The following is a 72,089-nucleotide window of genomic DNA, read 5'->3' as shown; positions in this document are numbered from 1 at the left end:
GACAAACACAAACTAAGTTGAAGAGTGAAAATAATTTTTAAAAATGAAAGAAAGAAAACAGACAAATAATAGAGAAAAATAATGGAATTTTGGTTTTTGAGAAGATAAAACTTATAGCCCCTCTGGCTTAATATGAAGAGAAAAAGAGGGAAAGAACAATCTAACAATGTTACAAATTAAAGAGGAAACACTACTACATTTAGACTAGAGCAGTTAAAAAAATAACACAGAATTAGTATTAAAACAATATTCCATATTTACCAAAAAACCTGTAATGCCTATTCATTAAAAACCGAAATTAACTAAATTTATATAGGAAGAAATAGAAAAATGCCCACAGTCCTATATCAGTTAAAGAAATTGAATATGTAAATAAATGCCTTCCCTCAAAAATACTTCTAGTCCAGATACTTCACCAGTGAATTCTATCAAACATTTAGGGGTAAAAAATAATTTAACTCTAAACAAGTGCTTACAGAGACAAAGGAGAAAAAAATACTTCCAAACTCATTTTGTAAAACCAGAATAATCCTGATCCCCAAACCCGAAATAAATATTACAAGAAAAGAAAATGGACAGCAATATCCCTCATAACAAAATAGTAACAGTAAATGCTAGTAATATTTAAATCATGATCTACTAGGATTAATACCAAAAAAGTATTGTTTTAACATTTGAAAATCAACCCATGTAACTTAGCATATTAACAGAATAAAAAATAAAATACTAACTTTGCCTCAATGGATGTGAAAAAAGACTTCTGATTATTCAAAATTCATTCAGGATTTTTAAAATTTGCTTTATACAGAGGTACTTTTATGAAGAAAAAGATTATTTACTTATTTTTTTTGAAATAGATCATATAAATAACAACCATTATTACCAAAGTCCAGACACCATTTGCTATTATATATATATGAATCATCAGACATGGTATTATGGGCTAAATTGTGTGTGGCTAAATTCATATGTTGAAGTGCTAATCCCTAGTACCTCAGAATTTGACTGTAATTGAATAAGGTCTTTAAAGAGGTAATTAAGTTGAATGGGATTATTAATGTAAACTGTAATCTAATATATTTATTAAAAAAAATATTAGAACTTATACAGAGGGAAGACCATATGAACACACAGGAAGAAGACAGTCAACTACAAGGCAAGGTGAGAGGCCTCAGAAGAAACTAATTTTGATAGCACCTTGATCTTAGACTTGTGGTCTCCAGAACTGCAAGAAAGTTGATTTCCACTGCTTAAGTCACCCAGTCTGCAGTACTTTGTTACAGCAGCCCTAGCAAACTAACACACGTGGCAAAACATTTCATTTAGACTAATGAATGAAATATGGGACTTTGAGACTCTTTCTGATTTGGGGGCAGTAGCTTAGCCAAAGAGGGAGGGGAACACTGCAGGACCATGATTTGCTTTTTGGATGTAGAGTATATCTTAACACACATTTATTGAATATTTAGCCCAAACTAGGAAAAGATTATGAAGTTTATTTTTTAAGAGTCAATATCCTTAGTCTTTTATTTTTTATTTGCATTCTTCTCTTGACAAATAGTAACATGCCTTTGTCTGTAAGTAAAGTACGTGGATTTGCAGGGGATGGTGGTGGGGGGTGGTAAAGGCCTTACATATTTGATCTTGTCTATTTGCTACCTTCATTTATGATAAAGATAGTCCAAATGTGTTCTACAGTTAATGGTACGGAAAAAAAGTATTACACAGAATCCCAGATGTTTCTCTGACAGTTGGGAATATCTAATGTGGCTCTGACTTCTGTAAGGGAATCAAAGAGTGTTCTGTGACTTTCCTTGTTTGCTATTTCTGGTCTTCAAAGACCTTTTGAATTATGTACTATACAATAGAATATTCTCTTTGACATTGAAAACTTTGGTCTACTAGTCAGTATTTTCAACCAAAATATATTGAACTCCTTCTGTGTAAAGCACAGTCAGAGAAACAAAAAGTAATCAAAGGATCAGATCCTGGCTTTCAACAAAGCTCCTAATCTAAACACAGATAGAGCTAGAAAAATCCTTCATCAATAAGATAATGGCAAGTCAAAAAGAATACCAAAGGAGGAGAGATAGAAATAGACAGGAAGATCCTCTTCCATCTCCCACCACTAGAGAGAGAGAAAGAATATTGACATTTGACTATAAAGGTAAAAGTGATGTGATGATAATGTCACTTAGGAAGGGAAAGACAATTTGAAGCAACAGCTTGTCAATTACTTGAACACCTCTGTAAATAATTGGGAAAGTGAAGAATTAGAAAGTAAGCTACCCAAATTTAGTGTTTGAAATACTAAATACTATTTAGTGTTAATCAAAGCCAGGAAAGGGAATCATCTTCCCTTATCTTTAAATCATACTTTCCCCAAGTCTTTCCCTCCCTCCTTTTCTCCTCCCTCCCTCCCTCCTTCCTTCCTTTGTTCCTTCCTTCCTTCCTTTGTTCCTTCCTTCCTTCCTTCCTCCCTTCCTTTCCCTCTCTTCCTCCCTCTCCTTCTGTCCCTCCCTCCCCATCCCTCCCTTCTTCCTTCCTTCCTTCCTTCCTTCCCTTCCTTTTCTCCTTCGTTCCTTTTTTTCTCTCTCTTCCTTCACTCTCTTTTTCTTATTGTGTTAAGACTACTTAACATGAGATCTACCCACTTAACAAGTCTACCCACTCTTAACTGCAGGCACTATATTGTATTTCAGGTCTCTAGAATTTATTCACCTTGCATAGCTGAAACTTTATACCCATTGAACAACAGCCTTAATCTTTTCAGTAAACCTAACATCTGAGATCTTGCTAGGGTGTTTCCTACTTTCGTGTTTAGCAGAACTTAAGGTGAACAGCAAGAATGGAAAAGAGAACCTTAATCCTTTGTCCCTGCCGACTCCCTCTGGACCTACAAGAGAAGAACTCCCTTGAAGCATCTAGTTTCAAGCTGCACTAGGAACATGCAACTCCACCCGAGATCTTTGCACAGAACGACACATCCCTTTCTCCAGCCCACTCTAAATGGGAATAGGAAATGGGACTTCACTGAAAGTAGAAAACATCAGGTGGGAAGTTGAGGTGTTCAAAATACATGTACTATATAAATGATATTTGTATCTAAATAATGTCTCAAAAAATATAAAAATAATTTTCAAGAATCTAAATTACCCCTTTCTAGGCATGGTTATGTAATTAATTTTCCCTGTAAAAACCTTTTTTGTGTCAACTATGAAAAAGAAAATTTCATCCTTGTTTCTGTCTAAATTAATTTAGAAAAAATGTTTAGTGGGGTCAGTTACTAAGATTTTTTAAAACTATAGATTAAAGAAGCTACATCTTTTTTCACTGTGCTCTGTTTTAAGTGAGGCAGTACTAAAAACAGTGGGGCCTTGAGGAATGAAGAACAGCCTTATCCTATATTTAATTTTTTTTTTCTGGCAAGGGTCCAGCAACAAAGCAGATGTTAAAAGTGACATTTAGAGCTTGGGGACCCAAACTTGATGCTGCTACCACAATATGCCACAGCCAAATCCTGGCAAGGATTACCTCTATAGAGAGAACACTAGATTCCCTCTGGGATGCCTTGAAAAAGAAAACAGAAACACTGAAGTAGGGGGATGAAATATCCAAAATGTAGCATTTTGGCTAAAAGAAAAGGGTGTTTAAAAACTGTGGCTCTGGAAAGAAAATCATAGTCCACTACTGAGGGAAAAAATAAAGTCACAAAATGCAACGTTTAATGTGAGCCCTTTATGTATAAACGTGTAATATATGGATATAGATACATCTATATAAATAAAACACACAAAAGGAAAATATCTGAAAATAAATACCACAAAATGTCAACAGTGCTTAGAGTAGAATATGATTTTCTTTTCTCTCTTTTGAATATTTAATTTCTAAAATTTATGATATGTAAATATAGACAGAACTTTTAAAATTTTTAAAGTTTTGTTCAGATAATTACAGTCTGTGAACCATCACATGTCCATAAGGGCTTTACTATATATATATAGTTCCAGTAACAAACATACTAATCAACGCTTGTCTCTCTTCTTCAGTAAACTCTGAGAAACTTGAGGTCAGGGACAGGGTATCTTATACCTGTGGATATCCAAGTTCAAAAACCAAGGAGAGATATAATTAACATGTAGGTACTTAGCAAACTTAATTATTGTAATTAGTGTGTAATCATTAATGATCCCCAATTTTACAGATGAGAAATTGAAGCTTAGAGATATTAAGTAGCATAGTGAATGTCCTCCAGTTAAGGAGTGCTAGGGCCAAGATTCAGGTGCATATCTGTCTGACCCCAAATTAATGTTGGTATTAAAATTTGATGCCTGTTAAATGGAAGACAAGAAGGAAGAGGGGCAAGCCAGGAAGACCTAGGAAAAATTTAAAGTTATAATGGAAAGCAAACGAATAGAATACAAAATAAAATTCCTAATAAAGAATCATTTTTAACAAGTAGAGAAAATATGCGCATTGTGAGCAAGAATGTCTCCCTGGCGGATATATTCATGTGGGAACTAAATTACTGGCACTCGACAGTTGTAGCAGAGATTGCTATCCTGAAGGGAGGATGCTTTCAGGCGATATCAGGGCCTTTCCAACTTGGTTCTCCTATAATATTTTATTAGGGCCAGTTTCCTGTTGTTTTAATGAAGGCCCCAGGTGATTTTTAGGATAGAAACTTGCTTCTTTCCATTGCTATCCTCTTTCATTTGGCAGCAATGCATCCCAGTGGTACACAAATGAAATATTATCAGAGGAGATTCAGCAGCAGTGAAAGACCTAATGAATCACAAGAGAGAGGCCCTTTGTTGCAATGCATTCACAAAAAAATCATGGATGTCAATGTAGTCCCACACGTTTCATGAAGTTTGCTAAATAATTAAAAGTTATACCATTAGCAGTATTTCTGGGGCCTTCCTTATGCTTAACTTTTATGATATCTTTAATTAAAGAGGATATATGCAGAGGTGAATGCTGGGATATGCTAAGAAAGTAGGACAGGCTCAGGTTATCCTAAAGTGTGGATGAAGTAGTTGATTTCCTCTCTGGCACTTATATGTAGAATAAGTTTGATGAAATCATTTACCAAGTAACTCAAGAATGTGGATATCAGTTAAAGAGCCCTAACAAATATTGCAATTTAGAGCTACCTATTTTCTAAGTGCACAGACCTAAGTTTGCTCTGCCTTTGACGTAAGTCCAAAGGCATGAAGATTGGGATGAAAAATGGGAGAATCCAGGTCATTTCTTCTTTGTTTCTCAAGCTCATGGCTAAAGAAAACTGTTTAATTCAAAAAATAAAACTTGATCTTTTGAGGGCACTTAGGTGACTCAGGTGGTTAGGTTTCCAACTCTTGGTTTTGGCTCAGGTCACGGTCTCTCAGTTTGTGAGATAGAACACCCTGTCGGGCTCCACGCTGGGTATGGAGTGTGCTTGGGATTCTCTCTCCCTGTCCCTTTGACCCTGCCAGGTGTGGGTGCACATGCGCATGCTCTCTCTCTCTCTCAAAATAAATAAACTTAAAAAAAAAAAAAAAAACTTGATCCTTTTTCCTACATGATAAGTCCTAGGGGCACAAATATTAAAAGTACTATCTATAATATTTAATGAATAGAAATGTCCTGTTAGTAACTTTTGGCATTCCAGAGTAAAACAAATGTCTTGTATTCTGTTCTTATAGCATGAATCCATAGAAAACAGTATATATTTTCATGTATTTTATTTTTCACCTAATCGCTTATTTCTTATCTAGATCCTCAAAGCCTTTAATCTTTACAAGTAGCACAAAATAAATACATCTGGCAGAATTGAACAGTTATCAAGTTCAAAAAGTTCTGCCAGAATGAAACAAAGAAAGGCAATTTTCTCCTAAGAAGTCTTTTTGGGAGAGAGTATTAAGGGATTAGATATTCCAGGCAGTCTGGTGGGCTCAGGGTAAATAAAAATGCTCACAAAGAACCTACCATCTATACTGAATACAGACTTAAAAGTAGACAATTATACAATTTTTGAGGTAGGTATACTGATGAAGCCATGCACATGTGTTAAATGTGCACTAGGGAGTGACTCCTAACTTAGCCACTGGGGTAATGGGAGGTCTTCCTGAATATCTACTTGAGCTGATACCAAGCTGGGTGGGTGCTAACCAGGCAAATATGTGGAGTAGAGTGAAGTAGAGTAGGGAAGGGCAAGCCAGGCAGAAGGGGTAAAATTAACATAAGCAAAATAGTGATAAAATACAGTGGGGAAAGATGAGTAGGTTTAAAATACCAGATTGTAAATTATAAAGCAGAAAATAAAGAACTATGGAACTATAGAGTTAGGCAGGGGACAAACCACAGATGAGAATATTTGCGCATGGAGTTTATCTTTGGGGAATTACTGAAGAATTTAGAGCAATCAAGTGGTATCATAAAACTCAAATTTTAAATGGATTCCTTTGGTGATCACATGGACAATGTATATTTAGACTAAGAGCTGTGGGTTGCGTGGGACACTTTAGGAAATAGAAAAACAAAATTTTTAATGCAAAAAGAAGAAACCACAAAGAGGCAGGAAGGAAAAGTCAGTGAAGTACCAAAAGAAACTGAAAACTATGTTGTTATGACTTTAAAAAAGTAAAACATTATTTTGCAAAGTCAAAAGAGATTCACAGTAGAAAATGAAACAGGGCAATCCAAGGGAGGCAATTATAGAAGAATGTCCAATAGAATTCTAATCAGGAAATCAGTAATGCCTTCAAGAAGAGCAGTTCCTGTGAGCAGTAAGAGCAGAGGCAGTGTCATGGGTTATGAAGCAGACCAGGGGTGAGGAAGAACTTGTTTCAGAGAATGAATAAGATCTAGAAAGGTTTGTGTAAGAAGGGTAGAGAAAGGATCCTTCAGCAAGGGTGTGCATGGAGGCCAAGCTAAACAGGCCAGAAGAGAAGGAAAAGTTGAAGATACGGAAAAGAGGTGTCTACAGAGATAATGTCCCAGGGGAGATGTGAGAAGAGATCTTAAAAGGTAGAAGAGTTGAAGGAACAAACCCTCAGAAATGGGGCAAATGAGCCACATGTTTATATCATCAATGGGGAAACGAGAATTTAAGCCTCAATTCCTTTTTCTTTTAGTTTATTTTTATTTATTTTGAGAGAGAGACAGAGAGGGAGAGAGAGAGAGCAAGTGGGGGAGGGCTGAAAGAGAGAGAGAGAGAGAGAGAGAGAGAGAGAGAGAGAGAGATCCCAAGCAGGCTCTGCACCACCAGTGCAGAGCCCAATGCAGGGCTTGAACTCACGAACTGTGAGATCTTGACCTGAGCCGAAGTCAAGAGTCCAATATTCTACCGACTGAGCCACCCAGGTAGCTCAATTTCTTAATAGAGGGGTGACATAAATAAAAGGATTAACCTGATACCAAGACAACTTTGGTTTATTTGTATTGTTTACTCTTTATACAACAAAATATTAGGCTGGCACAAGAAAATTTTGTTAGTAGTTTTAAAGAGCATCTGGAAGATCATTCTCTTAACAATAACACAACCATTCCCTCATCTGAAGGGTCTGAATATGCACCTTCTCTAGGGAAACATACTCACCAATTCTATACAAGTATATGTTCCTCATCACTGGCTCTTTACAGATGCTCAAAACACCTATGCAGTCATATCCTGTATTATGGCCTGATATGCTGACAGTAAATCTGTGACAAAGGGTAATGTCATGTTTTCCCTCCTCAAGGATACTTAGCTTAGAAAGAACCCTGTTCTTATTTAATTGGCATTGATTTTCTGAAAATTGACTATTACTCTCAAGTTGTAATATTTTTTAATTGCTTGAGATGAAAAAACACTTCATGTGGTGAGTCTTGTAAAAGGAGCACTCTTTCTAATGTCTTTTGTTAATTGAAGATTTTGCTACTTGTTTGTATCTCATTCATTTTGTGTTTAGATATGAATATTTTTCTCATTGTCAGAAAACTGATGAGTGACATCCAATTAAAAATAGGGCTGAAAGGGTAGTAGTATTATTAAAATCCAAAGTTTCTCAAACTAGCAGATCAATATATCATGTTTCTCTCATTCCCTGGCTTTAAAAAAAAAAAAGATTACATCCCCATGAACATTTTATCCCTACAGATGCCTCATACCTTCACTCAGTTACAAGATAAGGATAGCACCAAATTTACCATAAAGGATGCACAGAATACAAAGGGATCTAAATCACATATGATACAAATCACATATGATACAATAGGCATTTTTATTTTCAAACACTCTTTCCACAGATGTCCTAACCTCTCATTGCTCTGTCTGGACCCCATTGCTATGAATACTAACTGTTACATCCTTCTTAGGAAGATATCCAACTACATCTCACTTTGAATGGCATTGGGTTCATCCTTGGGAGGTCATTAGGGAGGGTAATTATTAGATTTTGGATTCCTTACTCCTAAGAAGTCTAGTAATAAGTAATATCACAGAGCTCCTTCCCACTCCAAAATCATAACTTTGGGGAGATATACAGACTCATCTGAGATCTTTTTTCTGTGAGCCAGGCACTGTCCTAAAGGATTTACATAAATTACTACATCCAATCCTCACAGCAGCTCTGTGATATATTTATTAGTCACATTTTGCAGAAATATAAATCAAGGAAGCTTAAAAAATTATCCAAATATCTCTAACTAGTGACAAAGAAGGACCCAGGAAGCCTGAATAACTAGGTAATTAAAGGCAGAGCCAAATATAAAACTCAAGTTCCTAACTTGCAGACTAATGACACACAGAGGGTTCAAATAAATATTCAACCCCTTGATAGACTTACAAATTTAAAATCGCCAAAGAGCATTCTTGGCATTGATTGACACTGACATTTTCAATACTGACATTTTCACTACTGTCTTTTTCAATACTGTCTTTCTTCTCCAGAGACTGAATGCTCTGAAGTAGGAAAATGATCAACCACAGAGCATGTCGGGTAAACCTGAGTGATTATGTCCCCAAATACACTATCCCAGGCTCTATCGCTGATAGGTACTGATACACCCTGCTGACAAATGTATATTCTTTCCCTTGTTAGGGTTTTCACTTCCAAAATAGTTTCAGTCACCTCAGGGATGCTTACATTTATAACCCGGAAGACACTCATGCCCCAGTTATGGCAACTTCCTTCCAAGATTCCCCTGTTTGTTTCCTCATAGGACCAGGACTGCAGTCCCTCTGCTGTTGCTGCACTGATTGCTTGCATTTCTTCTCAGGACCTGGACACCTCCATAGCAACAATTTCTATTGACTCCAGTCCGCCTCTCTTGTTTCTTCTCTTGCCCCCATTTTCTCTCAGTCTCTGGCGGGAAGTCAGAGGGAACTTCACAGCAGAACTGGAGGAGCCCTTAGTAAACAGGTTTTCCTTTTCTTCCCCCATGGGTGGGGGGAATGGTGCGCACAACATGCATAGGGAGTAGAGTGTTCTAGCAGAGTCTCACCAATCCTTACAGTAGCATGTGCACACAGGCCAGGCGTTCTTTTCACTCATGGTGACTTTTATGGTGATTTTTTTCTTAATTTTCACCATAATTCCCCCTTGTGCTATGGCTGAGTTGGGGGCCAGTGCCATTTCAGAGGGAGACTTACAAACCTTTTAGGTGTAAATAACAAACAAACAAATGTATGTGGCAACCTTAAACAAACAAACAAAAAAGGTGGTTAATCTGCTCATGTCTGACATCTGACATCAGGTACTGCCAACTTGATCTAGAATTCAAAAGACATTTCCAGAATCTACCACATGTTCTCTTCTTCAGATTTGGCTCCATTCTAGGGTTCTATCTTGCTCATGGCCCCAAACAACTCCTGCCACTCTCCCTTGTGGCTGTAGCACTTCTAAGCTTCTACTCTTTATACCAGAAGAATCTCATTATCATTTCAAAAAATTCCTGAGGTGTACTCTAACTGGATCCTTTTACATCACTTACTCATCCATAACCAATTAGTGTGAGTATGGAGAGGGTGATCTTCATTTGTTCAAACCAGTCAGAACCTACTCTTGAAAATACAAGTGTGAAGACCAGCACTGAGGGCAGAAGTTGTTCTCCAAAAGAAATCTGGGATATTATTACCAAGAAGTAAGGGGAAAATAACTTGTAGACAAATTCCAGACAGAATTTGTTATAGAATCCCAACTGTCCTAGTCATAATTGCACACATCAAACTCCTCAGCCCTTCATCTAGTGGAACCCTAGCTTCAGCCCAGCTACCATTATTTTCTGCAATTCCAGTTCAAAAATTGAGATGTGCATCTTGTCCCCCTTATTGTTTTTCTTGATACTTATATCTGTATGACTCATTCTGAGGTCAATTAAGTTCCTATACCCCTGATATCAACACTATTCTAGACTATCTCTATTAAATGTTAATGTAAAGTTCGTAACTAGTAGAGATATCTTTTCGTTGTGTAACCAACACTTTAAAATTTGTTAAAGGCATGTGTATCCAGCCTAGAAAGAAATGAGATTCAGAAACTCATTTATATTGTGTTCCCTGGACATCAGTGCCTCACTGATTAAACTAATAGCAGCCGGGAGACAGGTCACTGCACCGAGAACATTTAAATAGTGACTCATGGTCAATCTTTTCAATCTCTCTCCTGGCACCATGAAAATCCCTCACCCAAAGGAACAAATTGGCATGAGCAAATTACAGGGTTATTTTCCTCTGAATATTTCATCAACTGCTCATCAAAATTCTACATCAAATCTATGGAAGTTCATCTATTTATGGGAGCAGCACATGATATCTAAACATATTTGCTCACCTCTGCCTGTTCACATTTCATTAGTACCCAGCAGCTTCAATTCATAAAGGAGATCTCACTTGAGACTAAATTAGTATGAAGTGTAACTTTAAATTAACAACAAGTGCCTCCAGGTAAAATACGCACCTGAATCCAATATCAAAGAAGCCACATATTTCCTACTCAATTTATCAAAAGGCATATCACACAACTCCTTTAATTTTAGTCAGATAAATGTCAAGTCCAACCAGCAATGGAGGTTGTGCCCAATTACAAGGAAGACAAACTGGTGTTGTAGAAAGAAAGTAGACTTTAGCATCAGACATACCTGAGTCTTCTGAATACTAAGTCTATACTGTACATGCTGTTCAACTTCTCTCAATATCAGTTTCCTCAACTACAAAAAAGGATGATTAAAACATAATTCTTAAAGTGTGAACATTAAACAGGTAATAAATAAAATAAGTAATAAATAAAACAGACCTCGATGGTCACTCAGTGAAAGGTGATTTCCTTGCAGTCCCTTCAAATGAGTACTTTCTGTCCTCAACAACAGTGATAAATCATGTTGATAGTACATACCCTTGATATGATGTAATAAAAATGATACTTTACTACTGCAGTATCCTCCCAAAAGCATATAACCCCAGTTTAATCATGATAAAAATATCAGACAAATCCCAATTGAAGGACATTCTTCAAAATATCTGAACAATAGCCCTCAAGACTGACAAGTTCATCAAAAACAAGGAAAGTCGGGAAGCTATCACAGTCTCAAGGAACCTAAGGAGACATGCCTAAGAATGGAATGTGGCATCATGGGTGGGATCCCAGAAAATTTTGTAAAAAGGCATTCAGTAAAAGCTACAGAAATATGAATAAAATATGGATATTAGCTAATAATTATCAATATTGGTTCATACATTGCAATAAATAAACCGTAATAATGTAAGGTGTTAATAATAGAGATAATAGAAGTAACCCTCTGTACTATCATCTCAATTTTTCTCTAAATCTTTAAGTGTTTTAAAATACAAAATTTATATAAAAGATATATTTAATTAAAACACCTGTAATTTTGAAACAGGGGTGTTAAGCAGTTCTTCTGAAGTCACCTTCTTTCTCTACCTGATTGTTCCTTCTCCTTTCTCTTTCTTCACCCAAATTTAATTGCTGGGATACTGCACCTTAGAAGCCATAAGACCAGGATGCTAGTCTCCTGATGCCCATGGAGAAGGATCCATGAAGGAAGGGCATGTGCAGTCCACATACAAGAAGAAGCAGGGCATCATCAGTTAAGGACGATTGAGTCCCAACAAAGTTCTAAATAGCTACAATACCATGTGCTGAGTACTGTGCTAGATACTTGTTATATTTGTCCTCATAGCAACCATATTGACATAGATATTCATCTTAATTTGCACATGGGGCTTAGTCGATCATAATGCCATGGCTCATGGGAACCAGAGTGAACCCCACACTCCAAAGCCCATGCTCTTACCCACTGCACATACTGCCTCCCGAGGCCACAGTAGGATGATCACCTGGCCTTCAATGACTCCTGCTCCCATTTTTGTATATCTTTCTAACTCTAGGTGCCCAACAACATCCGACGCCTGCTAAACCATCCAACTGTGCTTCCACTTTTATCCTGAAAGAAAAATGAGAGCAAGGAAATGAGGTAAAGGGAAAAGAGGCAGAAAGAGAGCTAAGATTTATTGAGGAGCTACCATACTCCAAGACAATTATTAGGTACTTTACCCACATTAATTAAGCCCTCATGATATCCTCATAGGAACATAATTTCCATTTTTAGGTTCACGGTTACTCAGTGATTTTACCTCGGTGTTGTGAAGGGAGAAGTTCTTCCTTTTTTCTTTTTTAAATCACTTTCCACAATATTCCATGTATACTGCCCACCCCATCAGTAATTGCTTCCCCATGCTTGCCCTAATCTCTTCAATTCCTATACCCCAGTGGCCAACTTTCAAGTTTCCAATGTTTTGAGGAAGCTTTGTTTATTTTTGTTTTCCCCTCAACTTTAACTTTTAGGAAGTATTGTTCCCTCCCTGGTTGTCCAGCTAACTCCTCCTTAATATCGGATCTTCACTTATATGTCACTTCAACAGAAAGGCCTTTCTCACCATCCCAGGCTAACTAAGACCACCTTATTACTCCTATGTATAACACTTTGTTTTCTTTATCTGTAGCTAACACACACAATGTAGCTATGTGTGCAATGATGGAACTATATATTGAATTTCTGTCCCCCACCTGGATTGCAGCTCCATGAGGAAAAGGACTGTGCTTTTTTTATTTTTTCACATGTGCCTAGGACAGTGACTTGCACATAGTATGGCTCAGAAAATATTTATTGTATGAAGGTTTTAAATTGATAAACGGATATAAGAATAAAGAATAGCACATGAGTTCACTCATATGTGGAGTTTAAGAAACAAAACAGATTAACATATAGGAAGGGGGGAAAAAGAGAGAGGGAAACAAACCATAAAAGACTCTTAATGATAGAGAACAAACAGGGTTGATAGAAGGAGGTGAGTGGGGAATGGGTTAAATGGATGCTGTGTACTTGTGTTGAGCACTAGGTGTTACATGTAAGTGATGAATCACTAAATTCTATTCCTGAAGACAACATTACGCTATATGTTAACTAACTAGAATATAAATAAAAGTTTGGAAAAGAAAAAAAATTAAAAAGAAGATAGCTGTATCACAAAAAAATAAAAATAAATAAATAAAATAAAAATTCACACCAAACAAATAAATTAAAAAAAAAATAAAGCTAGAACTAACATACTTGATTTTTTAAAGTATTTTACAGGTTTTGTTACTATTACATTCTTGTTGTCACATCAGGATATACAAAAAGAGAGGAAAGTATTCCATATCCAATCCCTCAGTGGTACAAATGGTATCCTTTCAAACAGTAGATAGTTTCAAGGTAAAAAAAACAAAAACAAAAAAAGAAGCAATTTTTTCTCTTTTCTGAAATCTTCCTTCACTTTGTTCAAGGTATATGTCACTGTGTGCCTTATATTAAAGTTATTTTTGCATGTTTTATTTTCTTAACTAGACTTTAAGCTCTAAAGAGGAAAAGTTCTAAACTTTGTCTATGTATTCTCTATCTCAAATATACACACTACCAAAAAATTATTATGTGGTAGGTGCCAAATAATGATATGTTAAATAAATGAGGAGGAAAAAAATGTTTCAAGTTAAGTGGAGAAAAGCTGACTCTGGTTTCACATGTTTGTTTTCCCAGGAATATTTTAACATTAAAAGAGCATTACTGAAGAGCTATGCCTGAAACGCACAAAAATGGCTGTTCATGGTGGTATTAGAATCATTAATAAAGAGCTAAAGGGGTTTCACAGAGTTCAGAGACCATTTTTCACTTTTTTCAAATCCCAGTCCATGGACAGGCTCCTCCTATTGGCCCGAACATGAACTTGACTCTGTTTGCAAAAACTGTAAATGACCATAAAAGGGTTTCCACAATCTCCCACTTTCATTTCAGAATGTGATGATGCCCATAAATCCCACCATCTGTCCCCAGAGGTTAACTGTCCTGATCATCATCTCTTAGCTGTCACTAGCAGCTTCCTGGTTGAGTCATGACCCTGTTCCCTGTTCCATCATGATGATGAAATCCTCATCTGATGTCACTCCAGCAAGATTCAGAAGCATTTCTTATATCAAATAAACACGTATCTGATCGTTTTAAATTAATTTCCAAGAAGAAATGCAGGACTTAATTTAAAATGTAAGAGCATGTTTATCTTGCATGCCTCTATAATCAGAGGATGAGCTCATTCACTCTGAATAGCACACTGGGAGAGAGGCTGAATGGTATGCAACATCAGCCTGTAATCAAGGGACACATGCGTTCAATCATCAGCGATGCCTTGCCCTCAGTAGAGTGTAAACTGAAGGGTAGCAGAGGAGATGTCTTCTCAGAGAGCTGGTGGTTCTGTGACCAAAACTCAAAAGGAAATTCTGCTCCGCACAATATGCAATGTCTTGCTCTCTCCTTAGTGCTGTGGGAAGGCAGTTCTGTGTTAAATCATGGGCTTTGGATAATCAATTCACAAGCAGACACAGAACACATTGATTGGTGATTTTTCACTGGGTGAGACAGAGGGGCCCAGGTTGGCACTTACCTCTCTCTGACTCATCTTCTAAATCCCATGTTGGGGCTGGTGGGGTCTCACACTTGGCTCTGCCAGTACACTCAGGTATGTGTGCCAAGAATGGAAGTATAGTGTAAAGAGGAATTATACAGAAGCACAGAACTGAGTGGGGACAAACGGGGACCTCTGACCTTCCTGAGATAGCTTGTTACCATCTTCACCCAGCAGCAGCAATAGCAGTAAGAAGAAAAGTAGACAGAGAGGCTCTTTAGCACTTTAAATTTATTTGTTCCATCAAAAATCACCCCCCTCCCATCACGCTATGATTGGATCTGTAATTTAGGTAGTAAGCCTCTCCCCATGCCTATACTGTTAGCCCAGAGGCAGCAAAGAGGCTGCACCTCAAAGTGAAAATGCAGCACAATTCACCCTTTGAAAAAAATCCTGCCCCTTTCATGGCATTATACTATAGGCTTATGAATGTGAAAATTAACATATAACACAGTAACTTCCAAAATGTGGATGTTTGTATGGAATGCTGTAATGGACATTTGTCGTTTTTTGGATGGCTAGTATGGAAAAAACTTTTCCTGTTTGAGGGCAATCTCAAAGTAGAGGTGGGCTCTATCTCTTACTAGCAAAAACAAAAAGACCCTTATCTTTCCCAGCTCTCTGGCCGCTAGGGCATGAGTGTCAGGAATAGCATCAGCCAGCAGACATCCAATTCAGAACTCGTGCCTCTGAACCTTGAAAGAGTAAAACAAAATATTTCGGAGAAAATCAAGATCTCGATAAAATACTAGCAAATAGAATCCACAACATATAAAAGGAATTTTACACCATTAGCAAATAGTTTGACACGTGAAAAACCAATGTAATATACCAAAATCGGTAAAGGACAAAGTCACACGAGCATCTCAACAGATGGAGGAAGAGCAAAACAAGAAAACAAAAACAAACTAAACATTTCACAAAGTCCAGTACCTTTTTATGATTAAAAAAAAAAAAAAAAAAAAAACCACTCACCAAACTAGGAATAGCAAGAAACTTTCTTGAGTTGATAAATGGCATCTATGGAAAAACTAAGCTATTATCATACTTAATGGTGAAAGACACAGTGCTTTTCCCAAAGAATAGGAACCAGACGAATATGCTCACTCTTGCCACTTCTATTTAACATCGTATTGGGGGTTCTAGCCAGGATAACTAGGCAAGAAAATGAAAAACACAAAAACAAAAACAAAAGAAAAACAGAACAAAAAGACAACCAGATTGGAAAGGAACAAGAAAAGGATCTCCATTTCCAGATAACATGATCTTGCATATAGAAAATCCTAAGAAATCCACTAAAAGTAGAAATGAAATAATAAATGCATTCAGTAACTCTGCAAAGTACAAACAAGATCAATATACAAGAACCAAGTGTGTTTCTTCTACTAACAATAAACAATCTGAAAATTAAGTTAAGGAAACAATTCATTTAAAATAGTATCATAAAAATAAAATACCTAAGAGTACATTTAACAGAAGAGGTACAAACATACACTATAAAAACTACAAAAACATTAATTAAAGAATGAATTAGAGCAGATGAGGTGAAGTTGAGAGTCAAGGAATAGCAGAGTACCTAGGCGTGAGGATGCTGGTGACAATAGGGACTGATGTCCTCATGACTAGTGTCTCATGGCAATGGAGCAAGGAATTGCTCCTGTTTACAGAATAATATGTTGGTTGTGACGTGTTTCCAAATTTGGGCATATTTTCTGAGTCTGTTTCATCAGCCCTCCCTTAAATTCAGAGATTTATGTACTGTCCTTTCAATACATTTTATTCAGTCAGAGCTGGTTTCTATTTTTTTTCTTTTTTTTTTGTGACCAGGAACCCTGGCTAGTATGGGTATTATCGCTGCTTGGTTTTTGTTCTCTTCTAATGATTTTGCTTAGGAGAGGAAAAAGTCCTTGTAATTCTTAGAATGTATTTTTTAGTACTTTTTAGTTCCATTGCTTTCCCAAGATTTAGTTCATTTCTATAATAACCTTATAATCTTACAAGTTAATAATAACCTTATAAACCATATATATTATTAATCTTTTTTTATCTGTGTAAAAACTAGTTCAAAGAGGTTACACGGGGCGGGGGGGGGTGGGGGGGCACCTGGGTGGCTCAGTCAGTTAAGTGTCTGACTTCAGCTCAGGTCATGGTCTCATGGTTTGTGAGTTCGAGCCCCGCGTCGGGCTCTGTGCTGACAGCTCGGAGCCTGGAGCCTGCTTCGGATTCTGTGTCTCCCTCTCTCTTTATCCCTCCCCGACTAGTGCTCTGTCTCTCTGTCTCTCAAAAATAAATGTAAAAAAAATTTTAAAAAAAGTAAAAAAAAGAGGTCACACACAGTTGTCTAAGAGAGTCTGTAGTACACATGAAAATCTAGGTCTGCTAACCACATATCCCAGGTAATTTCTACTTTGATTTTGTGTGCTCAAAACACAGAAAGCATGTTAGCTGGACTCTCCTAACGAGGACACCACTGAGGTCAGGTGGATCCCACACTAAACACTATTAAAAGCTCAAAGATAGAGGAGTGGCTATGTGAATTACTTATAACTTGTTAATGGAATAGGCAGCAGTCATGAACAGTTATGTTTTCCAAAAGTATTTAATGCCATGACAAACTAATGTGATATTATTTGGAAATTTTAGAATAAACACTGCCAGAAACAAAGCGAATTGTGCTTTGTGCAAACAGATATGTGCTTATGTGTGTTTGTCTTATACTATGTGTGTGTATGTGTGTGCCAGAAGACCTTCATAAATACTGTGTAACATGCTAGCCGTTAATAACAGAAAGATAAGGAAAACAGTATACATTTCGAGGAGAAATAGAGGTAGCAGGAAATAGTCAATTATAAAGGAAACAAATAACTAGTCTTGGACCATGAAGGAAAAGACTTGGTCCACAGCAATCCTACTATGCTGTACTTACCAAATAATTATCTCACGATCAAGTCCGTGAGAGGAAACCACACCTTTTCTTTCTGTGTCACAGATGCCTATCACTTTTGAATTGCTTGTGGCTGTCACAGCTTTCCCAAATTGCTGAGTCCTCCCAAGTCTTCCTGAATGCTGACCTCTCCTGGCCATTTCTGCTATTGCAATCCTTCCAACCCTGGCACACTTAATACTGAGGCAGCAGTCAGCCTATTCTCTTCACTGTCAGAGATGAGCTGAAATGATCAGAGGTGCCTGAGAGGATATCACTACTGGGGACCCACTGCCAATAATCCTAAATCTCCTTGATGTCAGTCTTTCTAGTATCCAAATCCAAGTACTCTCGATTTCCTGGTTTTACACCTTTCTGCTCACACCTGTGTCCTCCCTCTGCCTAACTGAACAGTAAGACTCAATTCGGTAATTGTGAGTCTCCATGTTAGACAATAAAACAACTAAATGTGGCAGCAATACCAATTATGAGAGAAGGAAGCCTGGGCCCTTGGACCACTGTAATTCCATCTGTCACTTATAGGAAATTTCAATGGAAGGGGCTCTGTCCTAATACCTGAAAAGAGGCTCCAGAGGTCTCCAGCTGTGGTTAAAAACAGAATCTTCATTTTGGTCAGTTCTTATGGACAATCGCTATACTACCACACAATTTCACGGGTCATAAAACTGTTGTAGCCACTAATGACCAGCCGGCTCTTTTGCCAGACCAGTACAATCACTTGATAAGGGCATCTGTCAGTCATTCAAGCAATATTTCCTCTTCATGCTGAGAGTTAATCGCTGGCTAGGATAGAATTAGAAAGCAAGCTTTAACAAAGAAGGTCATCCAACTGGTAAAATGGATTTGATGCCATTTATATTATTGTTGTGGCCTGATAAACAATTCTAGATGGATTATTTTAGGCAACACAGGTTTTCATTAACAGCCGTGGATATTTCTAAGGACAGTTTCCTTAGAAAGTATATACACAATTTGGAGTGTTTCTGAGCATATTTGTGTTTCAGTCTTTCTTAAGTTAAATTAAAGAGAGCTCATTAAACTGCATAAATTAATACACTGGCCCCAGGAATGAGAAGAGGGGAAGAAAGAAGTAGAGAAGAACCGAGCAATTAACACAATGAAGCAAGGTCCGGGCTCTTTGAGCAAAAGGCTGTGAAGCTTTGCATGGCCAGTCTGCAGAGCCACAGTTGGTAGCACTGCCCTTGATCACAGCTTTCATTTTCATTGAATCTTTGTATCTTGCCTCCAGCATGTCTGCTTTCAATTTAAGTCTAGTTTATTTCAGGCCTTCCGCTTGTGGAGTCCTGCTAATAACATGGTCAGATAATCTGAACAATCTGTCTTTGTTTTCCTAGGGTGCAATTTGTTTGCCTTTGCAAGGAGTCCAAGACTTATTTCACAAAAACATGCAATGAAGATAAATATAATTACAATCAAAGAGAGAGTATTTAAGAACCTGAACTTGGTCTTGACGCCGTGAAGGATACAATAGAAGTATATATTAATTAGAATGCATGGGGAGTAAGAACAGAATGTGCAGTTAAAACTGCTTTAATTGATAAGAATAGTTCTTCTACCCCACTGCGGAAGTCCTGGAGGTAAGGCACTTCTAAAGTCTGTGTAGTTGCTCAACAATAGGATCAGAGACACCTGTTCCTGACAACTTTCTACCCCTGCCACCCTTAAATTACTGGCTCTCATTTTTGGCTTTTCTCCTTTTGCCATGGTAAGATAGCCTTAATAGCTCCCAGCAACCACAGCAAGGCAAGGCAGCAAGGGATTTTATCTTCCGTCTTTTTTTTTTTTCTTTTAAATCAGGGATTTAAATATTTCCCAGAAACTACAGAGCTGACTTCCGCTCAGGTCTGATTGGCCAAAATTGGGGCCACTGTCAAAGTCCTAGCTGCCTAGGCATTTTCAACCTCTACAGCAGGATGAGGATTCTGCTGGCAAGGAAACACAAAGGAGCTTATGGAAAGCTGGTGGATGAGCAGTCAACACAATCTGCCATACAACAGTGTAAGATAATTTTACTCTCAAAGAGCTTACAACTGACTACTACTAATAACACTAACAACATCATTTTGTATGATGACTGGCTGTTCACAAAGTTCTTTCAAATAAATTACCTCTCTTAATCTTCACATTACCTTGCAAGGTAAATTAAATTACTCTTCCCATATTTTTAATGAGGAATGTGAATCTCAGTATGCAGAAAGACTAGTCATAGAACACAAATTAAACCTCCTTCAACTTTGCAAATGTAGTAGCATACAAACTTAGAAACCGTGGACATTAATTAGAACTGGAATGGAGATATTAAGACCCAGAGACTGAGTCAGGGAAACCAGGCACTTCATAGTCAGATCACTACCAAAGATTAGCTCATGGTCTAGGAGAAGAGGAAATAAGGAAACAAGAAATATTAGCACACAATGAATGGGTAAAGTTCTAAGACAGGGATCACAAGCGCAAGATTAGCTGAGAAGTTTAATTCCACAGTATATACTGAGCACCTACTCTCTGTGCAAATTTTAGACTGTGGAGAAAATCAGTGTGAATTAGATTTAGTTTCTATGCTATTAACAGCAGAGTCTAATATAATATCAATTAGCAAATACCCTAACAGCAAATGAATCACAATATTTCATGAATAATTGGGGAAAGATGAAAGAATATAGGCAGGTCCCAGAGAGGAGGCAGCATCTTTGCTTAACATTGAAGAAAGGATAGAGATCAGGAGAACATGTATTACAGGTAGAGGCAACATTATTACCACTGAAATAATAATAAGAACTAGAGCATATGGAAGAATAGAAAAGGGAGCCTGAGAGAACGGGTAGACTAGACAGGTAGAAACTGATGCATGAGAGAGGATGGAGAATGTCATTTTATGTGTGCCACCATAAACATCAGTTAATGTTCTTGAAATTAAGTGATCCAGGCACATAGTCAAGCTCTCTGGCTGATGGGGTGGGGCAATTCCATGGAACAAAATATAGAAAAGAGGCAGCCTAATAAGAGTGGGTATTTAAATATACCTAACTCTGAGGTCCCTGGGAGCTGATGCTGAGGAGTTGGACTCTGCTAGACTACAGTCAATTTTTCCCTACAGGATTCTGTCAATCCACTTAGATAGTGAGACTTTTCCCTTGTATTTACTGACTAAATAATGCCTCTGACTATAGAGTTTTGGTCTCTCTTATGAAATAAAATCTCTAGCACAAGCTCAAAATATCAGGAATAAATCATCTTGATGTTTTGGGAAATTCTGGACCAAATAAATTCTAGACTCCCTTCTTTTTGTCAGTCTTGTTGTTTTATTGACTCTTCCTATAAAGCAGACAATACAAGTTGCAGAACTCCAAAAGACAAATATTCGACCAAAGTGTGTTTCCAAAACAATCCCTTTTTGCTTCCAACTCAAGGTAATATTAAAGAATAATCATACTTGTCTTGCCCTGATTTTTCAGGCCTCCATAAGTGAAGTATCTCTTGTACTTCAAAGGTCAGACCCTACCTGTCTTAGGAGAGGTGGTCACAGATAAAGCCATCTGAGGAAAGTTCCATGGATATGACCTGGCCACTGCTCACCTGAGGCAAGGCCACCTCACCCTCTCTTCTGTGATCAAGATAAATGATCACTCTGGCATACAATTACAGCTTTTCTTTTCATATTTAAAGCACTGAGAGGAGACTTCTATTATTTAATAGAAGAATAAATATTGATGCTGAAAAGCATTGAACCAACAATTTCAATCCTGGAACTCAGTTTGAAATTAACATTAAGATTGGTGCTCATATTGAAACAACCTAAATGTTCATTCATAGAAGAGTTGTTCCGTAAGTACAGTTTTGAAATGCCATGGAGAATTAACAAGAATGAGGTAGATCCATACACACTGAGATAAAACATAATACATTGTTATAAAAAGCAATTCACAAAACCATAACATAGAATTGTCCCACTTATATAATGTAAAAACATATATAAATGATACACATGTAACATTTCATAGTGAATACATCCAGAGACTGGAATGAAGTAGTATTTTCACATTTCTCTCTACACACTTCCATTTCATAGTGTGCAATCATCTGTCTACTGCGTAACCTGAAAGAAAGGTTGTGTCTGTCCGTAAGTAGTGGCATAGCAAGACTGACCCAGAGGGTCACATCCAGGAGTCTGGCTTGTCTGAACTCAGATGAGACAGCCTAAACTGGAAGATTAGGGAGAGAATGGAAGGGGAGCAAGGGAGAATTTCCTAGGATGAACAGAAGACAGTGAAGTGAATTCTTGTCCCACTGGCAAGCAAACACTAGCAACAATTTGCCCGGTGCTACACTGCGAGCTGAGGGTCTCATGCAGCTGGGGGACTAATCATTATTTCACCACAATGGGACTGGGAGGCTTTCAGGAAGTTACTTTACCTTTCTAAGTGTCAGTTTTGTCATCTGTTAGGAAATGGGAAGGATCGACTAAGAGTAAATGTCATATACTTTGGTAAAGTTGAATTCAAGAGAGCTGTGCGTATGCATTTCAGCTTCATGGCTCCATCCAAACTTGGAGTACCCAATCACAGCTCCCTGAATGAAGACATAGACTTTTCTTTTTTTCCAAGGATGTTCAGAGTGTCCTGAGCCTTCTCCACTGTGTTTTAGTCAGTTGCTTGGGTCTTCTAGACTATACCCTTGTTGGGAGGTCATTGAGAAGACATGACCACCAGTTGACCCATAAACTGGGCCTGGGCAATTGGAGGCTCCTCACCCCCTCTTTTGTCCTCAGAATGTATGTTTCACGCATTGTTCCCTTACTAGGAATCACTTCAAGGACAAAACCTTGAGAAAGTAATGTGTTATTGAGACCATCTGGATTATGTACATGGCAGAACCCCACTGAGGATTCTATATAAACTCTTAAGATTTTGATGGCAGGTAATACAAATCTACTGGTCTTGCAGCCACCCAAGATAAGTCTGGGAACTCCCAAGGTTGCTAACCAACACCCACCTTCCCCTAATTCCTGATGGACAAGACCCAGTTCCATTTTGGCAATTGGATCAGTGACAAATGTTTTTGTTTTTGTTTTTGCCTCTAAATGGAGTATAATTTTGGGGCGCCTGGGTGGCGCAGTCGGTTAAGCGTCCGACTTCAGCCAGGTCACGATCTCGCGGTCTGGGAGTTGGAGCCCCGCGTCAGGCTCTGGGCTGATGGCTCGGAGCCTGGAGCCTGTTTCCGATTCTGTGTCTCCCTCTCTCTCTGCCCCTCCCCCGTTCATGCTCTGTCTCTCTCTGTCCCAAAAATAAATAAACGTTGAAAAAAAAAATTTAAATGGAGTATAATTTTTACTTTTGGATAAAAGGCTTTTGGTACAAGGGTCACTTAGAGCAGGGTACAAGAGAGCACAGTAGGTGAGGACAGTATATATTAGAGGCTAATCAGAGACAAATCTCAACTGAATCAATACAGCAAAGGTAGCTAAAAGAAAAGTGTCTCTGGTGGCAGCTTAAATAGCCTGGCTGAGTCCTGAATGGTTCTGCAGGGAGGAGGATGGGAGTAACATGGAGAACAAAGCAACTGTCTGTGGAAATGGAGCAGTCTTTGGTGTTGTCACTCGTTTCAATGCTTGATTCCACCACTTGACTGAAAAGCCATTTAAGCATCCTGGACACCATTTCTCATCTGTAATTGAGGATCATAACATGTTCTTCTCAGAGTGATTGTCATTGTTAAATGTAAAGTGGCCAGAACAAGAACAAATGCCACTTGTTCACCTATGCTCCAGTTCTTCCTCTCAGTCTCCTCCACATCTTTTCTTTTGATTGAGGGCTTCCTTTTCACAGGGTGCCATAGCCTTTTATTCAGCTGTCTTCTCCCTCCACATGATGTTCATTGTGAATGAGAGTTTATTCTCTTATTACAGAATGATTTTTAGTTACCAGAGCATTTGATGCAAATACCAACCAATCAGCATAGATACTGGTCAGTATGCCATGTTCTTAATGCCTCAGAGAGCATGAGTTGAGAGACCCACATCTCATGGTCTCATGTAGGCTCCTTGGAGGACTGAATGACCCAGTTAGAAGAGTCCTTGGCCTCCATTTCATTATGTGTGTTGTTCTGGATTATCTTTAATCCCTCCCATTTAGATCAAGGGCTTATCATAACCTGGCTCTCATATCCTTAATAACCATGTAAATCAATAATATCAGGATCTAGGCTCCATCCACAGTTTCACCTAAAATATATGTATTAAGCCCTAACTCTTCTTCATCTTTCTAGGTTTTTTTTTCCCCTTATATCTGTTATCACTAGGAAAACCTGAATGAATTTGCTGTAAGCAGATCCTTATAGAAGTAACGCAACTAGAAACATAGAAAAGCACTGGAAAATGACAGAGAAGCTCATAGAAAGTAGACAAAGATTTTCTGTAAGCTAATGTAAAGTGAAGCTAGGAGTTTCCCGTATGCTCAGTATTCTTAATGAAATTAACATGACCTACTGTTAGAAAGGAACTTCTAGTTTTAAACAGTTGGGATATGCTTAGTTGAATAAAGTCTCAATAATTTTTTTTCCAGTTTAAAATTCTTATGAGGTATATCCCATTCAATGGAACTCTCATAAGAGAGGTCAAAAGCAGAAATAATTTCAAAAAAATACACAAGTGAACAAAAAATCACTCGCTGACATTGTCTGCTGGGAGAGGTCATGGAGAGGACATGACTGCCAGATGACTTGAGAGCTGGACCTGGCCAGTCTGAGGCTCCTCACCCCTCCCCTGTCCTTGGAATGGATGTTTGTCTGCCTTGCCCATAGCCGGAGCCATTTCAAGGGCACAGCCTTGAGAGATTAAGATATTGTTGAGACCATCTGGACTAAATTCATGACTGAACCCAGTTAAGACCTCTATATAAACTTTTAAGATTCTGGCAGGGAGGTTTGGAGATCTACTCATCTTGCAGCCACCCAAGACAAGTCTCATATGTAAGCTCCCTTGTTGATTAAAACTACCACTTACCAGTCTGAAGTGGTCTGCCCCTTCTTCAGTCTCTCCCTGACCTCCGAGTATAGGGCCAATTTCATATTTTACCAAAGCTCCTGAGACTGCAAACCAACATTGTCTGACCTTCAAGCAGGTAGAGAAAATCCAGATTTGTGATCATATGAACTATGCCCTGCACCTGGCATTTCAAAATATATTTTAGGGACCAGTCCTCCAAGTGTCATTTAGTGTTTCATGCAACGATGATAGCTTATTGCATGTAAAGGTGAAAATTGTCACTGCAGTGTGTACAGTTGATGGAGAATAGAAGCGGCCTCCTCAGTAGCTAATAAAAGGCCATCTGGAGATTGCCTTCAACAGTGATGTTACATTTCATTTTTTTAATGCACTAGAGATTGCATGGAAAATTAGGTTTTGTGAAAGCTAGCAAAGTGGCATGTCTGTTGCCTTTCCTTGGGACTTTGTCATTTATATTTATGATATTGTTTCTAAACTGACAAGGTGACTCAAATCAAATCCATTTATAGAACTTACTTTGGATGTGCTGCTGTAGATTTCTAGATATCACAAATCCACACCTTAGAAACAAACTAAATATCATACCTTATGTACTAGTGTCCTCTGATATCTGTAGTAGTTAAAGTGAAATAGAAAATTTTATATTTTTCCTTCCAGTCTTAACTGAATGAAAAATTTGTCCATTGTCATATTGGATAACCTGCACATTTGTTTTCTGTCTATCCAAGGGAAATAAAACCAACATTCTTCGGTGTTTACTCTTTCTGAGATACACATTCATATAAAAAAACTCAAGGAGGATATTAAAGTATTTCTTAAACTGAGGCTCAGTAGTAAATAGATAACTTGCCCAGAATCCAACATGTGGTAAGAGGCTGAAACAGACTGGGTAAGTCTAATGCCCAAGTCTATGCTCTTTCTACACCTCAACACGAGACACTGAGATTGAGCCAAGAGACCACATCCTGGGTGCACAACCATAAAAGCCTACAGAGGAAGCTTGATTGATGGGACAGAGAACAGAAAAGGAAAATGTATTTTCATATCGGAATAAGAATCTTAGAAGTCATTTTACCCATCAACACCCACAATTCGGTTAGTTCCACAACACTGGCTCATCTTCGCTATCATTTAGTGGACCTTCGGCAGACACCCAAAGTGAAATTTTTGTCTTTTAGCCCTGATTGTGCATGAGTGTGTGTGAGGACACACACTCAAACACACACATATGCATCTGTTAAAAATACTCAAATTGTTTAATGAAAATAATTTGACAGAGGAAATGTACCCATACAGAGAAAAGGGTGCAAGCAGCATTCCTTAGCACGCTATTTGCTTTCCACTCTTGGTTCCCTACAGAGCGCAGAGTTCTGTTATTGATATCTCTTTAGGAAGTGTTCTATCATACACGTGTTGGACTCTCCTGGTTCTTCAACTAAATTTGGCCTCAGTAAAGCCATATTTTCACTGGGGATAAGGGTGGGAGAGTAGTAGGGTGCATGAGAGCATAAGCTGTGCACAGGTGACTTAAAAAACAAAACAAAACAAAACAAAACAAAACAAAACAAAAAAAGGCTTGGCTGCCAACTTCCCATTATGCAGGAAAATCCATTGCAAACTATGCCTGACTCTTCTCTTTTTCTCTGCCCCTACGCCCATTCTAGTACTGACACAAATACCCTGTTTTCTCCTTTAGCTCCTTTATAATCTCATACAGATCAAAATGATGTGTGTAACAAGATCAGATATGGATTGTCAATACCTTTTCCAAGATACTTGCAGTTTACTCTCAATTCTACTGGAATTAGAGATGCAGTCTCCTGTTAAAGTAATTTCCAGCATAACTAAGCATGCAGGGAAGTGTATTTGGGGACAGCATCTTTGGAATCATAGTATTTATTTCTTCTCTTGGTCTACAAATTTACTGTCCAACTGAATAGCAACTTGATGAGAGTCAGAAATTTTGAATGAGTAAAAGGTCATTTTTTTATCAAGTAAACCATGGTAATTCCAATTAGTCACATCCTCAGGAAAGAGATCTCACTGAAAAATTTTTACTCCAGTGAGGAGTGAGTCATACCCACAAATTCACTTAAAGAACCCTTAAAGAACCCTTAGCAGAGTTCTTAGCGAATATAAGTCTAGAATTATCTCAAATGTCTTCTGGCATTTTGTAGGACAAAAAGGATACTTTGAATCCTGGACCAAAAAAAAGAAAAAAAATCCTTTTTAGTCCTGAATCTTTGCTTCATAATCAAAATAAATATTCTAGTCAAAAAGCCTGGGTTTTGAAAATGAGACCTGTCTTATTGTTTGGGCAAGCCAAAATAAGAAGTGATTAACTTCTCTCACCTAAAGAGGCAGGCAACAAACACAGCTTGTCTTAATTTTCAGGCCTATTGCAGGCACCATCTCTCTGAGCCATTTTATTTAAATGGTGCTGACAAGATAGGTATATATGTACAGCACATACCTGAAAAGTTTTGTTTTCTCTTCCAAACTATGGAATGATTTGCCAGTGATGGCAGATTCCTTTGTGACACATATTTAATACAATGATCCTGGGTTTGAGTGTGAGGTTTACAAAATGGTCTGAAACTAAGAGGTGTATTCTTAGCTATAACCACATTTTTAGTAAGAAATAATTAGATTCCAAAACAAGAAATATCTCCCTAATCACAGACACCTTGGCAAATCCTAGGCAAAAAGGGAAATGCAAAATTTTCCTTTGCCTCCTATCTCACTGTCATTTTAAAAAAGCTATTATGTATCACAAAGCCCTTAGTTATAAAAAGGATGTGAGAGGAAAAATTCTTATAGTATTTAAAACTACAATTTTTAAAAAATCTCACAGTAAGATGTTAATAAATGATAAAATCCATACCCTGTATTTCAACCTTATCATGAATTGCATGCTTCGACTACATTCACTGCCCCCATTTCCCTGAATAAGCTGTTACCACATACCTGTTTTACGTACTCACACTTCTGGCCACTTAATCTCTCTCATTGTTTTAGGGTCCAGATGTTGTCTCCTCTTTGAAGCTTTCATTTCCCCCACAGGAGAAAATTAGCAACTCCTTTTGTGTTCTCATGGCACTACATGGATACCTCCTTTACAACACTGTAGTCATAGTCTCCTCATGAGCTCATCTGCTGCAAATTGGCTACTAGCTCCCTGAGAATAAGAATCATGTCAAATGCATATATTATGTTTATTTCCAAGGGCTAGAAGTGAGGCTAGCGTAAAGTATAACAATAATAATTACTATGGAAAACATTTATTAGTCTTTTACTGTGTGCCGCACAGTTCAAAGCAGGTTTTGTGCATTATCTCATTTAATCTTTAAAACAAACATTTGACATGGGCTCTCTCATCATCCCTCTTTTAAGACAGAAAATTGCAGCAGAATACATGCAGGACTAGGACAGTGCAAGACTGCAAAGTAAATGGCTCCCCCTGGAGTTTGACAGCGTGCAACCTGTGCACGATTAGCAATGGCCTCTTAGTCAATGTTTTTAGAATTGAGTGTAAATGTTTAATTTAATATTAGGCTTTTAGCAGATGTATTTACAATTTAAAAACATATTTTTAGAGGTCTTTGATGCCTTAAACCAAAGAACACTTTAGGGGCAAAGAGAGTCATCTGCCTAGTGTCCTTTTAAACTTATTGTCTAGATAACCATTTATTCTGACAGAAAATTGTCACTAAATTGCTCTGATGACCATATGGTCTAATAAAATGACAAAACTAAATAGGCAATAGGACAGACTATTTAAAGTCAAGTAAAGACAATCCAGAAAGCCTAAGAATGTCATTACTGTTACTCTTCTCTTATACCCTCCTAAGCAAGCTCTAGGCTAAGCTTTTTGTTCACAGAAGGAAATAACAACAAAGATGTCTTTTTGTTATACACATATGTAATGCTTACTGGCTATGTGCAGCTTAGCTAAAACACAATGAAATCTATGTTTTTATTTTCCAAAAGTAATAGCATATTGGAATTTAACAAATGGTAGTCAACCAATAAAAGTGTATATTACATAAATTCATGAATTTACCTTAATTATATTTTGCCAATGATCTCAGAACCAAAAGGGTATTATTAGAGGGTATTATTATTTCAGATAACCCTGAAAGAAGTTACTAAATTCTGCATTGCTCTTTTTTAAGGGCTTCAGGGTAATTTGGGTTTTGTGTTGTGTGTAAATACTCTTAATATCATGCCCTGATCTCATGTTAAGTGGTAAAGGAGGTCAGTATAACAAGGGGTTTGAATGCAGAGGGAGGAAATAGGCCATGAATAATTAGAGACTTAAAATGAGTTAATGTGAATTAGAGACGGATTTACTAAATAGAATTCAGTAATAATCTCATATCCAAGGTCACATTCTAGCTTCACTGCTAATGAACTCATCATTTTAGCACAAATGCAGCACAGTTCATGAACAATTATCAACACATAGTTGTACTGACCACAAACCACAATCAAAAAGGATGACATTAGGTGCATCTAAGCAGATTATTAAAGAGATGTGCTTTTCCTGACAGTGTTCGCAGAGCCTATGGGTCTCTATGATGGGGCATTAGTTCAAGAATGTTTCTTCAGGGAAACAGAATAATCCTGAACTTAGGGAGACACCTACAGGTACAGCAGAAAAAAATAAAAAGAGGATCTAAGAAACAGAAAACAATAGCATTATGTTTATTGAGGAAAACCAAAACGATTTTTCTTTGAAAAGATTTTTGAGGGGCGCCTGGGTGGCGCAGTCGGTTAAGCGTCCGACTTCAGCCAGGTCACGATCTCACGGTCCGTGAGTTCGAGCCCCGCGTCGGGCTCTGGGCTGACAGCTCAGAGCCTGGAGCCCGTTTCCGATTCTGTGTCTCCCTCTCTCTCTGCCCCTCCCCCGTTCATGCTCTGTCTCTCTCTGTCCCAAAAATAAATAAACGTTGAAAAAAAAAAAAAAAAGAAAAGATTTTTGATTACTGAATTTTTCACAGTTAGGCACAAATATTTGTCTAATGGATGGTTCATAATTCTTTGGAAAGGAGTCAGGACTTGTCTATTGGTGGAAATAATGTTAGTTGTTTCCATCATCATTTTTACTGAGTGTCTACTAGATAGTCACAAGTGTTTTTAGTCATCACTTTGATAAGTTTTTTCTCATTTAAATTAAAAATATACCGGGTAAAATAAACATATTCTACAGTAGCAGACATCTATGTCTTAACATAAATAGTTTTATTAGATCCCTTTTGTGTTAAGAAAAAGTTTTCGAGTAGTATGAAGCAGGTGGGAATTTGAAGATGCCAGTGAGGGGTGGCGGTGACACATGGCATAATCTTGACACATGGCATAAAGGATAGAGCTGTTTAACAGCCCCCTCACCTCTCCTCTCTGTTATATGAGTCCCTGTTCCCTGAAATGGAAATCAGAGGAAGAATTCATCCTGTTTTCTTTGGTTTTGTTATTTTAACTCTTCTACCTCCAGGCAGGTTTTCTTCAGAAGGGATGCCTCTTCAAACATCTCCTCCACTTCCTATATTTGAGAATATTTATATAACAATGACATTTCCAGTAACTAGCAGGGAAAGGATTTTGATGTACCCTAAAGACATCATTCTATCATGCTTCCAAAGCCAGAAAAACTCTAGTATTGACAAAAAGATCACTGGAAAACAAATCCCATCATTTTACCTTTTCCTGATTTTGACGTTATGTCAGTAAATCCAGTCTCGAAATCACTGCACATCAAAAATGGTCCACAAAAGAACCACCATAATAGGTGAGGGGATATAGCAGATTCCACACAGTAAATACCCAAGGATCAAGAACCTTTTTTTTTTTTTTTTAAGATAGAAGACAGATTCTGTCAATTCAGTCTTCCAAAATAAGATCTTATCCTCTCCATGTCTGTCGTCTCGGAGCAGCACCTGAGCAGATAAGTTTAGATACCAAGAATATCTCTATTACATTATTCTAACAGTCTTCTCTCAACTCCAGTCTTGTCCCCATTAAAAGGCATCTTCCACACAGCTGTTGTGCTAAACACAAACCTCGTCAGATTAGTTCCTTAGTAAAAACCCTTATAGGATTCTGTGTCTTCAAGATAAAGTTCAAATCCCTTAACTTGCCTCTGTACACAATCTGGCTTCTGCCTACCTTCCCAGCTTCATGCCTTACCATTCTTTTTAACAATAGTAATACTACGATAACAATATTAATACCATTTATAAAACATGTACCATATGGGAAGACTGTCCTAAATACTTTTATTGTGGTAGAATATACATAAAATTTACCTTCTTCACCATTTTTAAATGTACTGTGGCTTTAAGTTCACTCACATTGGTGTACAACCACTGCCACCATCCATCTCTAGAACTTTTCATCTTCCCCAACTAAAACTCTATAACCTTTCAATTCCCTAATGCCCCATTCCCTCTCCCCAGGCCCTAGAAGCCACCATTCTACTTTCTGCCTGTGTGAGTTTGACTATTCTAGAAATCTCATATAAACAAAATCATTTGTCTTTTGTGACTGGCTGATTTCATTTAGCATAATGTCTTCAAGCTTTTTCTATGTTGTGGCATGTGTCAGGATTTCCTTCTTTCTTAAGGCTGACTAGTATTCTAAGTATACACTACATTTTGTTATCCACTTCTCTCTCAAGGACACTTGGGTTGCTTCCACCTTTGGGCTATTGTGAATAAAGCTGCTATGAACATGGGTACACAAGTATCTATTCAAGACCTCACTTTCAGTTCTTTTGCATATATACCTAGCAGTGGAATTGCTAGACTGTTTGGTAACTGTTCAGTGTTTTTGAGGAATTGTATCATTTTCTCCAGTAGCGACAACATTGTACACTCCCACCAGCAATGTACAAGGGCTCCGTGATAATTTTAGGTAATAGGTACTTACAACAGGTAATCAATTTGACTGGCCATGGGGTGCCCTGATTACATATTATTTCTGGGAGTGTCTGTTAGGGTGGTTCTGGATGAGACTAGCATTTGAATCAGAGGATTTAATAAAGTAGGTTGCCCTCCCTAACATGTGTGAACATCTTCCAATCTGTTGCGGACCCGAATAGAACAAAAGGGGCACCTGGGTAGCTCAGGTCAAGATCTTGTGATTTGGGAGTTCAAGTCCTACATCAGGTGAGCAAGAGCTCTGCTTCAGGTAAAACACAAGACTTGGGTGTCTTGAACTTGGGACACTTGAACTTGGGAGTTCAAGTCCTACATCAGGTAAAGCAAGAGCTCTGCTTCAGGTAAAACACCCTGCTTTGGGTGAGTGCCACTTCTCTCTCTCTCTCTCTCCCTCTCTCTTTCTCTCAAAAAAAAAAAAAAAAAAAGAAAGAAAGAAAAAGAAAACAGGTAAAAGGCAGAGAAGGGAGGAATTCACCCCTTTTATTTCCTGCCTCACTAACTGATTTGGGACACTTCATATCAGCTTCGCTTGCCCTTAGGCTGTGCTTTACACCATGCACTCCCTTGGTTATCAAGTCTTAAGCCTTGGACTGTACCATTAGCTTCTATACTCCCAGCTTACAACATCATTCTGGAGAAAGTCATATATTAACAACCTAAGCACATTCATCTTAGGAAATATTTATAAGCATCCACTCTCCTGGTCTTGACCCAAGCCCAGCAATAACAAAGTCACATGTTCATGCCCAAGAAGAAAGTAAAGTCACATTTGAAGCAATATTCTGCCATTTCTCCCCTGTTCCAACTTTTGGGTCTAATTTAATATTCTTATTGAAATAATTCTGGTAGAGTTTGGTTGAGGACACAACCACAATATGTTTCTCTACATAAATATGCTTCCTTATTTTTTGCAAGATAGGTGTAATTATTTTATTCATATATCAATTTTATTTTATCATGCTCAAGTCAATATAATGCTAAACTGAAGAATGAGACTAATCAGAAACTTGGGGGAGGGTAAAGTTTAATTTTTTTTAAATAGAAAAATAGTTTTGTAAGAAATACTTCAAATAAATATCATGATTTTCTGAAATAATACCACTGTCTAGAGTTTCTGATGAAGTACTGAGCATGTATTATAGAGTTTTTAAGTATATTTAATTTTTAAAGTGAAACTGTACAAACACGCTTATAACATCACCAAATTCTTAAGTCAGGTATTTTAATGTAGTTTTAAGAAAGTACGTATCAGGGGTTGAATTAAATTGAAGACACAGTTTTACTCTTTGACCATCATTGAAACACTATTCTAGAAAAAAAGCTAACTCAAAAAGAGGATGTTACACAGATTTCTGCTTCTTTTCCAAACACTTCTCAATATCACCAAGCACTTGAACGGCAGCCTTTGGAATTCGAGTCCCAGGACCAAATACACTGGAAACTCCGACTTCAAACAGAAATTCATAATCCTGTTGAAAGAATTTGTTTAATTAATAAAAGAGACAATATTTAATTTCAAGGAAATGAAACAAAAGGGCAATAAATGCTGCCCTTTCTTTGTCCCTGATGCCCCCAACTGTCTTAACTGGTACACTAATGGCATCTGAGGTTGAAAAATTCTTCCTTCACTGGGATTGCTAATAATAGCCACTAGCACCCCTTGTACTCGAAGTCATTAAAAGAACAAAGCATACTCTGCCCCTTTTCCAAATACCCCAGTGTGTGGTATGTGGTAGGAAGTTGTATGGCCCACTGATTGAGAACTTCTGAGCCCTAAGCCGTATAATTTCTCTCACCTAAATTTTTACTACTTGTCATTATTTGTGTTCAATTCAGTATCACATTATAGGTCTGAGCTTATAAGGCTATTTATTTCCTCTAAGGTATTTTGTCTGCAACTCGTGAATGGTGATACTCTTCTTTTGGGGAGTGTTTTATTTTGTTAATTTATTTATTTTTTTTTTGAGTATAGTTGACACACAATGTTATATTAGTTTCAGGTGTAAAAAAGTAGTGATTCAAGTTTATACACTATGCTATGCTCACCACAAATGTAGCTATCATCTGTCCTGTTATATCACTATTATCATATTATTGACTATATTCCTTATGCTGTCTGTGTCTTTCATTACCTTGACTTATTCATTCCATAACTGGAAACCTGCATTTCCCATTCCCTTTCACCCATTTAACCCAACCCGTACTCCCTCCCCTCTGGCAACCACCAGTTTGTTCTCTGTATTTATAGGTCTCATTCTGCTTTTTTATTCACTCACATATTTTTTTAGATTTCATATATAAGTGAAATCATATGGTATTTGCCCTTCTCAGTCTGACTTATTCCACTTAGCGTAACACCCTCTAAGTCCATCTATGTTGTCATAAATGGCACAATCTCATCCTTTTTATGGCTGTGTAATATTCCATGTTTTTAATATACACATACATACTCGCACACATATTCAATACAATTTGAATCTTTTTCAGTGAGACTACAGCCATATATTTGTATATAAAAATATTTAGGTGTCATAATGATTTCTTTTGAAAATGAAACCCTTCACACCCCACTGCTTCCATATCTTAGCTACTGCAAATAATACTTCAATAAACATAGCAGTGCATATATCTTTTCTAATTAGTGTTTTTGTTTTCTTTGGGTGAATGATGCTGCTTTGAATTTGGCTTTGTGAAGAAATCAGATTTTCTGTAAACAAAGATTAGCTCATTTAAAAACAAATTCTCCCATGTTGCTGTTGCTATTTGTTACTTTATTTTAAACAGTCTGAGTGAAAAGATTCCCAGGACACAAATACTGCTCCAGGCTGTAGTCTGTTTAAAAGTTGGAGTATCTGGGGGCGCCTGGGTGGCGCAGTCGGTTAAGCGTCCGACTTCAGCCAGGTCACGATCTCGCGGTCCGTGAGTTCGAGCCCCGCGTCAGGCTCTGGGCTGATGGCTCAGAGCCTGGAGCCTGCTTCCGATTCTGTGTCTCCCTCTCTCTCTGCCCCTCCCCCGTTCATGCTCTCTCTCTGTCCCAAAAATAAATAAACGTTAAAAAAAAAAAAAAAAAGTTGGAGTATCTGTAGCTATAATATTGAGTTTTAGGATATCCTCTAAATCCCTGATCCTTATCCACAAGGGTGATCACATATCCTAGGACATTCTGGTTTGTGCTTATTGTTGCAGTACCCTCTTTGTTTTTAGCAGTCCTTTTTCTATTGAGGTATAATTGACATTTAATGTATTAGCTCTAGGTGTACCACATAATGATTCAGTATTTGTGTATACACTGAAAAACGATCAGCACAGTAAGTCCAGTTAACATCCATCACCACACATAGCTACAAAACTGTGCATGTGTATGTGTGTTGAGAACTTTTAAGATTTACTCTTAGTAAGCTTCAAACATGCCCTACAGCATTATTAACTATAGTCATCACGGTGTATGTTACATCCCTATCACTTATTTATTTTCATAACTAGAAATTTGTAGCTGTTGACTACCTCCACTCACTTTGCCCATCCCTTTCCCCTTGCCTCTGGTAACCACCAATCTGTTCTTTGTATGTAAGAGCTTCGGTTTTTGCATTTCTTAAAGATTTGCATATAAATAAGATCATATGGTATTTATCTTTGTCTAACTTATCTCACTTAGCATAATGCCCTCTAGTTCCACCCATGTTTTCACAAGTGACAAGATCTCATTCTTTTTTATGGCCAAATAATATTCCATGGTATATATATACCACTTCTTTATCCATTCATCTGTGGATGGACACTTAAGTTGTTTCCATATCTTGGCTATTGTAAATAATGCAGGAAAAACAGAGGGTACATATATCTCTTTGGGTGTTTTCTTTCTTTTTTTTAAAATTTTTTTAATGTTTATTTATTTTTGAGAGAGAGAGAGAGAGAGAGAGAGCGAGTGGGGGGAGGGGCAGAGAGAGAGGGAGACACAGAATCCGAAGCAGACTCCAGGCTCTGAGCTGTCAGCACAGAGCCTGACGTGGGGCTCGAACTCACAAACTGAGAGATCATGACCTGAGCTGAAGTCTGATGCTTATCCGACTGAGCCACCCAGGTGCCCCGAGTTAGTGTTTTCATATTCTTTGGATAAATACCCAGAAGTAGAATTGGTGGATCCCATGGCAGTTCTATTTTTAATTTAAAGAATCTCTGTACTGTTTTCCACAATGGCTGCATCAGTTTTGATCCACACCAACAACTCACAAAGGTATCCTTTTCCCACATCTTACCAACATTTGTTATTTCTTTCCTTCTAGAAAGAAGAATAGCCATTCTAACAGGTGTAAGGTGATAACTCATTGTAGTTTTGATTTGCATTTCCCTGATGCATCTTTTCATGTACCTGGCTGGCTACCTGTATGTCTTCTTTGGAAAATGTCTATTTAGATCCTCTGCTCATTTTTTAATTAGACTGTTTTTACAGCACCCTTTTTAATAGCACCCATATTTGTTCTCAAAAGTGGTCACATTTAGATGACAAATTAAATGGTCATGCTAATTATCCCCGATGACTTTTTTGCTGTTTCTTTTATTTCCTTGTAATACTCTTACAATATTATAATTCTTCAATGGTACTTAACACATCTTATTTAACTTTTCTTCTTCTAAGTCTGAACTTCTAAGGGCAGAGAACATTTCTAATCATTTTTATAACCTCAACATTTGACACATTAAAGATACCTCAAACACATCATTATTCTTGGGCAGGTGCTATAGATTTAAGATTTCATAAAAAAAACTTGACAAAACAATAACAATGATCTCCAAATTGGGGATGGCCAAATGGATAAGTTATTTCATTCTATCTTTCCTAGTAATGCTATGAACCATTTATTCTCTCATCTGACTTGTGGATTTGGAAGGTGAGCTCACCTGGAAGAGGACCGTGAAATATTGCAAATGGAGAAAGGCTTCTTGACTTATCTAAGCCTTAACACAGCCTTATAAAATATACTTTAGTGAGGGGATAAAATGTGAGAAACAAGTAGATCTGAGTAAAGGGTACACAGGTGTCCTTTGTACTATTTTTATTATCTATTAGTTTGGAATTATTTTCAAATAAAAAGTTGTTATTTTAGGGGCATCTGGGTAGTTCAGTCAGTTAAGTGTTGGACTTCGGCTCAGGTGATGATCTTATGGTTTGTGGGTTTGAGCGCCGTGTTGGGCCCTGTGCTAACATCTCAGAGCCTCAAGCCTGCTTTGGATTCTATCTCCCTCTCTCTCTGTCCCTCCCCTGCTCACGCTCTGTCTCTGTCTCTGTCTCTCTCTCAAAAATGAATAAACATTAAAAAAAAAAAAAGTTGGTATTTTAAAACATCCTCCACTGAACTGGCCGGGAGTATCATATTGCCTCCTTCATGAAAGAAGTAGGCATCACGAGGCTGCTAACCTTGCTGAAAATACTTGGAAGCCACTGCTTTTAAGAAGGTTAGAAAATCCAGACTATAGTAACACATACTGGTGAGGACAGACCATATTTATTTAATCAGGCTGCAGAAATGGTGAGCTCCACAGTGGCAGTGGCTAAGTCGGCTTGATTAACTACTATATATTAGTGCTTCCTAATTTAAAATCTAAAGGACTTTCAACTGAGTAAGTACATTATTTTATATATTTACTGAAAATAGTGAAAAAAATGTGTACATGTTGATTGCTACAATTATATTATAAAGGATACTCATATTAACACACAAGTATGTCATTACAGAAAATAATCTTTAGTCTTTAAATTCATAGGGAAAAAAAAGTGTGTAAAATACCTACAAATGTTCTGAGTAATGCAAATATCCAGAGGGTTAACACAACTTGTGTGAAATATATTTCTTGAAAATGTCAGCTCACTTAGATAACAGGTTTCTGTTTTTTCTCAACTCATATTTCAATTTCAATATTTTGTGCAGCTTAACTATTTTGGTTCTTAAGTTTTAATATCATGTCTAAGAGCTTAGATATTATAGACTCTAAAACTGCAATACAGATATAAGTTTCCATACACAGACAATAAAGAATAAAAGTCCTTTATATTCCCAAATAGTCAACTATATTTGTGAAAATAATAGGCAATTAACAAAGTTTTGTGTTGACTATATCACTTTAGTGTTGTTAGAAAGAATAAATAACATAGCTTGCTTGCTAGTCCTATGTTATTATCAGTGTCACAACTTCATACATATATTTTCTGATTTCATAAGTAGTATATAAGTAACTATTGTATATTCTGAGTGGTATGGAGGAAAAAAAATAGTAGACCTCGACATAAGATCATATTTCACCAAGAATTTCTGCTACTGTCTTTGTAGCATCTATCAATTATTAACTTAGAGCAATCACATATATCTTCTACCTCTGTATGTTTTCTGTTCTCAATAAAAAAAGAAAACTTGACATAATGAAAAACTGGATTGGAAACAGACCAAATTTAGATCTTAACTAATTATTTTAACTGATAGATAAGGTAATATGTGGAAAGTATCCCCCTACCCCATTAATAAATTAATTGACATCATTGATTGTTACCTAGCATTCATTTCTCCTTTTCTAACAGGATCCACATTTTTGTTCAAGAATCCACCTCTTCCCCAATCAGCCAATAATTTTCAGAACAGGCTGATTCTATTTATTTCTGAATTAGGATATTTTTGGCTCTAAGAAAACTATACCCCAATCAAATTAGCTTTAATGAAAAAGAGGTTTTATAAGACCATGTAAATGATACAGCTCTGAGTTAAGGCAGTATGTATGGATGGAAACATGAAAAAAATGAACAAGGTAGCTACTCTAAGACAACAGAAGCAAGTGCTGCTGACTGGTTAACTAAAGGACTCACTTCATTACAGGACAAAGAGTGCTCACTCTATCTGTGGCGAGGAGTTGATATATGCACTGTGTGTTTACCATTCTTCTCTATTCTAGCTGTGAAATTTTATTACTTTTATCCTATTCCTTTTCCATCATTCTATACCAAATATGAAGGAAGTACATCTCTATCTAGGTTACTAGTTTGCAAAGAGGTAATTCTCTCATAAAGAGAAGCTCTGCATACTGTTAAGTTAAATTATACATAATGAATTACAAGATAGTTTGAACAGAAAATACATTGCCCACTTTTGGACTCTTACTACAATTTACTTAGTAAAATCACCAGGAAATAATTTAGATCAAAATCTACAACAATTTTATCTTTAGCAAAAGTATACAGTAAATTGGAACTACATATAAACTAATATTACTCAGGATTCCCATCATAGCACTAGAAAAATACAGGCGATGAAAAATACCTGTGGTGGTATCACCCCTCCACACATGACAAGAATATCTGGCCGTCCAAGGGAGTTAAGTTCTCTGATGAGCTCAGGAACTAGGGTTTTATGACCAGCAGCGAGCGTGCTCACACCCACGGCATGCACATCTGCATCCACAGCCTGCTGGGCCACTTCTCGGGGAGTCTAAACAATTAGAAAGTAAAGAGACAAATCATCAAGTTATTCCAAAAAGTATTTTAAAACTGTTACCTAGTAAATTAGCATTCCAAGGTTTTCCTCATTAAAAGTCTTGAAGTGACTATAACCTCATATTTCACCATTCTCAAATCATAAATACCAACTCACCCAATTGATGCGATAAACAGCAGGGCTGTATCGCTTCCAGCCCTAGAATTTATCAATTAGATTTGTTACATCAAAATATAGTTCCCCCCAAAACTTTTAAGACAAAGAATATAGGCGAAATACATTATCTATTCATTACAATTTTTGAAAAATACATCTGTTGTCTTCATTATCAACATTTATTGAGTGGTGATGCAGTACAAGACAACATGTTATGGTATCTATGAAGAGGTAAAAGACCAAACATACGATTCAATGTGAAAAGTGAATCTCAGGTTTTAAAGTAGAATGGGAAAGAGGTATGTTAGCAAGATGGCACACTAAGAAGCTGCAGGACCTCCGTCTCCCACGGAGACACTGAACTGACAGCAACATATGAATCGAAATAACCTAAGAACGCTAGAAACTAGTTAAGGAGCTATAATACCCAGGCAAATGCATAAGCAAGAAAAGAGATGGTGTCAAGAAGGCTGCTTTTCACGCATTAACTGGATTTAACCAGTGTGGCATACACAGTCATAAAGGATATTTTCATGTATTCAATTATGAATTGAGTTACCCAGGACCATATTCATTCCCTGCAATGAGTCTGTAACATTTGCTCTTGATAATTTACATGCATTTAAATCACTTCATATAAAAGACACATACAAGTTTCTCATTGTAAATACACTGTAAACTGAGAAATTGGGGAAGGAGAAGGCTATCTCAGAAACCACTTGCACAATAAGCTCAAAAAAATTACCAAAATCTGAGAATTTTCTTAGTTTGGCAATATTTTAAGCCTCATAATTTCAGTGTGAAAACAAAAGATTCTACACTCTTGGTAATGAAGCCATATTCAAGAGTATCTCTAAGAAAATCACACAGCAGATTGGTAAAACCTAGTCTGTGAGAAATATAGCCTATGAAATTAAAACCATTAAGAAAATGTACATATTGTTGATATTGAGTTGTTAAAAGTAAGAAACCTAATTGACTTACACATGATTGCTCATTCATATCATCCATGTTACCATTACCAAAACGTATTAGATTAAAATTCCACTTAATTCGGTTCCATGCTTTATGCTTAGATACACTAAACTGTATTTTATGTCAATAAATAGTGAACATTTTAAAACTTTAAATCTATTTTTTTTAACGTTTATTTATTTTTGAGACAGAAAGAGACAGAGCATGAACGGGGGAGGGTCAGAGAGAGGGAGACACAAAATCTGAAACAGGCTCCAGGCTCTGAGCCGTCAGCACAGAGCCCGACGCGGGGCTCGAACTCACGGACCGCGAGATCACCACCTGAGCCGAAGTCGGACGCTTACCTGACTGAGCCACCCAGGCGCCCCAACTTTAAATCTAATTTTAATGAAATCAGACACAGAACTACAGGATTCTACCTTCATCCACAGATAAGTTTTTCTTTTTTTAAATGATATAGTATTATATTAACAAATTTGTGGTACTAAAAGGCAAATTATATTTTTATAGATGGCATGCAATAGGGAAATAAACTTTTAGCTCTTTGAAAAGTTCTTTTAAGTGACAATTAATGACCATAGTTTTTAATTACTTTCATTTTATAAATATATATATATATTTCCCAAAAGCTAATTTTTAAATATTGGAAATGTATTATATTTGGTCAATATTTAAAACAAACAAAAAGCTGAAGTAAAAGGGAAGTAGCATATAAATAAAAAACTAGAATGAGAAAGTAGTCAACTTAAAGGAAGAATGAAAGCAATCTCAATATATGTATTTACTTAATTTAAAATATATTTGAGATGCTTAACAAAACCTACCTTAAATGTATTTATAAACTTACCTACGAACACAGTTCAAGGACATATCTCCATAAGTTCAGGCTAACTGAATTTCTTCTAGACACTCTAGAGTATTATTTAAAAATTCAAAAGGGAAAACTCTTATGGGAGATTCTACAAAGGGTGCGCCTCTTCAGGAAGGTTATTTCTTTACTTGTAAAAATGTAATCAATTTTTTAGTCTTCATCTTAGCTGACTCATCCACAGCATGGAATAATAGTACCTCCTTTTCCTTGAAATTCTCCTTCCTCCTTAGTGTTCATCCCACTATTCACTCCATTTCCTTTTCCTCCTTTGCTGCCTCCTTCTCTTTTTCCTTTTATTTGTTCAAGTTTTCATATTGCTACCCACACTCTTCATGAGAAGTTAAATGAGTTCTCATGGTTTCAAGTACTATTTACATACTGAGAAGTCTCAAAATCTTATTTATAATAGAGGCCTCTCTTCTATGCTCCAGACATGTATATCCAATTTACATGGCTGTCTTCATCTGAATGTTCCATAAGCTGATTCTCTTAAGCCTACCTCCATTCCCCATAAATAACACCTTTATTAAATTTTCTTCACGATCCTGGCCAACTTCTGCTAAGACCCTGACACTGCCTGTGGGTAAGGTCTGCATTGCTTCTCACTCATTACTGAACATCTTAACTGGACTCCTTGCATCTAGGAAGCTCCTCTCAATCTGCTTAAGAAAGTGATTTTCCTGGAAAGTGAGCTTTCTAAAGTATAAATTTGATTGTCACTCTACCTAGACACCTTTGGGATAATGTTCAAACTCCGTAGAATGGCATACAATTGTAATCTACACACCACCCCAAGCACTGTATTCTAATGTTACTGAACGTCCTACAGTTACCTGAAGGCATCATGCTTTCTCACAGCTCTGTACCTCTGCACCTCTGCTCAAGCCAACGCTTTTCCTAGCAAGCCTTTCCCTGCCTTGCTCTCTATGCTTCCAAAGGCACAGCTCAAACATAAGTTCCTAGGATACTTGGGTAAGTTCCTTGTCCAAATGTTAATTACAGTAATTATTACTCTGCTGTGTTTATTGATAAGTAAATCTTTCTCTGTTAGGAGCCTGTAACCTCCCTGAAGACAAAAATCATCGTATCTTATTCAACTCAGAACCTAGCATCTGGTAGATCATCAATAAGTATATAGTGGATAAAACTTTTACTATGGAAGTTATTACAATGTACTCAACCAAAGATATTTTGTAGAGAAGATTAAAGTTGTATCATTCTATAGAGAATTTCAGCTTCATTTACTTCTAACAAATTATTACCCTGTTGGGTCAAAGATTCTGTGACTAAATAAACTACTACTAGAGAGTAACTAAAAAGAAAACCTACCTATGAATCAAGCTCTCACTCTGATGGTTGATTTCCCTTTCAAAACATTTTTCATCAATCTGATGTGGGCTACCTTTCCACAAATTATCAGACAAATCTCAATAAATAGTACAATAAGATCTTTGAAAGTAATCTTCAGTTTTAGAAACCTAATAACAGTTTAGTTACTGACACTGATTTTTACAAAGTGTGAGAAACAAGTACATTAACATAAATTCTACTTCTTTCTTATTTCTGTCATAATTAACTGGATTATATGCATTCAAAAATAAATTAAGGAATTTGTGGAATTCATTTTCTTCTTTTACACCTTGAAAAACATCATCATGGTTTATCGTCTTTTTTACTATTTTTTCTAAATATAAGTGATTTACTACATTCTTTTTGAAGTTATCCCAACATTTTCAGTACCTGAAAAAGAGGACCTATGTCCACATCAAAACCAAGATCGGCAAATCCTGTAGCAATAACTTTTGCTCCTCTGTCATGTCCATCTTGTCCCATTTTTGCCACAAGAAGACGAGGTCTGCGACCTTCACGTTCCATGAATTTATGAACCCTAAGAACATTTTAAAATATAATAGTTATTGGGGCGCCTGGGTGGCGCAGTCGGTTAAGCGTCCGACTTCAGCCAGGCCACGATCTCGCGGTCCGTGAGTTCGAGCCCCGCGTCGGGCTCTGGGCTGATGGCTCAGAGCCTGGAGCCTGTTTCCGATTCTGTGTCTCCCTCTCTCTCTGCCCCTCCCCCGTTCATGCTCTGTCTCTCTCTGTCCCAAAAATAAATAAACGTTGAAAAAAAAAAATAAATAAATAAATAAAATAAAATAAAATAGTTATTAAAAAAATAATAAAATAAAATAAAATACAACAGTTATATGTTAATTGTCCAAAAGTAAGATATAAAATCTATAATGTATTCACAGTAAATCTTTCAAGTTTATGTAAAAATACCTTTTTACATCCATTACTCACATTTTATGAATATCTCTATTTTACATTGAGAATTCCATTAAAGCCTGGATATGCTTACCACCTTCCCTCACAGAGGAAAGTCTGAAAGATGGCCCAGCCTGTAAGCCCATAATACTTGAGAACATCACAGTGAAGACGAGAAAATGACAATTTTTTCCTTCTTAAACCAGTCTCCAGCGTATAATATGCATAAATATTTAAAAAGAAGCTTAAAAGTGCCTTTCAGAGTCATTCATACAAATGTAACTCACTGGCTGCTTTGAGCTGTCCATATTTCACCTACCCATCACAAGTGTGAACCTCTTCAAGCTGACTGCAATGTGGTGATTTCTAATGACATATAATCAAAATACCTTCTAACTTAAACCAATAAATTTACAGCCCAGATGAAAAAATACATTTGCTTTTGTTAAAAGAAAAAAAAATCCATTTTGATGACTTTCACCTTGGATGTTTTGGTATTTATCTCATCTATAAGTAGTGACATAAAAAGTGGAAAATTTGTTATAAAATTTGAGAAAAACAATAATCAGGAAGCTACATTTACACATGGAAAGCATGATCAATTTGTATTAATTTATAGTTCCTAATCATGCTTGACAATACTATTTACTGTCCATTCAGTGAGACTGATTTTAATTTACGCATAGATGGTAACCAAATTATTTATTTTCAAACATGAAAATTATTTTATAACTATATGAAAATTAAACAATTCGAATAAACTTAAGAATGTAAGTATACTATAATAAGGAGACTGAAATTTAAGTATCTGGGGGATATGAAGCAGTATCAACGCTAGTTGAACAAACATTTGTTTTAATTAGAAACTCTTAAAGGGAACTATAGTGAAAATTGAAAATATTATTTTAGTAAACCTACAGACTAACGGGAAAGTCCATTCAAATGTTTTCCAAATGGTATGTGAGAAAATTAAGCCCGCAACTGATTCATTGGGATTATGTTCACAGAAAAGATGGCATTCTGGTTTAAGAAATCTCATTTATTACCTCTGGATAGCAAATGATATCTCTTTACTTTCTCCAAATTCCTGCCGATAGGCTCCACTGACCATACGATCATTAGCTTTATGTTCACCAAAAACCTTTTTCATAGCATCTGTGATTTCTCCAACTGTACATCTAAAATATTAAAATAATAAAATAGAGGTTCTGTTAACATCATTATTTGAGATAAAAAATATTTACTTTAATATTCAATATAATAGGACACAATTTATTACCTAAAAAGTAGGCTATCAAAAACTATGGTATATGTCTCTCTCACTGATTTATTTTACTTAAATAAAAATGTTTTCTACTGCACTGATGAAAGCTTCTTTCCTCAGATTACTTATGAAAAATGATTCTGGATGCCTCTATACATAGCAATCTTTCTCCCTTTTTTTTTTTTTTTTTTTTTTTGGTACAAAAAGGTGATTTTATTAAAGCATGGGGACAGGACCCATGGGCAGGAAGAGCTGTCCTGGGATAGTAAGGAGAGACTGATTATATACTTGGGAGTTGGGGAGGTAAAGTCAAGGGGGAAGTTTCCAAAGGGATTTTCATATGCTAAAGAAGAAACACAGGGGGCCTAGCCATTGTCAACCTAAGGTTGTTTTTTCCCTCTAGCAAAGCATTAACATTAGGACAGTAGGGAATTTAACATTTTTGAAACAAAAAATGGCTGACTTAAAAACTATAAATAGACAAGCATGTAAAGATTACTGAATAATTCACCAATTAACAATACAACTAGGGCAGGGGGTGGGGGGCTTGGGGAGGGCTGGGTGGCTCAGCTGGTTAAGCATCCTACTTTGGCTCAGGTCATGATCCCACAGTTTGTGGGTTCAAGCCCTGCATCAGGATCTGTGCTGACAGCTCAGAGCCTGGAGCCTGCTACGGATTTTGTGTCTCCCTCTCTCTCTGCCCTTCCCCCACTCTCTCTCTCTCTCTCTCTCTCTCTCTCTCTCTTAAAAATAAACATTAAAAAAAATTTTTTTAAATACTACAGGGCAAAGAGCAAAATTCCCATTGATACTTCTTGATAAAAAGTCTTTTAGCATATTCCATTCATTTGTTTATTAATTCATTCAACATTTATTGAGTGTCTAATATAGGGCAAGCATGGTAAGTGCCAGACATATGGTGACAAACAAGACTGGGGGAGGGGGAAAAGAAACCTGCTCTCACAGAGCTTACCATCTAGTCAGAGGATACAGACAATACATATGAACTCAAATCAATTAATATGGATTTCATATGATAATAAGTACTATGAACACACTAAAAAGGTGAAATCTGGTGTCTGGAAAAGCTATTCTGAAGATAATGAAGATAAAGCTTTTGAACTAAGATCTAAATAATGAAAAGGAGAAACTGAAGGGAACATAAAGGAGAATGGAAAAGTGTTTGAAAAAGAAAATACTAAGTGCTAAGGTTCTCAGAGGTAAAAAAAAGAAAACAAAACAAAAAACCAAAACATGTTCTATGTTTTAAAAATAGAAAGAAGGACACTGGGGACACAGCATAATGAAGGAAGCAGAATAAGGTAGGGTCAGAGAGAGAGGCCAGAGTCACATCTCACACAATCCTGCAGGCCATTGTAAGATTAGGTTTTAATTTAAAAGCATGAGAAACCTCTGGAGGATTTTAAACACAGAAATCACCTTATTTAAGAAGTTAAAACTGAAAAACAAAAATAAAAACAAAAACCCAACCCACATACTAGTTATCCTACCTCTTAAGTACTTCAAACATGTTAAAAAAAAAAAAGTTCATAAATAACAAAAGCAAAAATAATTCACCAATGACATCATGTATGGAGAGAAAATTTTTTGTGGTTCACTTGCTTTTCTGCATGTCCTATGAGGCAAAGTACTGACTGACCTTTATTTTGGGGTATCCATTCAAAGGTATCTATGAATAGCTTTGGAAGCCTTGCCTACCTCTGGACAAAGAGTAGTTTTGTGTACTGTCAAAAATAAAAATGTCTATGCTCGAAAATGCATCAAACTTCTCAACCTGCAAATGAGTGACATGGATTCACTACAACAGCCCAGTGTCCTGAGCCAGGGGAAATACACAGGATTAATACACTCTACCCATCCTGCAGGAGGTGGTGAAGGAGGCTTAGCTGCCTCTGAAGGGCTTCAGTGGGTTTTTCTGTTATCACTTGCTGAAATTCTTGAAAGGCTGGTTCATCCTTTATCATCTACGAATACTTTTAACCCTTTCCCAAACTTTGTTAGAAAGCTTCAGTAACTGGTCACTAAACAGAAAATTAAGTACTTATGCATTAATGAACTCTAAATCAAAGTGTGTTTGATTTTTAATACACCTTTAATAGCTCCACATGCTTCCAGAATAGGCCGGCGGGACACAACTGGACCCTGGAGTATCATGAATAATGAATGCTCTATCTGCTCAAACCCTGGTGCCATCCAAGTATTGTAAATGAATAAAATGTCTTCGGTGGCCCCGCTGTTGGGCTAGCTGGCCTACCAGCTGCACTGCATCCTGCACCACATCGTGGCACGCGAGTTCCTGGGGGTGGTGAGCCCACTACCTTTCATCCCATGAAGGAAAGGAGAGGGCTTACCTATGTCTCCTGCTTGGAGAAGTTTCATGATGCCCTTGGTGAAGAACATATGTGAGTTCACTTATAATTCGTTACCATCTAACTGCTGAGATGACTGACCTCAGCTTTACTCTGGAGATGAGAAATGAGCACACACACCTGAACAGTTCTCACTACCTTATTTTGCCAGTAACTGAATTTGACAAAAATCGATCACTTCTGCTCTGTTTTGTTCATCTATCTGTAGAAATGTTTAGATCTATTTAGCTAGTTACTAGTAAGATGGACTTTCTCAAAATCTGACAAATGTGTGCTTGGTATTTTTTAAGTATTAATGTTTCATTTTTTAAATTTTATTTAGAAGGATTAAAGCCTCGTAATGTTTACATGTTTAAAAAAACATATGAATGTCGCAAGTGCACAGATATTTAAGAAAAACAAAAGTTAACTTCATTTGCACTTCCAATATTTTCTTTTAGGCTCACAAGGTTTATAGAAGCAACCTTTTATTTAAATACACTTTGAAAATCTCAACTGGTAAACTTAAAAATTTTTTTTATTTCAGAAAAAGAGACAGAGAAAGAGAGAGAGACTGAGAGGGGGTCAGAGGCAAAGACAGAGAGAGAGAGACAGAGAGACAGAGAGACAGAGAGAGAGAGAGAGAGAATCTTAAACAGGCTCCACACACGAGGGGCTCAATCCCACCACCCTGAGATCATGACCTGAGCTTAAATCAAGAGTCAGATGCTTAACCAAGTGATCCACCCTGGCACCCCTAAACTGGTCAACTTCTGGTATTTGGAAATCTCCGAACTTAAATATCATCACCTCGCACGAGCTGCATCCACTGCAAGAGCCAAAATATTCCCGTCTCCACTGGCAGCACATGCAGTCAATGCAGCAAGACATCGTTCAGCCAAGCTTTCATCCCTGCTGGATTTGACCTTATGGAAAAGGTCAAGAAAAGGGTCAATTTACATGAAAAAAAGAACAAAACAGAGATCAGGAGATTAGACACTGATATACGTCATATGAAAATTGTTCCATAATCTTAACCACAAAAACAAAAGAAAAAAAAAAGGAGAGAATAATATGTATCCTAGGTCTGATATTCATTCAATTTGTTCACTTACTCATTCAATACACATTTAAAACAATACTGAATTCTGCATAGCCCTGATAAATCAGAAATACACAGGGCAATGATAAATAACACTGAAGCCTCTCCAAAGTAGTTAGTACATGCTACTTAGGCTTTACTAATGTAACAAGACATCAAAAACAAGTAGGTCTTTTATATGGAAGGCACACTAAAGAATAATAGTGACAAGGAAGAAAAAATAATAATAGATTACAACATAGAGAATATTTGTTATACATTGTTTTCCCTAGCTAACTAACAATATATTGGTAATAATATATATGTATATTGTTTTTCTTCTTCTCAAAGAGAAAGAAAGAGACAGAGATGATGAGAAATACTGCAGTGGATACAGAAAGACCATGAAAAGCACAGTCAAAACCTTTTCCCCTCAGATCCCCGCCAACAATCTGCCTAAACAAAGTTATCTAAAATCCAATTTTTTACAAGTTTGCACCACCTATAAAAGAGTCTAAATATGATACTACTCAAGATGCTACTAAAATCATATAATATCTATAAGCACAAATGGATCAAAAATCTTACACTAAAGGCAAGGAAAAACCCAACTCCATTAACATTACCGAATTTCTCTCTTGCCTGAAATAAAGTTTAACACCATTTGTGGTAAATGGAACGCCTCAAGCTGTAAGGGTGCAGAGTTAATAAAAGTGTAAAGTATAAGAGGGGAGAAAAGGGCTTTTCCAAATATAATATATGTTGAGACTTTTGTGATGACTCAAAATAAAATGATATATCCTAAGGAGGACCTTTTAAAAAAGTGATAAAAATGTGAGAGAGGAGTTATCTTCTGCTGGAGGGTGAAAATGGAAATAATGCCATTAACTGTAATAGAAAAATGGAAAATGATAGTGGTGCATGCAGTCTAACTGAACAAACTCTTATATTCTTTTCTTTTTTTTTTTTTTAGAGAGAGAGCACACTGGAGTGGGGGAGAAAGGCAGAGGGAGAGAGAGAGGGAGAGAAAGAAAGAGAGAGAGAGAGAGAGAGAGAGAGAGAAAGAGAGATTTTCAATCTTAAGAAGTTCCACGCTCAGTGTGGAGCCCGATGCAGGGTTCAATCCCACAATCCTAGGATCATGACCTGAGCTGAAATCAAGAGTCAGATGCTCAACCAACTGAGTCACCAATGTGCCCATGATTCTTAAAGAACATCTAAACAGAAGAGAGAAAAAAGTCATACCTTAAACTATCACAGAGAAAGTAAACACAGAAACAGCATTAATGATAACTAAAGAATTTCAAGTTTCTTGTGGACCACTTTCTTGTACCATACACAAAAATAAATTCAAAATGGATAAAAGACCTAAATGTGAGACAGGAAGCCATCAAAATCCTAGAGGGACACAGGCAGCAACCTTTATCATGGCCACAGCAACTTTTATAAGACATGTCTCCGGAGGCAAGGGAAACAAAAGCAAAAATGAACTATTGGGACCTCATCAAGATAAAAAACCTTCTGCACAGTGAAGGAAACAATCAACAAAACTAAAAGGCAACGTACGGAATGGGAGAAGTTATTTGCAAATGACATATTGGATAAAGGGCTAGTATCCAAAATCTATAAAGAACTTATTAAACTCAATACCCAAAAAATAAGTAATTGAGTTAGGAAATGAGAAGACATGAACAGACATTTCTCCAAAGAAGACATACGAATGGCTAACAGACACATGAAAACATGCTCAGTATCACTGAACATCAGGGAAATACAAATCAAAAACCACAATGAGATACCACATCACACCTGTCAGAATAACTAAAATTAACAACTTGTGAAACAGTTAATTTGATGATGGCGAGGATGCCAAGAAAAGGGAACCCTCTTACGCTATTGGTAGGAATGCAAACCAGTGCAGCCACTCTGGAAAACAGTATGGAGGTTCCTCAAAAAGTTAAAAATAGAACTACCCTATGACCCAGCAATTGCACTACTAGGTATTTATCCAAAGGATACAAAAATGCTGATTCAAAGGGACACATGCACTCCAATGTTTATAGCAGCACTATCAGTAATAGCCAAATTATGGAAAGAGCTCAAATGTCCATCGACTGATGAATGGATAAAGAAGATGTACATATTTACACACACACACACACACACACACACACACACACACACACACACACTGGAATATTATTCAGCCATCAAACAGAATTAAATCTTGCCATTTGCGACATGGATGGAACTAGAGTATATGATGCTAAGCAAAATAAATTAGAGAAAGATACCACATGACTTTACTCATATGTGGAATTTAAGAAATAAAACAGATTAACACAGAGGAAGGGAAGGAAAAATAAAGTAAGATAAAAACAGAGGGGGAGGCACAGCATAAGAGATTCTTAACTATAGAGAACAAACTGAGGGTTGCTGGAGAGGAGGTGGGTGGGGGATGGGCTAAATGGGTGATGGGCATTAAGGAGGGCACTTGTTAGGATGAGCACTGGGTGTTGTATGTAAGTGATGAATCACTAAATTCTACTCCTGAAATGAATACTACACTATATGTTAACTAACTTGAATTTAAATAAAATCTAAGAAAAAAAATTCAATTTCTTGCTTTGGAAATAACAGTAATTATAAAAGCCAGAGATTAAAAGACCACAGTAGCTTCATACAAAATAAATATATAGATTATAACTATAAGAATGTTTTATCTATTTTAGTATTTCATGTATTTTGATTCAGCTCAGTGAGAAATTGGCAATAAAGCTAAGATAATAATCTAGTTTCAATTAAAATAAATATATTTCATTTACAAATGGTATCTTACTAAAGTACTATTAAAATATATTTGAATTAAAAAAAAGAAAAAAACAGAAAGCAAACGATTCTTTCATAGTGGTATCAGGAACCATGGGCTAATGGAAACAAATCAGTGAGAAGCCCTGGGTTCATATACTCTGAACAACTTAATTTTTAGTTTTGAGTGAGTTCTATAATCACTTAAGCCTTTGTTTTAATCTGTAATTTATGTGAGGTGTTATTACAGTGAGATTTTTAATAATAACATATAAGTTTCACAGAGGCAGCTGTCTTGGTTTAAAATGAATTTGAGTCTTAGCTGTTCAATTATTTATTCTGGGCAAGTTTCTCAATCTCCCTTATCTTTAGTTTCCTTAACTTTAAAATGTTGGGAAATAATACCCACCTCATGTGGTTGTTGTAAGGATTAAACAAGACAATTTAAGGGTTTACACAATGCCCAGAAAGCACTCAAAATATGATAGCTATCATTACCTTCTTGAGTTTTTCAATCTGCTTGTTACGCACTGATGTATTATCAATCGCCAGAACATCCACAGATTCTTCTTTTTCCAATTGGTACTTATTTACTCCAACAATCACTTCAGAACCTATCAATTTCCCAGAGGAAAATAATATGTAGATTCTATTCATAAATACTTCCCTAATAGTGATGCTCTGATCATCACATACTTTGCTTATAAGCTTAATATTTTTAAATAGTATTCTTAAATCTTAATGAAACTTCAATATAGATCAGCAAATCACAACAAAATGGGGGTGAGAGGGGAAAGAACTGGTATATATCAGATCTCTTTAAGGGAGGATTTTTATTATTCTCTCAAACTATATACTTTCTCAGAGTTTCTGACAAATCCTCTTCTACAACTACAAAATTAAAATAATAGCAGCAAATAAAGACTTATACGGGAGAGAATTAACATCCAATAATGTTTTCAATATATTCTTGTATTCTCTTACAGCCAATAGCTTTTAACAAAAAGTACTTTTAAAATCTGTAAGTAATAAACCAGAATTATAAAGATATTTCCTTAACATAATAAGAATATATTTTGCCTCAAACTACCAGATTATTACCATTTAAAGACATCCTGCCACCCAACTCTTCTCCTTATTCCCTTTTCAGAACTCATCACAATCTATAATTATTTTATTATGTGTTCACTTGCCCATTTTCTGTCTCTTTGTTACTAAAATGTAAACTCTAAGGGTGAAGAGATCATGTCTTTCCTGTTCACAGTTGTATCCCAGACATAATACAGTGCCCCAAATGGTAAATACTAAAAAAAAAAGTGTTCACTGACTGAATGAATAAATACTCCAATGCAGAGCACAATGACTAATAATACCATCTTCAAAATGCTGGAGATACCCACTTATATACATACACACACACACACACACACACACACACGGGTATACCTCAACACATACTCTGTACATATGCTTGCCCATATGCATACATGCATGCAAAAATACAAACAGGAAGACAGATAGATGATAGATAGATAGATAGATAGATAAAGAAACATCTAAGTTTCATTTTTCTATTATTTTTGTTTTATTAACTATGTATGTTATCTTTAAACAGAAATTAATATTTCTTTTTAAATACAGTACTGGATTTCACATATAAACATTTTCATTTTATCTTACCAGAATCTATTCTTGCTTGCCTTCGGGCAGCACATTCTTCAATTCGAAGTTTAGGTATTCCTTCTGCTACAGCTTTGGCCATTCCACCCATCTCTTCAATTTCATGAATAAGCTATTAAGAAAAATAGATTAATAAAACTGGAAAAGAATATAATGATATTTTTATAAACTATACAAATTTGTTACGTTACATAATTACCAATATTACTAAAATCCTAAACTATTCTAGTGGTAAGTTTAATGTTTCATAAGAAAAGAATTAAGTTAACATCAAGAGCTTTTCTATAGTTAGGAGTGCCTGGCTGGCTCAGTCAGGGGGAGCATGCAACTCTTGATCTTGGGGTGAGTTTGAGCTCCATGTTGGGTGTAGACATAACTTAAATGAATAAAATAAAAATTTTTAAAAAAAAAAAGGAAAAATGGGGTGCCTGAGTAGCTCAGTTGGTTAAGTGTCTGACCTCGGCTCAGGTCATGATCTCGCAAATCATGAGTTTGAGCCCCACCTCGGGCTCTGGGCTGACAGCTCATAGTCTGGAGCCTGCTTTCACTTCTGAGTTTCCCTCTTTCTCTGCCTCTCCTCTGCTTGTGCTGTCTCTATTTCTCTCTCTCTCAAAAATAAAATAAACATTAATTTTTTTTTTTAAAGAGGAAAAAAGTTCCATAGAGTTAACAATATTGTACTGTATATTTGAAAGTTGCTAAGACAGTAGATGTTAAAAGTTCTTATCACAAAAAAAAAAGAAATTGTATAACTGTGTGGTATGGAAAGTGACTAAACTTACTCTGGTAATCACTTTACAATTCATGCATATATCAAATAATCATGTTTTATATCTTAAATTAATACAATGTTATATGTCCGTTATATCTCAAAAAAGATAGAAATTATGTATTTAAAGTTACTTCAAAAGACAACAGAAAAACTAAGATGTATATTCTGGAAGCACAAAACCTGTCACTCAAGTCTTAGGAGAAAACTAAAGATAACATCAATAGTCTTTATTTTTAGTTACTTAAGTTTTCATGGATACATAAATACTCTTTAAGGAATGTATTTCAAAATGCAACTTCATTTTTTATTTGATCAGCACAATAATAACATAACTCTACTGCTACTGACACCAGCATACATCTAAACCTTAAATCACAGCCTTATTTATACATGAGGTGGTGGGAAAATGAATGGTGGAATGGTATATGACACAGCAGAAAGGAACAAAGTAAAACTTGTTTTTTTCCAGAAGAATTCAAGAAATTAGAATTTGTGTTGAAGCCAAAGCTAAGATAGGAAGCTAAAAAGAGGAAGACTACTTGAGAATTTAGAACTATCCCTCTCCCATTCTGTCAGGACAACCAAAGCTTACATCTGCAAAAAACAGACCAAAGTTTATCTCTGTAGAAAAGCAATGGGCTATCAAACACCAAGTACATAGAGAGGCAAGGGTAAGATATCTTGATATAAAAACCTGTATTCTGAATAATAAGATTAAAGACAAAAGGCACACAGAGAAGAGACAATACAGGATAGAGAAGAAAACTTCAAAAAATATAATATCCTCAGAAAAAAAGATTATATTCTGTATTAATGAAACAAGTAACATAACACTCAAAACATAGAAAACAAAATGAGCTTTTGGAAATTAAAAATATGATATATGAATTTTAAAGTGAGTAGAAATTTAAAGTTGACGACTCCCTATAGAACAGATAAGGACATCAGAGTATCATTCCAGGAGGTCCTTATCCAATAATTCAGAGTTCTAGAAAGAGAATGACAGAAAAAATGGCAGGGACAAAACTATCAAAAAAATAACACAAGACAATTTTCCAGAGTTATGAGAACATGAAAAATAGGCCAGATAAAAAATGCTCACCAAAGGTCTAGTCCAATATAGGAAAAATATACACATCAATGTCCCCCAACTCAAAAATAGAGATCCTAAAACTGTTAGAAAGAAAGGCCTGAGAGTAGAAATAGCATCAGATTTCTAAACAGAAATATTAGAAGCTAGAATAAAAAGCAGATCAATGTTTACAAACTCTCAAATGAAAATAATTTCAAACACAGACTATCAACCAAATACCAGAGTAGAATAAAGACATTTTCAAACATCCAAAGTTTCATATAATTCATCCCCTATGTACAACTTCTGAGAGGTTCCTATGAGGTATCGTTCAAAATAACAAGGGATAAATCAACAGAGATAGACACAGCATTCAGGACACAGATTCAACATAGCAGAGGTGAAAAGAATTCCCAGGATAATGACAAAGGTTAGTCAAAGGACTGCAATGGTCAGCAGGTCTAGAGAGAAACTAGTCTAAATCAAATGACAGCACTGGAGGACTTCAGAAGGATGTATACTATTGAGATGTAATTATATTGGTAGTATTATGAGACAAAAGAAAGAAGAGGTAAGGATCAGCTAAAATACTAAACTACCATACTACAAAGCAATAGGTAATGACTAAAATTGATGGAATTAGAACTAGTGTATATGTATAATTTTTAAATATGGAGATAAAAACAAACAAAAAAGATGTATTTGATTCAAAGAAGCAGGAAAAAAAGCAAGTAGAAGACAAAGGACTGCTTTTTTATGTTACAGCCTTTTAATACTAATACTCTTTTTAACTCTTTGAATAAAATACTTTAATACAAACACAATTATATTTTTAAATTATGTTTCAGTTTTGTATACTAGAAGGTCAAACCTAAAATTCTCTTTTTCTCTCAAACATTTTATAAATCTTGATATAAATCTATGATTTGATTTACATATCAAAATACCTAATAACCTTTATAAATCTGTAAATCTTAAAACCAAAATTTCAAAGAGGAGAAACTGACCTTCAAGGCAGCGTCATAAACATCATTCGTGAGAGATTCCATCATATAGGAACCTCCCCAAGGATCAGCCACTTTGGGAATCCCAGATTCTTCTTGAATAATGATTTGTGTATTCCTGGCAATTCGGGCACTTTTCACAGTTGGCAAACCCAAGGCTTCATCAAAAGAATTTGTGTGCAAAGACTGAGTCCCTCCAAACACTGCCGCCATTGCTTCTACTGTAGTACGAATGATGTTATTATAAGGGTCCTAAAACATTCAGAGAAAAGCAAAAAGTCAAAACAAGGGGACAACTGATAAAGGATGCTATGATTAAGCAGTGGCTACTGTGTACTTACTTTGCCAATGCCTACATTAGGCTTCAGAATATCCAACAAATTAAGATGAATTAGTAAACAAGCCAGACTTAATAGGCACTCAATAAATGATTTATTAATAAGTGATTAATAAACAGATGAACAATGAATCTGGATAAAAAATCTGGATTCATTCTGTTCCTGATTATGACTGGGGCAAGGCATTGGACCTTTCTGAACTTTAGCTGCCTTAGCTGTAAAAATGAGAAGGTTAAGACAAAAATGATTATTAAAATTCCTTCCAATCCTGAAATCTCTACTTCTCCATTTATAGGACCTGAAGCAATATTTAATAGATATATTAGTTTTTATTTACTTTTAGGTGTATAAAAGAAATGTAGCTTTAAAGTTATGAGTTATTTTTAATATATCAAAATAATTTTTATGTAAAGAAAATGCATGAAAAAAGATCAGTTTTTTAATAGAATGAAATTAAATTATGCAAATGAAAATAACATTTAAATGGTATGTTTGCATGCATATTTATTTAAACTAAAATAAACTAAAATAAATAATATAGATGCACAAATTTTTAATTAGGTGATTTTATGTTAAGAATTTTAACTCTTGGGGTGCCTGGATGGCTCAGTCGGTTGAACATCCAACTCTTGATTTCGGCTCAGGTAATGATTTCACGGTTCGTGAGATTAAGCCCCACATTGGGTTCTGTGCTGTCAGTGGGGAGCCTGCTTGGGATGCTATCTCTCCCTCTCTGTCTGACCCTTCCTCGTTTGCATGCTCTCTTTCTCTCTTTCTGAATGAATAAATATTAAAAAAATAATTTAAACTCTTAAAATTATTTAAGGCGATATTAACTAAGTTGTGGTTTTTACTTCTTCCTCATCATATTTTTTCTTTACTTTTAAAAAGGTAAAACAGCACTGCATACAAGCTAACGTTTAAATGATTTTATATTATTAACCACTAGAGGGAGCCAACTTCATTTATTATAACACATGCATAAAAACTATCAATGTGCATTATGCTTTAGAATAATTATAATTTTCAAATATTAACAGATAGCTTCTTAAACCTACTTCCTGACTATGCTATCTTGCTTGTAAGACAATATATGACTTTACTAAAATTCTACACTTTAAATTATACACATACCTGCTCAGTAAGTGACCACCCTGATGTCTGACAATGCGCCCTTAGAAGAAGAGATTTAGAGTTTTTAGGCTGAAACATTTTCTCTATTAAGTGAGCCCAGAGTCTTCTCCCAGCTCTCATTTTTGCTATTTCCATATAAAAGTTCATCCCAATTCCCCAGAAGAAAGACAACCTAAAATAGTAATGTTAAGTCCATTATTTGATTATACTTAACAATCTAAAATGGAAAATAAAACTAATTGTACCACACACTAAACAAAACAGCATCCACATTTTAATTTCAAACAACTTAATCTGAATTAAAATCAAAGCATAAGCATATATACATAAGTAACTTTAAACCTAACAGATAAAAGTACAGTTTTAGGCACACAGAAGAAATAGCTGTGGTTATCTGCTTCAGGTAGAAATTATTCACTTCACAGTTGGTCTTCTATAGAAAAGAAGTTCCTCTTGTGTCTTTAAATATAGAATGAATCACTATCCAAAAATAAATACTTCAAGAATACCCAATATGTAAGTCAGGGGTAACCCATGAAGGGAATAAAACCACAAACTTGTGGTTTTGGATAGCAAGAAATTTTTCCTGTTGTTTTGTTTTGTTTTGTTTTGAAAGAATTATAGTATATTTGGTCTAGGAATGTATTTCTCCAATTGCCCCCAAACCCACTACTCCTTTTTATCTTATATTCTGTCACTGATTTACACATTTAGTTTACTTGCCCATGCCTAAAGGCAGAAAGGCTGTGTTTCTTCAAATAAAACAAGGTGAGCCTTAATTAAGCTAAAAACTAGTAAAATTTTTTGATATGCCCTTGGAAGAAATTGTTAACATTGCAGTCCTCAAATATTTGTCTCAGGATACTTTTTCACTCTTAAAAATACTAAAGATCCCAAAGAATTTTTATTTGGATTATATCTATCAATATTGCATATATTAATTCATTTAGAAACAGTAAACATACATGTTAACAAAAGTAACATTTTTATGAAAAGCAATTACTTTGCTAAAATAAAAAAATTGTAATAAAAAAGTCACTATTTTACATTTTTGCAAATCTAATGTGTGGCTTAAGGGAAGACAGTTGGAATAAGTATCTGCTTCTACATTCAATCTATTGCAACATCACATATCATGTAGCTTCTGGAAAACAATGTACACTCTTGAAATAATGAAAGTGGTAAAGGCACATAAAGATTTAATACAATCATGAAAACAATTTGACCTGAAAGATCCCAGGATGGGTTAGTTACCCTGAGGGGTCCTTAGACCACACTTTGAGAACTGCTGTCATAATATGTATGCAACAACCTCTGATATAGAGTCTATGAACTCGCTGAGGGCAAAAGTCATGTTTTTACAAATTTTATTCCCAGCACATAAGTTTGTGGTTGGCCCAGAGCAAAACTTAGCAATTACTCCTATGTCCAATTTTTTTTTTCCTATGTCCAATTTTTAATCACCAAATTTAAACAATTCTTAAACTTCAATCAAGTATATTTTTATATAAATTTATTAATAAGCTGTTTTAAAACAGAAATGTTTAATAGCACTGTGAATTCCAAAACACTTAAATTACAAGTGCAACAGAAAAAAATGTAATAGATGACTTCTTTTTAAAATGGAAAAATAAGGGGCGCCTGGGTGGCGCAGTCGGATAAGCGTCCGACTTCAGCCAGGTCACGATCTCGCGGTCCGTGAGTTCGAGCCCCGCGTCGGGCTCTGGGCTGATGGCTCAGAGCCTGGAGCCTGTTTCCAATTCTGTGTTTCCCTCTCTCTCTGCCCCTCCCCCGTTCATGCTCTGTCTCTCTCTGTCCCAAAAATAAAATAAAAACGTTGAAAAAAAATTTTTTTAATGGAAAAATAAAGAATAAAAGTCAATATCATTTATATGTTTACAGTTTAATTGTCAAAATACGCCAGTTAATTGTGTTCTGTGAACAACTGAAAAACAAGATTCCTCTCATTTACCAAGAAGTAGAGTAAAATTTAATTCTAATTTTTAATTGTAAACAGTATTGGCTCATTCTCTTATTATTACTCCAATAAAACATAAGAGAATCTAGTATGACATTTATATACACAAATTCATTTTATCAATATATTTACTATATACTCATAAATTGGTCCTAAAAATTTTCCTAACACTGAAACAATCTCTGAGGTCAATTTACTCACCTTGGTGCAAATTCATCAATTGTCAGACCAGCTTGGAGTCCAGTTCTACAGTATTCCAACCCATCTGCTATAGTATAGGCCAGTTCCAGAATGGCATCAGCCCCCGCTTCCTGCATATGGTATCCACTAATTGAAATTGAATTAAATTTTGGCATGTGCTGCATAAAATAATAAAAAAATATAACAGTGAATAAAAAATTTTAAAGGTTCTCTATTAAACTCATTTTCTAAAAGACTATTATTTTCTAAATGATGTTCAACTCAGATACACTAAGTAGTCTTTAACATTAACTGAAAATATTTAATGCTTACTTTGTTATATTTAATTCACTCCTCAATTTAAGTGGTGATTCAATGAACCATTGTAAAATTTGCACCTGTTTTATTTTTCTGGTGAAAAAGAATTTGCACTAACCATTCTTTAGAGTCAAAGTTTAAACTCTGAAATTAATTAGCTAAAAGTAGGAATGAACCTTTAGTCCGAAAACTGAATAAACATCTTTAATTCCAAACCAAGGACTGTGACTTCTTAAGAGATCCTAAGATCTCATAACTTTGGGCTAATCTTCTAAGGATAAATACATTTAAGTTTTACTAGTTATCAATTTTCTTGTTTGAAGTTCTTTTTGAAGTCACTGAAAATGACTACATACTGAAATAAAACAGGATTAAGATACATGGATTAGAAATCAAAGACTTCAATTGGATTTACTGTGATATTTAATGCTAAGCATATCCCAGACAGGTTCTTTCTTGCCAAATCACTAAAAAGATGGCATTTCTACCATTCCCCTAAAATTTATTAGAGAGGGTACATAGCACAAATATACTGCCAAGCCCCAAAATTATCCTCCTTCCCAAGAATTGGCCAAATAAAATAATAAAAGCTAAATCACAGAAACTGAGTATGGTAGTTAAGAACATGGGCTCTAGAGTCAAAGTACTCAAAGTCTAGTTGATGGCTAGTGTCAGTTAACTAGTCATAAGGCTACAGGCAAGTTTCTCAACCTAGTTATTCCCTGGTTTCTTAAAATATAAAATAGAGGTACTTCCTCATGGAGTTGCTGTAGGATTAAATGAAATGACTCACCTAAGCCACTGAGTATTATTCCAGTATGCAGGAAGCATTCAAAAAATGTTACTTGCTGTTGCTAATGTATGCTATGGACTATCTGTAATTTACATTTTTTAATACTTATAATTAACCAAAAGGTCTTGAAAAATGTTCCATTGCAAAAACAGTAAGGGGACTGAATTACATGGAATTGAGAGACAATTTGAGTGCATTTATTGCTTATAAATAAGAAGCAACGAAAGAAGCAGGTGCCTCTCTACAAAGAGGATTTTAGCAGCAGAATTTCTTTAAAAATAATAGAAATATTGGAATATTGGAATATTATTCAGCCTTAAAAAGGAGGTTAATTCTGATACATGGTACAACATGGATGAGTCTTGAAGACATTATGCTAAGTGAAGTAAGCCAGTCACAAAAGGACAAATACTTTATCATTCCACTTATAGGAGGTACCTAGAGTAGTCAAATTCACAGAGATAGAAAGTGGAACGACAGTTTCCAGGAGCTGGAGGGACAGGAGGATGGGGAGTTATTATTTAACAGGCACAGAGTTTCAGGTTTGCGAGACGAAAAGAGTTTTGGAAATGGATGGTGGTGATGGTTGCACAACAGTGTGAATATACTTAATGCCACTGAACTGTACACTTCAAAAGAGTGAAGATGGTAAATTTTACATTGTGTATTTTTCTACAATTAATTTTTTTTTAAATATAAACGTTTACAGTTTACAAAGTACTTCAATGTAACATTATTTGACCAGTATGTGAAACCAGAACTTTTACACTTATGTGAAGGATTATATAAAGCAATTTTGAACTTGAAGATGACATTAGGACCTTCCAAAAGGGGAAATGCCCAAGTACATAATAGCACAAACTAAGCAACCTGCTACCAACTATTCAATTCTCCCCTCTCTTCCTGTAATACCTGAACTGTAAATGCAGAGTGCCGATGTGCAAGAACTGTACTTCCAATCTCCTCTCACTACTGTGTGTGTCCATTGAGATAGTGGAACTTTCATTTGTTCCTTCTGGAAATTCACCTTAAATCAGAGGAGCTGCCCCCCTCCCCATGCCAAACACATCCAGCCCACCTACTTCCTCAACCATAAGGTAGCACAAGGTAAAAGGAGCCCTAATGACTGTGGAGCAACCCTACAACCAAGCTCTTGATAACCTACTTTCCAACTTCTTTCATATGAAAGAGAATCGACTCCTGTTTAGTTAAAGCTACTGCTATCTTTGTACGTGTGTTTGTCATATAAGTCAGTCAGAGAAAGACAGATATCATATGTTTTCACTCATATGTAGAACTTGAGAAACAACAGACCATAGAGGAAGGGAAGGGGAAACGATAGTTTCAAACAGAGGGAGGTGAACCCATAAGAGACTCTTAAATACAGAGAACAAACTGAGGGTTGATGGGGGAAGGAGGGGAGGGGCAAATGTGATGGACACTGAGGATGCCATTTGTTGGGAGGAGCACTGGGTGTTATATGTAAGCGATGAATCATGGGAATCTACCCCCGAAACCAAGAGTACACTGTATACACTGTTTGTTAGCTAACTTGACAATAAATTATATTAAATAAATAATAAATACATAAAAAACACACACACAAAACCATTCTTCTAACTTTTCTGTAAGGTTTAAAGTATTCAAAATAAAAAGTTTTGGGAAAACTGAAAAAATAAAAATAAAAAATAAATGTAATCCTGCACATATGGTCTTGAAATTGAAAAGGGTGATAAAAATATACAATTCTATACAATATAGTTCACAGGGACAAATGAGATCCATGAAAAGACATAAAATTGCAAAGTGTAAAAGTTGAATATCAAATGAGAAGAGTAGGCAATGCTTGCAAGAGTTCTGAGGTAATAGCAATTACAAGAAATAAAAGAGATTTTTTAAAAAAAGGTTTCATGGTAGAGGAGAGACTGGCCTTTTGCCATGAAATAATACAGTCTAACTTTAAGGTAGGTAAAGAAATGGAGAGCATTGTCAGCAAGAAGCAGAGTGTAAATGATGAGGGAAAATACATATTAGTTACTCGGAGGAAAATGAAGTTTTATGTTTCCCAGTGGAGGGATTGTTGCTAAGATAGGAACACTGTAAGAACCTTCTTTTTCCACCACTCTGATTGGGGAAGATAAACCTAATACAGGAGTGAAATATCAGGGACCACGTTGTGGATGCAGATATAAATGACATATTCTAATCTAGTTTCTAATAGAAATACAGCTGATATTTTGATCTCCAACTGTCAGACACAAGTGTGCACTTCAAAACTGAATCTGAACTCTGGCAAGAAACAAAGTATAAATTATGAGCCCTCCCTGATTCTAACAATTATCAGAGGATACAAATTTAAAAATAAGTAAAATACAGTAAATGTCTAATGCCAAGATTCCTATAGGTAACAACACACTATGAGTACATTGAAAGCAAAAAAATACAAACTAGCAACACACATAAACATAAAACCCACACTCTGACTTTATACTATTATTCAAACTCACTTATCAAATTCAAATTAGGTTATGATATTTTATAAAAATTCCTGCATCTAAAGAAGGAAAGCAAAACCCAAAAGAAGCAGAAAATACCTTTGCTGTATATTGGAAGATGTCAGCAATAATTTTCATGGATGGTTCTGGAGGAAAAATATAAGTATTTCTGACCATAAACTCCTTTAGTATATCATTTTGGATTGTACCAGTGAGTTTCTCTTTAGGTACACCTTGTTCTTCTCCAGTTACTATAAAAGTCGCAAGAACTGGAATAACTGCTCCATTCATGGTCATGGAAACTGACATTTTTTCTAAAGGAATTCCATCAAAAAGAATTTTGGTATCTTCCACAGTGTCAATAGCAACACCAGCCATTCCAACATCACCACGAACTCGAGGATTGTCTGAATCATATCCACGATGTGTCGCCAGATCAAAGGCAACTGATAATCCCTGCTGACCAGCTAAACACACAAAGGAAAAACAATGTAGAATTAAAGAGTCTGGCATCAAAGTAAACTGATTTATGTTAACACTACTAACGGTGTCGATTCAGCTCATCATAGGATACTTTTATAACAAACATTATTTTTATGCTTATACATGTCAAAACAAATTTAAATAAAGACACTTCATCTCCTAAGCTGTTTTCCCATATGGCAAAATGTACAGACTGGGTTCCAGAACAAAAAGAACAAAACATCTCACTAGCTTATGTCTATTTGAGGATTTTTTTAACCTTGTTTTTTTTAATAACTTCAACTTTGTATGTCTTAATCCCCTTTACCTATTTTGCCCTTATCTTAACAATTTTAGGTAAAAAAAAAATTTTTTTAAGTTTATTTATTTGTTTTTAGAGAGAGAGCACACGTGCACATGAGCAGGGTAAGGGCATAGAGAGCGAGAATCCCAAACAGACTCTGAGCTGTGACCACAGAGCCAGATTCAGGGCTCAACCTCAACAATCTGAGATCATGACTTGAGCCAAAATCAGAGTTGGACGCTTATCCAACTGAGTCACCCAGGTGCCCCTCAGTAAAAATACTTTTTAAGATTCATGAAAAAATCTGGCTGTTCACAAATAGTTAACATAACTTGGTATTTGTATGCTCCCTTATTTTTATTCTTGTGTTTAATATGGTCATAACAAGATGTCTTGGCTATTCAAATATTCTGGGAAACAGAATTATGAACACCATGGAAAAAAATAAAATAGTTTACACTAAATATGAGATCCTCCATCTGCAATATAAATGTACAGATCCTCAAATTTAGCAAACAATATAATTTTAATATAGATCAGAAAGAAATAGTAGTTAATATGATTTTTAGAGACATAAGTGCCAGATTGCACTAAATATATTTGTACATTATCCTTTGTTTATTACTTTCTTTAAACCATTTAAACAATTTCCTCTTCAATTCCCATCCTAACAACGTTAAGTAAAAACTCAAAGAGGGATGCCTGGGTGGTTCAGTTCATTGGGCATTGGACTGTTGATTTGGGCTCAGGTCACGTTCTCACGGTTTGTGAGTTCAAGCCCCGCACTGGGCTCTGCACTAGCAGTGAGTGTGGAACCTGCTTGGGATTCTCTCTTCCCCTTTCTCTGCTCCTCCCTTGCTCACACACATTCTCTATTTCTAAAAAATAAAAATAAATTTAAAATAAAAAGAAATAAACTTTAATTTTAAAAAAGCTTCTCAAAGAAAAAGCCAATGTCTCTCATGTCATATGAGTTTAACTAATTCCTTTTTATGTAACATGTATGTAACTGTTATTGGCATTCAAGAATTTAGCACCCTATTCTGGATCACTCATTTTTTTGACCACGGAAGTTGAAAAACATTCATATTTCTCAGAGTATAGTCTTAACTACAAAATTATAAAGTGACTATCATTTTTACAGAGATCAACCAGTCTCCCTTCAAAAGAAGCCAGGAACAGGAAATGTATGGTTGATCATAAATATAATGTTGTGCATAAAAATCTCACCCTTAATATTGTCTTTATAGAACTTATTGCTTTCTTCCACAGTACTAAAACCAGCATACTGGCGGATGGTCCAGGGCCTAAAGGTGTACATGGTGGGATATGGTCCACGTGTGAATGGCTTCACTCCTGGAAGTTCTTCAGGTAAGTCATTGGTATCCCTGCTAGAATATAAGGGTTTTATGGAGATCCCTTCTGGAGTATGCCATATCAGGTCTTCCGGGTTTTTGCCTTTCAACTGCTTTTTGGCCAGGGCAGCCCATTCTGGATGAAGGGGTTGTTGCTGGTGCAGAAGTCTCCGCCATATAAGCCTGGATCCTGATGACTCTTTGAGCTGCTTCAGGTGATGAGGTGAAAGCAAAAGAAGCCAAGTCTTAGCCCTCAACATGATGGAGCATGGAAAACACCCAAAAGGAACACGAACTGGCCTAGAAAAAGAAGTACAGTATATATGTGTTTACAAAAGCCAAATGGGAACTATTGGTGAGAAGGGAAAAAAAGGCATTTTAGTATGATTTCATCTCTTCTTTCCTGCTTCCTATACCTGATAATTCGTAACGTTGGATCTTCTTCTCCACAATTACTATCATTGTTCTAGTCTTCTAACTCAATACTTTGTTAGCTGGTTTTGCTGGCCAGTCTTAGGGTCTCTAATCCATTCTACACACTGACACCAATGCAAATATGGTCATGTCATACTTCACTTAGGATTTTTCAAAGGTTCTGCATTATTTAGAGGATAACATACAGCCTCCTGATTTCTTCATTGAAAACATTTTTCACATCTACTTTATGACACTCATTGTGTTGGGTGCTGGAGATAATAGTGGAGAACAAGAGAAATAGGCATTCAAGGTCTCTATGACCTGATCACTGCTTACTTCTCAGACTCATCACTGTTCCAGAAATACTGGATAACCTATAGCTCCCTGCATGTATCAAAGTTCCGTGATTTGCTCTTGCTCTTCCATCTACCTAGAATGCTCTTCTTTGGCTAATCTGGCTAAGGCATCATCTCCAATACGCACAGCTTTCTACATGCCAGGCACTGCTACAAGGGCTTTACACAGAGTAGCAATTTTCTCCTCACAACACCACCAAGATAGGTACTAATGTTATCCCCATTTTACAGATGAGAAAACTGAGACACAGAAGAGCCAGCATTTAAACCTAGGCAGCACTAGGTTTCAAAGTCCTAGCATTTAAATAATATATTCAAAGGTTTTCCCTGAACTCACATGCTGGGCTAAATGACCTCTTCAGTATTCCATACCACAGCACTGTTTCTCTCTTTAGACATCTGTCATCTCCCACACTACAACATATTAAAATACTGTTTTTAACTTTTATATAAAATATATTAAGGTGTATAAAATTATACACATATATACATATTTCTCTGCTAATTTATTAACTGACCCAACATTAGAGCTGTATATTCCTAATAACTAGCACAGTCTTACACTAAGTGACTAAGTCTGATTTCACCATTTTACACATAGAAATTAAGATCCAGAGAAATAAATGAGTAAAGAAATTGGATCAAAATTCCACTGTTCATCTGAATTACGTAAATACTTGCTAGAGTCATACAGCTTCAACATATAGAGCCTAGTATTTTAAAAGGTTTGGGGATGCAAATTTTATTAATATATTCATCATGCTCTATAATGTATAAAGTAACAAGTAAAGTGAACTTAAAACTCTATTTTCTATACCATCTCTTACGTATCAATTTAATGAACCTTAAAGGAAAATAAGAATACTCAACATTTGTTAGAGGGTTGTGAAACAAAAGAGAAACCACTGGTGGGAATATAAACTGCTTTAATTACTTTGGAAAGCAAATTGGCAATATGCACAAAAAGCGTCAGGACTGATTATGCCATTCCACTGAGGAACAACACTCCTAGGAAAGTTACCATATAAAAATGCATGTTTCCTATAGTTTTATTTGTAATAAAGAAAATTTAGAAACATCTTCAATGTCTAACAATGTAGGAATAAGTGAATAATAGTATATACAAGTGATAGAATTTTACATAGCTATTAAAATATATTTAGAAAATGGACAAAACCAATTTTTAATGTCAGAAGTCAGAAGAGTGGTTACTTATGGCAGCTAGTACAGAAAGCGAACAAAAGAGGTGCTTTGGGGCGATGGTCTTGATCTGAATGCTGATTATATGGATGTATTCGGTTTGTGGAAATTCATCAAATTGTACAATTATATGCACTTATATATATACATAATATACTATTATACATAAGTCAAATTTAAAATATGTTATGCAGTTTCTTTAAAAAGGAGACAGGCTCAAAAAGTATTAAGTGAGGGGTGCCTGGGTGGCTCAGTTGGTTAAGCGTCTGACTTAGCTCAGGTCATGATCTCACGGTTCATGAGTTCGAGCCCTACATGGGGTTCTGTGCTGACAGCTCAGAGTCTGGATGGAGCCTGCTTTGGATTCTGCGTCTCCCTCTCTCTCTGCTCCTCCCCCACTCACGTTCTGTCTCTCAAAAATAAATAAACGTTAAAAAAAACTTTTAAAAAAAAGTATTAAGTGAAAGAATCAGGATAAAACATTGTAAATGCAGTATGTTCAACTGGGTACAAAGTACACAGAACAAAATGTAAAAAGAAATACAACAAAACAATTCCCTTTATTCTTTTAAAGCTACTATGATTTTTACTCTATTATATCCATGGAGTCCTTGTCATCCATCTTCTTGCAAGCATAATGCAAGCATAAACTACATGTACTAGCTTAAAAATAGGTGAGAGAAATAATTTATAACTGAAACATTACAGCAATGACATAAAAGGTAATTTGAAAACTGCCTGATATGAGATTGTAGACAGAATATATCACACTCATTTGCATAAAATACTGGTTCCCCAAACCTGGACAAATGATAGGAAAGAGCCCTCTATTTAGTGACTTCCAGAAAATCACATGGCAAATTCCAGAAAATCAAAGGCTGGAAACAGACATCACAACTACTACTGATGGCAACAGGACTTCTGACCTTTTCTCGCCATAAAGAGGCTTCAAGGATCCAAAGAAAAAACATGTAAAACAAATATAAGTTACTGATGATTACAATATGTTAAAGAGTAATGATGAAGCCCATCCCTACAGACCCTCCCAAAATATGGGTAAAATACCTACCGTTCTGAATCAAATAACTCTCAAGTTCTGTTAATATGTGGTTCCACATTAATACTTTAGGAAAGGCTAACCACCTTCAATCAATGTTCAAACAATTTGGGTTGGAGATGACAAGACACAGCATGCAAACTGTATTTAATATTAGCATAAGTGTATCATTAAATATTAGAAAATGATGGGAGAAAAATCAAGTGATTTAAAACTTTACACACATACACACACTATCCAAGGTTTCCAGCGTCTCAAAGATTGCTCTTTCAAGATAAAACAGAACAAGTTAGTAAATTATAGTTTTATGTTAATTTAGACCTCTCTTTCCTATTTCTCCTCTTACCCTTCACTCCACAAGTATAGACAAAGTCATTTTCAGTCCTCCACCTTTTACAAACAACCTCACAGTAACAAGAGCTGCAGCCTACAAGAGAGACAGCTGTGGCGCCCGCGCACCCCTCTGCAATCTTGCAAGCGCCCTCTGCCGAGCGGCATCTCGGGGTTTTGGGGTACCCGGGGGAAGATGGCGACATGGCCCCCGAGGCGAACTAACACCTTCTTTCCAGAAGTACCTCCGAATTCCCACTGATCACGCTGAAGAGAAGTCGGTCGAGACTTTAAACCCAAGAAGATAGGGGAGAGCGGGATGCCGTCACAGTGGGAAGGTAAATAAGGAAGTCGGGAGGAGAAAAAGGACAGGCTCAGAGGACAAGGATAAATGGGGAGAGAGGAGTCAGAAGAATGGAGGGCAGTGAAAGGTGACATCCCTAAATACACAGTCTTACTCACGGCCTGCCTGTCTCAGACCTCGGCTGTGAGACACGGCGGCTGGGCTTCGGAAGACCCAGCCCTAGAAGTCAGAGATCCACACAGCTGAGCCCCTCACGGAGCTTGCGCAAAAGTCAGCTGGAGGAGTCAGGGGGTGTAGGCGGACACCGCCCTCCCTGCAGCCAATCTCGTCGCGCTCCCGTGGGCGCGCCTCTGATGACGTTAGTGGGGGGCTAGAATGCTCGCCTCTCTACTCCCGGGTTTCCGGTTTCTACCCGCCCACTTCCGGGCCTTGTTGACTTTCAATGGTTTTGGCGCCAATTGCTCAGAGTTTGGCCTCCTGGAGCATTCAATAGGCACCTTTGGTGAGTAATGAACGCTTTTTATCGGCGGGTGCGTCCAGCTTGCGGAATGAGTTTTGTGGCCAGTGCGATTATGGCAGTCTCCGCGGCTTGTATTTCGGGAGCGTGAGATGATTTTCCAGTGAGAGGGAAATCACTTTTGGGGCCAAGGATTGAACTGTTTGACTTGCGAGGCCGGAGTGAAGCCACGCCTGGCTCCTCAGTTCCTCCTTTCCCCAATTCATCCACCTCCTCGTTCGTTTTCCATAATATCCTGCGGCCCATCTTGGGGCGAAGTGCAGCTCTAGAGATTAGTATCTTTGGGTACTAAGGTAACTTCGGTCGGCAGCGTTGCTATCCCGAGGCATTTGTCAGGAGGTAAACAGAGTATTTTTGTGTTTTGCCAGACTTGGCGCTCGCCCTGTGTGCCTATATAGAGCCCTAGGCTGAGAGAGTTGGTTTCCACGAATTTCAGCAAACCGATAAGGAAAACAGGACAGCGTAGGAGGCCTCCCTGTTTCCTACAGAGTAAGGGCAAATTCTTTACTGCAGTATAGTGTCTGGCCGCAAATCACCGTTCCAGTCTTATTTCTGTCCCATTACTCAGTCTTATTTCTGTCCATTACTCCCATACACATTAAAATATCGCTGAATTTTCCCTGTCCCTGAACAGACCAGTTTCTTTTAAACTGTTCTGCCATCAGGCTTTTGCTGTTTTCTCTCAAATACTTCATTCTTGGTCCTTCTGCTAAATATTTCAAAATGTAATTCACATGTTACTTTTTTTTTCTGCATAGCATGTAGCATTCTTCCCCCACCCCCACACACATCAATTCGAGTCATTCACTTATTTGTCTTTTCTAGCTTTTTCACATGGTATGTAATTTTATATAGCAATTGTTTTCATATCTGTCTCTACCCACTACCGCTAGGCTGTGGTTTCCTGTGCATCTAAAACGGCAAAATTTCTATTCCTTTTACATTTATATTAAAATTTCTATTCTAGTTCCTTTACAATTAGCCCAAAAGTGATAGAAAATTATGACAGTTCTTTATTGAATTCTTACTATATTCTACGCATTTTACGTATTCTGTACAAAATTTTGGCTTCACAAAAACCTTTAATGTTGGTGCTTTTTAACCTTAACCCATTTTACCAGTGGGGAAATTGAACAACTTTACTTGCCTAAAATTGTACAGCTAGTTAAATGGCAGAGTCGAGATTGGGAACTAGGCCATTTATCCTTATCCCTGACTTGCTCTTGGCAGTGGTTCTCAATCTGATGTCCATTCCCACCAGGGGACAGTTTTAGTTGTCACAACTTGAGGGGCTGCAAAGAGAGGGTGCTTGCAGCTAGAGACCATAACTGCTGCTAAACATCTTACAATGCATCCCCCACAACAAAGAGTTACCCCATCCAAAATGTTGATAGTGCAGAGGTTGAGAAACTTTTTGCGCTATGGTTTAGTGCCTCAAATAGGTATCGATGAAAATGGTGCATCTCCTCTTGCCAGTAGTCAAAGACCAACTTTTATTTATTTATTTACTTTTAATCTGTCACAACTGATTCTTTTGTACAGTACAACCCAAAATTAATTACTAGTCAAACCCATAGAGTATATAACACCAAGAATGAACGCTAGCGTAAACTTTGGGTGATCTGATATATCAGTGGAGGTTCATGAATTGTAGCAAATGTACCACTCGGGTGTGGGATGTTGGTAGTGGAAGAGGCTGGGGGTAGTGAGTGGTTACAGAGGGTATATGGGTACTCTACATACTTGCTGCTTAATTTTGCTGTGAACCTAAAACGTCTCTAAAAAAGAAAGTGGTGTTTGTTTGTTGGTTTGTTTTTAATAAATTACTGGGAAAATGACATTTAAAAAGAAAAAACAGCCAATTATTTTATAATCAAGTTCAGTATACATAAAATTATTGCCAAATTGCAATAAAAGTTTCTAAAGGGATACTGTCAGTTTCTATATTTAAAAGGACTGTCACAGTTTGTGAGTTAAATTTGGCGTAGCAGTAAATTATGTGTTCTTGAATAAAGAATATCAAGAAAAATCGATAAACAGAACCAAACTATACATAAGTGCGAGCTGAAAGTTAGAGACCATAAGAGCCCACAGACTTTTAGAGTGGAGTGGTATGGTTAGGAGGCATGGAGAACAGGTGGTTCATGCTCTGGGAGGGTGGACGGAGGCAAGCGAGCAGCTCAGGTAGAGGGCATAGTGCATGCATACTCAAAGTGTGTTCAGGAAATCCTCAAATGTACTAGAGAGAGAGAGAGTCTTGCAAGGAGTAGTGGGAGAAAAATATGGAGCTAGGCAGGGCTAGATTGTTCAGGACTGTAAATGGCATGGTAAAGAGTTTGGGTGTTGTATGCTAGGTATTGGGGAAGGATTTTTTTTTTTTTTAACTTGAGAAAATAATTTATTTTGTTCCAGAATTTGGGATCAGAAACAACTTGGTAGGACTGACTCATATCTTTTCCATACAGGATCAGCTGCGGCATATTGATTGTGGCTCAGGTACATGCCAGGCTGGCAAGTTGGTGCTGGCTGCTTGTTGGGAGTTCAGCTGGGGATTTTGCCTGGGCTTCAGTTTCTCTCCACATTAGCCTTCCTTATAGCATGGTAGCTGGGTTCCTAGACCAAATATCCTAAACATGACGAAGTTGAAGCTGCGATTCTTTCCATGTTTAGGCCAGGAAACTGGTACAGAATCATTTCCACCGTATGCTACTGTTCAAACAGTAGAATGCCAGGATTTAAGATAAGGGAGCATAGACTCCATCTCTCAATAATTGGAGTGAGAAGGAATTTGCACCATTTTTAACCTATCGGATGAAGTGAGTACTAAATTTCAGCCCTCTCTTGCTCCCTCGCCCAGATACTCTTCAGTGAACAAC

At 36.5% G+C, this 72,089-nt stretch overlaps 1 protein-coding gene across 2 annotated transcripts; it reads right to left on the bottom strand.

Moving 5' to 3' along the window:
• Positions 1-32,369: 32,369 nt before the first annotated feature.
• On the bottom strand, positions 32,370-68,954 carry MMUT (methylmalonyl-CoA mutase). Of its 2 annotated transcripts, none has more exons than XM_047102492.1 (13): positions 68,855-68,954; positions 64,908-65,332; positions 63,011-63,378; positions 59,327-59,484; positions 57,148-57,319; positions 55,679-55,927; positions 52,828-52,939; positions 51,646-51,761; positions 48,069-48,184; positions 44,672-44,803; positions 43,101-43,248; positions 39,185-39,352; positions 32,370-33,349 (listed from the first exon to the last, which is right to left on the bottom strand). In XM_047102492.1, exons 2-13 carry the CDS (start codon positions 65,290-65,292, stop codon positions 33,221-33,223), a joined length of 2,253 nt encoding a protein of 750 aa, XP_046958448.1. In that variant the 5' UTR covers positions 65,293-65,332; positions 68,855-68,954; the 3' UTR covers positions 32,370-33,220. The 2 variants fall into 2 exon arrangements, with proteins under 2 accessions (XP_046958448.1, XP_046958447.1); XM_047102491.1 differs by lacking the exon at positions 68,855-68,954 and adding an exon at positions 66,143-66,296.
• Between the last annotated feature and the right edge of the window lie 3,135 nt (positions 68,955-72,089).

The sequence above is a fragment of the Lynx rufus genome, unplaced genomic scaffold (assembly GCF_022079265.1).
Source record: "Lynx rufus isolate CCGP_SWC_20201006 ecotype Redwood Valley unplaced genomic scaffold, mLynRuf1.p SCAF_6, whole genome shotgun sequence".
Lineage (NCBI taxonomy): Eukaryota > Metazoa > Chordata > Mammalia > Carnivora > Felidae > Lynx > Lynx rufus.
The sequence above is the reverse complement of the archived record's forward strand: the minus strand, read 5'-3'. Positions and strand labels throughout refer to the sequence as shown.

What these genes read in the sequence shown, in the direction of transcription:
- MMUT (XM_047102491.1), bottom strand. An exon ending in TTTATGACGCTGCCTTGAAG is followed by an intron (nt 52,940 to 55,678) that starts GTCAGTTTCTCC and finishes TTTTCTTAATAG; the next exon opens with CTTATTCATGAAATTGAAGA. An exon ending in ACATAGGTCCTCTTTTTCAG is followed by an intron (nt 39,353 to 43,100) that starts GTACTGAAAATG and finishes CTAATTGTTTAG; the next exon opens with ACTCCCCGAGAAGTGGCCCA.